Source organism: Canis lupus, chromosome 25 (assembly GCF_048164855.1).
Source record: "Canis lupus baileyi chromosome 25, mCanLup2.hap1, whole genome shotgun sequence".
Taxonomy (NCBI): domain Eukaryota; kingdom Metazoa; phylum Chordata; class Mammalia; order Carnivora; family Canidae; genus Canis; species Canis lupus.
In genome coordinates, this window is record NC_132862.1 from 17587689 (window position 1) to 17651638 (window position 63950).

At 40.1% G+C, this 63950-nt stretch overlaps 1 protein-coding gene across 9 annotated transcripts; it reads left to right on the forward strand.

The window, feature by feature from the left end:
* The first annotated feature begins 24203 nt into the window (after window positions 1-24203).
* On the forward strand, window positions 24204-59618 carry SINHCAF (SIN3-HDAC complex associated factor). 9 transcript variants are annotated; one of them, XM_072798435.1, is made up of 7 exons: window positions 25380-25575; window positions 32031-32173; window positions 39639-39786; window positions 41739-41838; window positions 43564-43690; window positions 53160-53310; window positions 57515-59618. In XM_072798435.1, the coding sequence occupies exons 3-7, from the start codon at window positions 39659-39661 to the stop codon at window positions 57672-57674; spliced, it is 666 nt and encodes a 221-aa protein (XP_072654536.1). In that variant the 5' UTR covers window positions 25380-25575; window positions 32031-32173; window positions 39639-39658; the 3' UTR covers window positions 57675-59618. The 9 variants fall into 9 exon arrangements, with proteins under 9 accessions (XP_072654540.1, XP_072654541.1, XP_072654533.1 ...); XM_072798436.1 differs by lacking the exon at window positions 25380-25575 and adding an exon at window positions 27286-27418; XM_072798434.1 differs by lacking the exon at window positions 25380-25575 and adding an exon at window positions 27906-28306.
* Window positions 59619-63950: the final 4332 nt, after the last annotated feature.

Genomic DNA, 63950 nt, shown 5'->3' on the forward strand with positions numbered 1-63950 from the left:
GAAATGAAGGCAAAGCATGGCTGAACTATAATAAAGGAGGGAAAAGAGAGGCTTGAAAGGAGCCTAGAGAGATAGACAACAGCCCTATGTAAGGATTCCAGATTCTATCCTAATTGCCACTATAGAAATTTCCACAATAGAAAGCCACTGAAGGACCTTAATTAATGTTCCAAATTACCTTAAAAAGAAAAAGAATTAATTGAGGACGGACAAGAGAGCAAAAAGAGACCTGTTAGGAGGTAATTTGCAACAGTTCAGAGGACAGAGTATGGCCACTTGGACTAGGTGGTGGCAGAGAAGCCTGGCTTTGAGCTACAGGTGGGAGGCAGACCTGATGGCGCCAGCCCTGGTGTGGGTACGGTAGGTAGGTGATGGAGAGGGGGCCATCAAGAATAACTTTCAGGTTCCTGGCTTGAGCTTCTGGCAGTTGGTACTGCCATTAACTGAATTGAGAAATAATGAAGAAAGATGTTGCAAGGAGAAGGGCAAGGAGGATCAAAGAGTGATTTTGGTTTTAACATGTTAGGTAGAAGGTGCCTGTAGCCCTTCCAAGTGGAGATATTAAATACCTATTGGGTATGTAAGTCTCCTATGCTCTATGAAAGATCTGAGCTGGTAGTACAAATGTGTGAACCACCTGACAAAAACAATAGGAATGGATGAGACTGCCTAAGAAAGGAACTTGAGGACCGAGATCAGAGGAACTCCTTACACTTAGTTGCTGGGAATAAGCCAAACGTGTTAACAGTGGAAACTAAAAAGGTGCTACCAGGCATTGGCAGAAAAACCAAGAGTGCAGTGTCACAGATTCCAAAAAGAGAGTTAGAAGCAGCCACTGATCACATACGTATATCAGCGGGTGAGAAGTCCAGTAGGATGAGGATGGAAATGTTTACTGGATTTGGCAAACAGAGGGGCTTTTTGAGGACCTCATCAAGAGTTTCCCCAATGGAACTTTGAGGGCATGAGCTAGACTGGATGGGTTGAAGAGTGAATGGGAGGTGGGCAAAGGAGTAAGGATGGGTAGACAAGGCTTTCAAAATCTATATTTACTATGGGGAGCAGAGCAATGGGACAGTAACTCAAAGGGAATGCGAGGTCAACAAGGGCTTTATTTATTTATTTATTTTTAAAGATTTAATTTTATTTTTTAAATTTTTAAAAAGATTTTATTTATTTATTCATGAGAGACACACACAGAGAGAGGCAGAGATACAGGCAGAGGGAGAAGCAGGCTCCATAGAGGGAGCCGGATGCGAGAACCATGCCCTGAGCCAAAGGCAGACACCCAACCGCTGAGCCACCCAGTGTCCCAACAAGGGCACAATTTAAAGAGCGGAGATGCCAATGCATGTGTGATTGTAAAAGGGAATCATTTCAACTAAGCAAGGGGATAAAGATAGGAGAGACTAAGGAGGAAACACTCTCCCTTGGACAGGGCTGAGGTGGGCAAAATCCACCTCCAGCTTCACTTTTGTGAAGCTTTTCTTGCTGATCCACAGCCTTCTCTACTCATGGACTCCCTCAGATTGACATAAGAATGCTTCACTTATGTTAAAATTTTTCATTTTCTTCATTTAAACTCTGAGCCAGGATCTTTAAAGGGGATAGCGTACCTCTGCGTTCATTCCACTGCATTTTGATTTTACAGTTTAGCTCTTTGGAAAGTATGTCCATCTTTCTTACAATGAGAAATGTTCTGTCCGAATGTACCAACCCTATTCCATAGGTGACTGCCTAAGTGGCATGATTGGAATAACCTAGTAAAATTTATCCTTGCCCCAAAGTATCATTTAGTAAGAAATAATACTAACTAAAGTATAGGAGTTACCTTTAATGTGCATCTTAATTTCACAGATATTACCTCATTTAACCTTCATAAGAGTTCTGTAAGGTAGGTTTTGTTATCTACATTTTTTTAAAGTATTTATTTTTAAAAAAGAATTTATTTATTTGAGAGAGAGAGAACACGAGCAAGAGGGACAGATGGAGAGGAAGAGAGAATCCCAAGCTAAGTAGGGAGCTGCAGCAAGATGCAGGGCAGATCTCATGACCCTGAGCAGAAATCAAGAGTCAGATGCTCAACCAACTGATGCTCAACCCAGGCACCCCTTGTTATTATCTTCACTTAGAAATGAAGAAAGTGACACCACGGGACACCTGGGTGGCTCAACGGTTGGGCTGCTGCTTTTGGCTCAGGGAGTGATCCTGGAATCCCTGGATCAAGTCCCACATCAGGCTCCCTGCATGGAGCCTGCTTCTCCCTCTGCCTATGTCTCTGCCTCCTCTCTGTGTCTCTCATGAATAAATAAATAAAATATTAAAAAAATGTGACACCAGGAAGTGTTAATTGATTTGCAAGGTTTCATAGTTAATAAATGGCAGATCTTGGGTAGTTTCAAGAAAAACTCAAACAAAGCTGTAGTTGGATCTTTTCATGTATAGTTTCATGGACCTTGAGATTGATGTAGAAGATGAGATAATCACAGATGTTCTGACCACACTCCTCAGCTGTGAGCCCTAGGAACAGGAGAGGGAGGGAGAATGGAAGCACAGAAGCACCTAAATAAAGTTCGGCTCTGGGGGTGTCTGGCTGGCTCAGTTGGAAGAGCACACAACTCTTGATCTTGGGGTCATGAGTGAAAGCCCCATGTTAGATATAGAGATTACTTAAACAAGTAAATATTAAAAAAAAAAAAAAAAAGTTCAGTTCTGAAAGACACTTCTGAGTGCCCTGAATTCATCACTTGGGGATCTTTCATAGATCAACTGTCATTTCACATAATTCAGCTCATGTCCTCACAAGTCAAAATAAGACTGTGAAACAACCTGGTTCCTGTGGACAATCAGATTGAAATCATGCATTTATTAACTACAATTAACCAGGAAAAGGCTTATATTATTCCTCTTCTTGTTCCAGCACAGAGAGTGGAGGGTCAAATAAGAGTTTCCCGCAACTTAATTTTCTGAGAATGGTGTTCGAAGTTGGGATGAGATAGTGGATATGAAACCCCCTTGAGAATAGTACTGCCCTGTTGCTGCGTGATGTATTCCTGTGGTGTTGGAAGGACACCGGCAGCTCACTGCATCATCTCAGAGCTCAGGACCCCCCTACAGCGGTGGGGCGGGGGGAACACGTGGCTCCCATGTCCCCCAGCTGCAGCACTCTGATTGCTGAATGGCCCATTGCTCTTCCATCACACCAAGATTGAGACAGAAGATGGACAGCGTCCTTTGGAAGCTGTAAAAACAGTTCAGAGACCCAAGTTGATTTGTTCTTATTTGTACTAACTAAACAAATGTTTTGGGAAATGTGACTGTGTAGGTAAGCTGTAGGACGACTCCACATACCCTTAGCGATAGACAAACTCAGAAGAGGTATCCCTTCCTTGGGAAATTATCCTGATAAACTAAGTAGGCAGCTTGAGTAAAATACCAGTATTTGGATTCCAAAGGGCCGGGGTACAATCCCATTTCTATCATTTACTAGCTGTGAGACTTTACTTCATTTCTCTTAAGTTTATTTTGCTCGGTGATAAGAAAGGCTATGAGAATAATAATGCTTCACTCACAGGAATAGGTAAAGAGATAAAGCAGATAAAAGGGATAATGTAGATGAGAGGTGCATGGTGTCTTCCATTGCAGGGGACAATATCAAATATTAATTCCCCCCCTCCTCCACCCCTAGCTTAGCCATTGGTCTGCAGGTGCAATTTAGATACCTTGAGAAAAGTATGAGGAATTGAGTGAGGTGTTGAAAATGGTTTTTCCGAGAGTGAATGAAGTGCTGGATATGGAGAACTGGAGAGTCCTGGGGTGCGTACTGGGGGCTTGGTGTCCTTGGGGCTGTAGAAAGCCATACGCAGATGTAGAAAGATTTGGACTGGAAGCTATGAAGCTTGTGCCACCAATCATTTCTGGCACATTAAATAAAGTCTGTCATATTGACTTCTAAGTTCAAGGTTTTAATTCACCTTGGAGGGCAAAGCATTTTGCAGCTAGATTCACTGCTTGGTTGTAGTCTCTTTCCTGAACTCATGTGCTTTTCATTTCTCAGAACCAGTTTATCGAGACTGAAGACTAATTCCTGTGCTGTTAACTTGTCTGGAGAAAACAAAGCCATTAATGATAGTTAACATATTAATTGCAGAAAGTGCTTCTTTAGGTTTCTGTTGGCAACAAGTTACCAGTCTAACAGAGTAAGTGAAGTGCATCCAGGCTCACTTGAAAACCTGGCCAGGCAGGATTTTTAATCTTCATACTTCAGGTTTTCATTATTACTGTTGCCAAAACGCCAAGCTTATAATTTACAAGTAGTACCCATGTGTCACTGGGAAAGAAACCCTAACCTAAAAATAGAAACGAAACTCAGGAAAACACCAACCCAGATGAATAAATCTTATGTCAAATGCAGAAAGCTCATAAACTGGTGCTCAAGGTTACACAAATTGTTTAAAATTTCAATGGTTTGAAACAAGTGCATTAATCAGTCAGCATGTCAATGCCCAGGGGAGAGTGACAATTTTTTTCATGTTTCAGAAAATCTTTTTCATGTCATTTCTTGCTCTTTTTTCTTCTTCTGTCTGAATGATTACTCAGTTCTTAGGTAACAGACTGCTTTTTCTATAAAGGTTAATATTTCTATTGGGATTACTTTTACCTAAAGCATAGCACTTAGGGAGCCAAGGCCACTGACCATTCCTATATAGACCTCTGTTACATTGCCACACGCTGCATCCTTAACCTCAACCAGTTGTTGGAAATCCACGTGCCACTGTGAAGGGTAGGACAGACGTGAGAAGGATAGTTGTAAACCACTGACTCCAAGCCTTTTCTCTTTTCCCCACATACCCTAGCCAACCACCAAATCCTGCTAAGATTTTCTTAATTTTTATTCTTATTTTACATTATCCATCCTTCCTTTCTCTGTTTGATGTGTCAACTTGGCTAGGTTATAGTACCCAGTTATTTAATCAAACACTAATTAATCTAAGTGTGTACTGATATGAAGATATTTTGTAGATGTGGTTAACATCTACAATCAGTTGACTTTAAGTAAAGAAGACTATCTTTGATAATGTTGGTGGAGCTCATCCAATCAATTTAGAGTGTAGAAGAGGAAAAATTTTTTCCCTATCCTCTTAGGTTGAGTGCATGGGAGCTGCAAATTAAACTGACAAAAGGCAGATTAACAGGAAGGGGGAAAATGGTACTTATTTATTACATACTGTGTGTATAGCAGGAGACCTCAGTGATGAGTAACCATAGCAGTGGTTAGAATTTGGGGCTTATATACCATCTTAATGAGTGAAGGGGAAGGGAAGAAAGGCATTTATGGGAAACCAAAGACTTTTGGAAAGGTAAATGGGTGTTCAGGAGAGAAAACAAGAGATAAGAAAGTTTGTGATAATGTTTGTCTCCACAGGTATGAGTAGTCTTTCTGTTTCCTTCAGGGCTATAAAAAAGAAAAAACCCTGTACAAGGGGTTTAGGGTAGGTTTTTATTCACTTTCTCCCTTCTGGGAATAGCTCTGCCCTGAAGAGGAATTGTTGACAGCTGCGTTTCCCAGAAGTTGCTGTTGTTAGTCAGATAAGGGGAACTCTGTGGAAGCCTTTTTCTCTATTTGTTGAATCTCAAATATCTTCAGCTCATGATCGTCTTTACACAAGCTCTGGGGTTCCAAATGGGTCCCCAAAAAAGACTGTAAGAGCAAAAACTGATGGCAGAAGTAATTCTCCCTCAAGACTGCAGTGTCAACTTTTGCTTCAGTTCCGAGTTTCCAGCCTATCCTACAAACTTTAGACTTGTCAGCCTCCAAAAGCGTCTGAGCCAGTTCCCTAAATACATCTGTCTCTGTAGTTACACAGGTAAGAGATAGATTGGTTGATCGATAGGTCTCTAGCTTGTCTATCATCTATCTATCATCTATTTATCTATCAGATAGCTAGCTAGCTAACTAGCTAGCTAGCTATCATCTATCTCTATCTCCTATTGCTTCTGTTTCTATGGAGAACCCTGAAAGATACACATTGCCACTAGCCTAGTCAAAGATCATTGGAAACTTAACTAGTCCTTGTATTTGAAGTGTGTCTCAGCTCCAAATATTTAAATCAATTTTAAGTTCATCTTCCTTTGGCTCCCCACCAAAGCCTACAGGACACAGCCCAGCTCATTAAGGAGGCAATCTAGGCCCTCAGCAACTTGGCATACCCTACCAATCCAGTCTCATTTCCCAGCACCATATTTGTACTTTTATTTATTTATTTTTTTTTAAGATTTGATTTATTTATGGGATCCCTGGGTGGCTCAGCGGTTTAGTGCCTGCCTTCAGCCCAGGGTGTGAATCTGAAGTCCTGGGATCGAGTCCCTCGTCGGGCTCTCTGCATGGAGCCTGCTTCTCCCTCTGCCTGTGTCTCTGCCTCTCTCTCTTTCTGTGTCTCTCATGAATAAATAAATAAAATCTTTTTTTTTTTAAGAATTGATTTATTTATTCATGACACACACAGAGGCAGAGACACAGGCAGAGGGAGAAGCACCATTTTTTGTTCTTGAAAGCTGGTTTCCTGGTTCCCAAGTATGCTGTGGACATTGTCACCTTCTCCTTAGCTGCTTTTTTTTTATCACCCGTTTTCCCATGCCCTCATCTTTGCTTATACATGTCCTACCACTCTCCCAAGGTCCAAATTTTCTGACAAATCTTCTTTCACCCCTTATATGAGTTTCCAATTGCTGCTGTAACAAATTACCACAAACATAGTGACTTAAAAGAACACAAATTTATTCTCTTACAAATCTGGAGGTCAGAAGTCAAAAATCAGTTTCACTGGGCTAGATTGAGTTGTTGGCCAGCGTGGCTTATTGTTTCTGGATGCTGAAGGGAAATCTATTAACTTGTCTTTTTTAGCTTTTAATGAACACCTATATTCCTTGGCTTGTAGCCCCTTCTTCCATCTTCAAAGTCGTCACTCCATGCTCTGCTTCTGTTTTTGTCAAATGGCCTTCTCCCTCCTATGGTAAAATCTCCCTCTGCCTCCTGCTCCTAAGGACACTTTCGATGATAGGTGGGTCCACCAAGATTATCAGAATAATCTCTCTTTTTTTTTTTCTTAAAGTAAGTTCTATGCCCAACATGGGACTTTGAACTCACCCCTCCAAGATAAAGAGCCATGCGCTGTACCGACTGAGCCAGTCAGGCACTCCTAAACTCCCATCTTTTTTTATTTTTAAAGATTTATTTATTTATTTATTTATTTATTTATTTATTTATTTATTTATGATAGACATAGAGAGACAGAGAGAGGCAGAGACACAGGCAGAGGGGGAAGCAGGCTCCACGAAGGGAGCCCGACGCAGGACTGGATCCCAGGACTCCAGGATAGCGCCCTGGGCCAAAGGCAGGCGCCAAACCGCTGAGCCACCCAGGGATCCCTAAACTCCCATCTTAAAGTCCTTAATTTAGTCTCATCTACAGAGTCCCTTTTGCTATATAAGGTAACACTCATGGGTTCTGTGGGTTAGGATATCTTTGAGGGCCATTATTCAGCCTAGTACATTGTCTATTTTTTCTACTTACTCAACTCCAACCAGCATGGTTGATTGTTTAAACCACTTTCCAAAGTCCTCCCCACTTCTTTGTATCCATATCTTCTCTCCTACCTAGCCCAGTAACTTATTGTTTCTAGAACTGCGAGTCCTCCTAGGCAGGAAAAATTAGGCAACTACAGATCATCACCACTACAAATTTATGATGTCCAGTCTCAGCTGAATCCTCAACCTCCTCAACAATCCTTTGAAAAGCTCTCTCTCCCACTACTCAGTAATGGTTCCAAAAAAAAAAAAAAGAAAGTAATGGTTCCCTCACAATTCTCAATCTACTCAAGCGTGGGACTTTGACTCTTAAACAGACTAACTGGCTTCCACTTCATGGAGAAAAATCCATGTCATTAAGCAACAGATATCTGATCTCTCCCATTCCTAAAAATGTGGCTTTATTTTCCACCATGGTTCCAACCTTCCCGTAAGTCTTAGAGGATGAGATATCATTCTACTCTCCAGACTCACTCATCCACCTTTGCTCCTGATTCTCTTCTGCATTGTTTTCCCCAGGACCTTACTTTATCAGATATGTTTTCTCTTTATCTCCAATTTTTTCTTCTCAACTCACTCATCCTTTTTTTTTTTTTTTTTAAGATTTTATTTATTTATTCATGAGAGACAGAGAGAGAGAGAGAGAGAGAGAGAGAGGCAGAGACACAGGCAGAGGGAGAAGCAGGCTCCATGCAGGGAGCCCAACGTGGGTTTCGATCCCAGGTCTCCAGGATCATGCCCTGGGCTGAAGGCAGTGCTAAACCACTGAGCCACCCGGGGTTCCCTAACTCACTCATCCTTGAGTCTTAGCCTATGAGCATGATCAAGTTATTTACACACGAAAACAAAACAAAACATATAAACAAAAAAACTTCCCTCGACCTTTCACCCCCTCTAGCTTCTACTCTTTCTCCTTCCCCTTCTCAGATTAGATCTGATTATCTTCTGCTCTAGACCTGTTTGCTTTCCAGTTTTCTTAATCTCAATTCTTGTGATCACCATCCAAATTAGAAACAGGGGTCTTATTTTAGACTTTGTGCTCTCTTTCATTTATATTCAGTCAATAACCAAGTACTTGTTGTTTTCCCTCCTTGAAATCTCCCCAGTCTGTCCTCTTTTGTTCATTCTTGTCCAATTTTGGTCCTTACTGACATTTTGCCTAAACTATAGCATCATAATCTGAAGTAATCAGCCTGCCTTCAGTCTTATTTCTTTTAATTCATTCTCCACACTACACCTAGAATTGGATACTTAAAAGCATAAATCTAATCATGTCACTCCCCTGTTTAAATGCTTTTAATGGCTCCCATTGCCTACAGCCTAAATTCAAACTCTTTATTAACATGGCTTACAGGCCCTCCATAACCTGACCAGACTTATTCCCTATAAATCCCAATCATGCACTTGACACTGTAATGATTCTGCATGTCCCTTCAACATGGCATGCTTTTTCCACTTATGAGCTCTTGCTTGTGCTATTTCTGCAGCATGCAAAGCCCTGCCCATGTTTGCTCACCTGTCAACCTCATATCCATCCTTCCAGATCCACTCAAGCAACATTTTCTCCAAACCTTCTCTGAACACCAGACTGGACTAAATACTACAGTTTTGTGTACCCTTAGTACCTTGGATATATTTTATTATCTTCTGCTGAAATTATCTATTTACCTATCTGGTTTTCTTACAAAGTCCTTAACTTAAGGGCACAGACCATCTGAACTCATATAGTAATAATGGTGTATATATTTCATTTAATACAGAGCTTGTTTTATTTAAATTTTTTTGAGTATTTGGGTATTTACTTTTATGTCACTGTTTTGTCCCCCTCATGGGGCTAGAAACCCATTAGGGGTTGGAAGTAGGGGTGCTTGAATGGCTCAGTTGGTTAAGTGTCTGCCTTTGGCTCCGGTCATGATCCCAGAGTCCTGGATGGAAAGCCTGCTTCTCCTTCTCCCTCTGCTACTCCTCTTGCTTGTGCTTTTTCCCCTCTCTCCCAAATAAATAAATAAAATCTTTAAAAAAAAAGAGTAGGAAGTATGTTTTATAACAACATCCTTATCATATAGCAGATAATGTACTTAAAGATATTTATTACTATTATTTTTAAAGATTTTATTTATTTATTCATTAGAGACAGAGAGAGAAAGGCAGAGACACAGAGGAGAAGAAGCAAGCTCCATTCAGAAAGCCCGATATGGGACTTGATCCTGGGATTCCAGGATCATGCCCTGAGCAAAAGGCAGACCCTCAACCACTGAGCCACCCGGGCATCCTTATTATTATTATTATTTTTTTAATTTTAATTTTAATTTTTTATTATTTTTTTTTTACAGAGAATCAATAGCAAATTTGTTTTTATTTTCCAGTTTAGGTCTATTTCTGTTTCTTTCTTTCTTTCTTTTTTTTTTTTTTTTGATTTTTTAAAAATTTAAATTCCATTTGCCAGCATATAGTATAACACCAAGTGTTCATCCCATCAAGTGCCCTCCTTACTGCCCATCACCCAGTCACCCCATCCCCCCCCAAAACTTCTGCAACCCTTTGTTTCCCGGAGTTAGGAATCTCTCAGGGTTCGTCTTCTTCTCTAATTTTTCCCCACTCAGTTTCCCTCCTTTCCCTTATAGTTCCTTTCACTATTTCTTATATTCTGCATATGAGTGAAACCATATGATGATTGTCCTTCTGATTGAGTTATTTCATTCAGCATAATACCCTCCAGTTCCAACCACGTCAAAGCAAATGGTAGATATTCGTCCTTTTTGATGGCTGACATAAAGATATTTATTAATAATTATTATTATGAACATTATGAAGAACAACTCAAGTATATACTTTATCAATCATGGGACAGCTCTCTCACCTCTGTGTAATAACAGCAGTTCATTTCTGATCAAATCTAATCACAACAAATTACAACGAGATATCTAAATTCTTATACTGATAGTTAATATAATACACACAAATTTTTGTTGTTGTTATTGTTAAGCATCTAACAGGCAGATATATTAACAAAAATAGTTTCCTTTACTAGGCAATTCCTCAGGTAAGGAACACCATATTTTATGAGACATATGTAGTCAGTCCTGTTCAACCACATTCCTGCTGTAGTCCCTTTTAGTCCTCTTCCTCATCCCAGATAAATTCATCCTTTTTCAAAGCATTTCTAACACTACAAATTCTTACAAATTCAAGAGAATTTAGGGGAGCCAAGGCAAACTCTTTATTTTTCCGTTATAACATAATCATTCTTTTTCAAGTGTGATATGCATTAACTAGGGATGCCTTTCAAAGGAAAAGGAAGAGCAGAGCCATCATAAACGGCAGTATATAACCTGAGGGAATGATTTAAAAAGCCTGTTCTCCTCATTGCTTCTGGCTGTTTTTATGTTAACATCTAAGATGTGTTTGAGCACACCTCTGTCCCAATTGTTCTACCTGTTATCCTCAAAATACACTACTTCCTTGAGCTTATGCCCAGCTGATCCTTACAGGGTCCCCCCCATCACCCAACCTCTTGGACTTTTCTTCCTGTAAAGGGAGCCCTGATTCTACATTTGCGTTTAAAAAATCATTGATGATTATTCGTACTTTGACAAATATTTATTGGACATCTGTTTTTCACACAAGGCACCATGAACATTCAAAGATGAATCAGGTGTGGATAATCTGAGCAGTCCTCAACCCTTGGTGTGAAACAGAGTGACTGATGCAGGTTTTTAAATGTGTAGTTAATCAGGCATCAACTGTAGAAATTCTGATTCCATCAGTTTGTGGTATGAACACTTTTTAACAGTTCACAGGTATGTTGATACCAAAGTCAGAAAAAGATACTATAAGTAAACTACAGACCAAATTCCTTATGAACATTGATGCAAAAATCCTCAACAAAATTCTAGAACACCAAATTCAGCAGCATATTAAAAAGTATTATATACCATGACCTAGAGGGGTTTATTCCTGGAATTCAAGGGTGGTTCACGACCTGAGCTGAAGGCAGATGCTTAACCAACTGAGCTACCCAGGTGTCCTGGTTCAATATTTTTAAAAAACAAAACAAAGTACATGATTATTTCAATTACTGCAAAAAAAGTTTCTGATAAAATTCAACACTTTTTTAATGATAAAACACTCAACAAACTAGGAATAGAAGGAAACTACCTCAATATAATAACCATATCTGAAAAACCCACAGTGAATATCATACTCAATGGTGAAAGACTCAAAGTTTTTCCTCTAAGATCAGGAACAAGGCAAGGATGGCTACTTTGCCATTTCCATTTAACATAGCACTGGAAGGTCTAGCCAGAGCAAATAGGAAAGAAAAGGAAATAAAAAGCATCCAAATTGTAAAGGAAGAAGTATAATTATCTCTATTTGCAGATACAGGGGAGAAAAAGATTTCCCTTGGCCCTCTTAGGGTCCCTAGCTGCATCTGAAAATTAAAAGGACAAAAATTAAGAGAAGAAAAGCATACAAATTTGTTATGTAACATGAGAGCTTTCATAAGAAGGCTTGAATAAACAAGTCTGAGTATTTTTATGCTAAAAAGAGTGGACAGTCATGAAGAAATATGGTAGGTCAAAGAGTACGTGGTAAGTATAGTAAACTGAGGGAAACTTAGCAAGGTCTGCTTGTTTAGTCTTCTTAGCATCTCTTTATCTTTAGAAATAAGGGTACTCCTTATTTTCCAACTGCAAAAACTAACTCAAAATGAATCAAGGACTTAAATGTAAGACCTAAACTTATAAAACTCTAAAAATAAAACCAAGGACAAATCTTCATGACATTGGGTTTAACAATGATTTCTTGGTTATAACAAAGGCATAGGTAACAAAAAAGAAGACAGACAAATTGGACTTCATAAAAATTAAAAAATTTTCTGTTTCAAAAGGCAATATCAACAGTAAAAGGCAACCTAAAGAATGGGAGAAAATGGGCAGCCTGGGTGGCTCAGCAGTTTAGCACCGCCTTCAGCTCTGGCTGTGATCCTGGAGTCCCAGGATCAAGTCCCGCATCAGGGTCCCTACGTGTAGCCTGCTTCTCCCTCTTCCTGTGTCTCTGCCTCTGTGTGTGTGTGTGTGTGTGTGTCTCATGAGTAAATAAATAAAATCTTTAAAAAAGATTATAAAAAAAAAAGAATGGGAGAAAATATTTTCAAATCATATATCTGATAAAGGATTAATATATAAAGAAACTCAGTAACAAAAACCAAACAACATGATTCAAAAATGAGTATAGGACTTAAATAGATATTTTTCCAAAGAAGACATACAGGTGGATGATAAGCACATGAAAAGATGCTCGGCCTCACTAATTTTTAGGGAAATGACTACAATGAGATACCAATTCATACTCATTACTACGGCTACTATCAAAAAGACAAATGTTGTTATTTGTTATAACAAATGTTGGTGAGGATGTGGAGAAATTGGAACCCTTCCTTGTGCACTGTTGGTGAAAATCTAAAATAGTATAGTTCCTATAGATAATAATATGGTGGTTCCTCAAAAAACTTAAAAAATAGAATTATATGATTTAGCAATTCTACTTCTGAGTATATACCTCCCAAAATTGAAAACAGTTTTGAAGAGACATCCGTTTACCTTGTTCATAGCAGCATTATTCATAATTGGTAAAACATGGAAGTAAATTGAGTGCTTATTGATAAGCTAAATGTGATATATACATACAATGGAATATTATTCAGCCTTGAAAAGGAAGAAAAATTTCACATATTCTACAACGTGAATGAACCTTGCAGACCCTATGCATGTGAGATAAGCCAGTCATGAAAAGACAAATGCTGTCGGGCAGCCGGGGTGGCTCAGCGGTTTAGCGCCGCCTTCTGCCCAGCGCCTGATCCTGGGGACCTGGGATCGAGTCCCGGGCGTGTGGGGCTCCCTGCGTGGAGCCTGCTTCTCCCTCTGCTTGTGTCTCTGCCTCTCTCTCTCTCTCTTTCTGTGTGTGTCTCTTGTGAATAAATAAATTAAAAAAAAAAAAGACAAATACTGTATGATTCCACTTATATGAGGTAGTTAGAGGAGTCAAAATCATGAGATAGAAAACAGGGTTGCCAATGGCTGGGAGGAGGAGAGAATGGAAAGTTATTTTTTAATGGGTAGAGTTTCAGTTTTACAAGACGGAAAGAGTTATGGAGATAGATGGTGATGATTCGTATAACATTATAAATGTATTTAAAATCACTAAGTTGTACACTTAAAATCATTAAGATGATACATTTATGTTATTTATATTTTCCACAATAAAAAAATTGGGAAAAAGAAGTTCACAGATATTCATGCCCTCTAAGGATTGAAACTATTAGATTTAGATCTTGTCATATAGAGTTACAAGGCTGCACATGAATGACTCAAGTAAGTTGAAATAAAGCAGAAACTGATGTGTGGCTTACAATGCACTGACAACATGTTAGAAGGATTGAGAGGAGGAAAATAGTACTTTCTGTTTGAGAAGTCAGGGCAAAGTCCATAGAGGAGTACAGGAGCATGAATCTGGAATTCGAACTCAAGAGACCTGGTTTCCTTGCACCTCCACCACTTATTATGACATGGAACACTGATTAAGCCTCATAATTGTTAAGGCCCATTTTTTCATACATAAATGAGAAGGACTCCCATCTATGCCACAGGATTATCATCAAGATCTTAAACAATGAAGAGATATAAAACATGCACATAGAGTACTGTTTTGGAAATTTCTTTTTATCCACAGAAAAGAGTGTTAATATCTTTCTATGTCAGTATGCGTAAGGCAATTTCATTCTTTGTAATAGCAGCGTGGTTTTCATTTTATGAATGTTCCATCATTTATTTAACTAGTTCCCTATTGATGGGCATTTGTATTATTTCCATCACAAATAATGCTGGAATGAGTATTCTTTTTTTTTTTTTAATTTTTATTTATTTATGATAGTCACAGAGAGAGAGAGAGAGAGAGGCAGAGACACAGGCAGAGGGAGAAGCAGGCTCCATGCACCGGGAGCCTGACGTGGGATTCGATCCCGGGTCTCCAGGATCGCGCCCTGGGCCAAAGGCAGGCGCCAAACCGCTGCGCCACCCAGGGATCCCTCTTTTTTTTTTTTAAATAATACATTTATTTTTTATTTGTGTTCAATTTGCCAACATACAGAATAACACCCAGTGCTCATCCTGTCAAGTGCCCCCCTCAGTGCCTGTCACCCATTCACCCCCACCCCCCGCCCTCCTCCCCTTCCACCACCCCTAGTTCGTTTCCCAGAGTTAGCAGTCTTTACGTTCTGTCTCCCTTTCTGATATTTCCCACACATTTCTTCTCCCTTCCCTTATATTCCCTTTCACTATTATTTATATTCCCCAAATGAATGAGAACATATAATGTTTGTCCTTCTCCGATTGACTTACTTCACTCAGCATAATACCCTCCAGTTCCATCCACGTTGAAGCAAGTGGTGGGTATTTGTCATTTCTAATGGTTGATTAATATTCTTATACACATACCTGTGTGTCCTGTGTGAATATGTCTTATAAAATTCCTAGAACCAAACAAAAGGTTTTACATTTCAATAGATAATGTTAAACTGGTGTCTTAATAGAATGAATAGTTTATACTCCCAATAATAGAGTATGAAACTTCCTCTTTTCCTATGTGGTCATCAACCCCAGATATTATCAAGCAAATTTATTTAAGTCAAATCTAGATAAAAAATTGTTGATTCCATTTACATTAAATTTTTTTAAGACTTTATTTTGAGAGAGAGAAAGTGAGTGAGACAGAAGGAGCAGGGAGATGAATAGAAGAAGAGGGAAAAGCAAGCTCCCCTCTGAGCAGGGAGCTTGGCTCAGGGCTTGATTCCAGAACCCTGGGATCATAATCTGAGCCAAAGGCAGACACTTAAACTGACTGAACCACCCAAACACCCCCTACATAAAAATTATTAATAAAGTTAATATAAAATGTATAAATAATCTTATTATAAAGTAGGAATACAGTTCAGATCTTTCTTTTTTATATATAATTTTATTTATTTATTTGACAGAGAGGGAGCACAAGCAGGGGGAGCAGCAGGCAGAGGGAGAGGGAGAAGTAGGCTGCGGGGCTCATCCTAGGACTGTGGGATGATGACCTGAGCCAAAGACAGATGCTTAACCAACTGAGCCACTCAAGCACCTCAAAGTTCAGATCTTTCTATATGCTTATTTCCATTTACATATTTTAGGTAGGGGTGCCTGGGTGACTCAGTTGGTTAAGCATCTGCCTTTGGCTCAGGTCATGATCTTGGAGTCCTGAGATAGGGTACCCCAGTGGGCTCCCTGCTCAGCGAAGAGTCAACTTCTCCCTCTGACCCTCACTCCACTCGTGCTCTCTTTCCACTCGTGCTCTCTTTCAAATAAATAAATAAAATCTTTTAAAAAATTCATATGCTCTTGGGTAAATTAACTTTTCATATTCTTTACTTACATTAAGAAATTATCCTTTTAGGAGCAATGTAGCTGGCTCATTTGGAAGAGTTTTCAACTCTTGATCTCAGGGTTGTGAGTTTGAGCCATATGTTGGGTGTTGAGGTTACTTAAAAATAAAAAAAGAAACTTAAAAAAAAGAAATTATCCTTTTATTTTGCAAGACCTTTTCAGTTTGAAAAAAAAAGATCTTTTCAGTTTGGCTTTTTTTCTTTGATTATATGGTATTTTTCCTAATGTACACATTTTAAATTTTATGTAGCTAAATTTATTAATCTTTTAAGTCATTTGAGTTCCCTCACTCCAGGACTAAAAAAATTATTTGATATAAATTTTTAATTCCATTTTTAATTGCAAAATTCTTTTTAAGTAATATTTATGACATGCCAAAAAGAGGAAAACATTTATAAATCATCTTTTGATTATATCAGTTACTGTAAAAGTTAATAGGAATAGTTGTGATGAGACCTGAGTGTGTTATGTAAGTGATGAATCACAAAATTCTACTACTGAAATTAATATTACACTACATGTTAATTCACTGGAATTTAAATAAAAAACTAAAAAAAAAAGAGTTCATAGGAATATGTTTTGTTTATAATTCAGTTTTCCAAATCAGGAATTTGGACAAAAAAATAATTACTTAGTGTCTGAAATTCATTCCAGCATGACTGGCAATTGTTCCGATTTGAAGAAATGAGAGACAATATAATTTTAAAGAAAGCATCTTTTCAGAAATATTTTTTTAAAAGATTTTATGTATTTATTCATGAGAGACACAGAGACAGAGGCAGAGGGAGAGCAGCCTCCATGCTGGGAGCCCGATGTGGGACTCGAACCCAGTACTCTAGGATCACACCCTGAGCCGAAGGCAGATGCTCAACCAGTGAGCCACCCAGGCGTCCCTATTTTTTTTTTTTTTTTTAAAGTGGGCTCCCTCAACACTGGGCTTGAACTTACAACCTTGAGGAATGCCTGGATGGCTCAGCGGTTGAGCGCCTGCCTTTGGCTCAGGGCATATCCAGTGGTCCCAGAATCGAGTTCCACATCAGGCTCCCTGAAGAGCCTGCTTCTCCCTCTGCTTATGTCTCTCCTTCTCTCTGTGTCTCTTATGAATAAAATAAATAACATCTTAAAAAAAACAAACTCTCAACCATGAGATCAAGACCTGGACTGGGATTAAGAGTAGTACACTTAGGGACACTGGGTGGCTCAGCGGTTTAGTGCCTGTCTTCAGCCTAGGGCATAGTCTTGGAGTCTGGGATTGAATTCCACATCAGGGTTCCCTGCCTGGAGCCTGCTTCTCCCTCTGCCTGTGTCTCTGCCTCTCTTTCTCTCTCTGTGTCTCTCATGAATAAATAAAATCTTACAAAAAAAAAAAAAAAGAGTTGTACACTTAACTGACTGAGCCATCCAGATGCCCTATAAAGATTATGGAATCCTCTATATTCTTCCACAAAATCTTATTTTATAAATTATTGGTTAAAATTTTTTAAAAAATTAATTCATGGCAGACACAGAGACAGGCAGAAACATAGGCAGAGAGAGAAGCAGGCTCCCCTTGGGAAGCCTGATGCAGGACTCAACCCTAAAATTTCAGGATCAGGACCTGAGCCGAAGGCAGAAGCTCAACCACTGAGCCACCCAGGCATCCCAAATTATTAAGTTTAAATTTTATTATTGGCATTACATTAGCATTTTAGTTAACAAACCGAGTGGCAATATCCTTCCCTATTTGCAACAAATCCGAGGCTGTTTCCTAATTCTATTCCTGTAAAAAAATTTAAATTATATTCATATACTAAATTTTGCCTGCTAAGAAGATAGTATGCAATATGTTTTACCCTCTGATGATACCATCTTCTTTAATCACTGCCATAAATGCGGTATGGTACATTAATTACCTCTGTTTCATCTGCTTTATGTTGTATTTCCATTTCTGGAACACTGCAACATTGCTTAATTAACAATATATCTAGATAAACTATTTTTTAAGTTTTTTTTTTTTTTTTTTTTTTTTTTTTTTGTAGTTTCTATACCGGGGGATCCCTGGGTGGCTCAGTGGTTTTGTGCCCAGGACATGGTCCTGAAGTCCCGGGATCGAGTCCCACGTCGGGCTCCCTGCATGGAGCCTGCATCTCCCTCTGACTGTGTCTCTGCCTCTCTCTCTCTGTCTCTCATGAATAAATGAATAAAATCTTTAAAAAAATTAAAAAAAAAATCTATACCCAACATGGGGCTCAAACAACCCTGAGATCAAGAGTCACATGCTCTCCACACTAAGCTAACCAGGAGCTTCTAGATAAATTATTAATGTTTGTAACATCTGGGATGCCTGGGTGGCTCAGCGGTTGAGTGTCTGCCTTTGGCTCAGGCAGTGATCCTGGGGTTCTGGGATCGAGTCCCACTTCAGGCTCCTTGCATGGAGCTTGCTTCTCCCTCTGCCTGTGTTTCTGCCTCTCTTTCTGTGTCTCTCGTGAATAAATAAATAAAAATATTTTAAAAATTAATATATAAGAATTCAAATTCTTAAAAATATATATAAAAAAGTTTTATTTTATTTTTAAAGATTTTATTTATTTTTTCACGAGAGACACACACACACACACAGAGAGAGAGAGAGAGAGAGAGAGAGAGGCAGAGACACAGGCAGAGGGAGAAAAGCAGGCTCCACACAGGGAGCCCGATGTGGGAACCGATCCGAGTTTCCAGGATCACATCCCGGGCTGTAGGCAGCGCTAAACCGCTGCGCCACCGGGGCTGCCTTACTAAAAAGTTTTAAAATTGGGTATAGAAATATTAAATTCTCCTAGATTCCTAGATATTTTATTCCCAAAGCTATTAGAAATGGCAACCCAGAATGTTTGACTTTCTGCACCCGTGTCTGCTTGTTCACTTGTTTATCTGCTGATGATGTGGCATGCTTACCTTCAGTAATGATTTGAATAATAGAGCAGGGGTTCTTCTGGGAAGTGGACTGATCAATTTCTTATTGACATTTAGAAAAATACGTTTTCATAGAAGAGAAACATATTGATGAAACTAATTGTAATCCAATCATATAGGTTTGTCTCTGGAATGCTTTTGACTCGTTAACTACTTCTGATTCAATGTAGGTACTTCTGAATGCATAGGGTTTAAATCCTGATTTCTCTTGGTCTCTAACACCTAAAACCTACTTTTCCCTCAAACAGAATTCATGTAATGACTTTTATTCAATCAAAAACACGAGTCTTCTCCTAGTCATGTATTTCCCACCACCCCAACTACCGTGTCTAAGAACTTGTTCTTGATGTTGCCACCCCAATTCACCATCTTAATCCTGCTAGTAGTTCAACTTAACTTCCTCAAAGATACTTTTTCTTCCTTCTAGTTTAGGTCCGATTCCCTTGGCATACATGATTAGGCTCACAGTACTTTTTTTTCTTTAATTTCTCACAGTTCATCATTATATTTGGGTGGTTATCTGGAATGGCTGTGTCCCACATTCCATGAGAGACCATTTCTGCATTTATCATTTTATTGTCAGAGACTGGAAATTAGTAGAAACTCAGTATTTGTTGAATCTATGAATGAATGAATGAATGAATGAATGGAGTTCAAATCCCATCCTTTCCCAAAACACATTCCTTTTTTTTTTTTTTTTAAAGATTTTATTTACTTACTCATGAGACACACAGAAAGAGAGGGGCAGAGACATAGGCAGAGGGAGAGGGAGGAGCAGGCTCCATGCAGGGAGTCTGATGTGGGACTCAACCCTAGGACTCCAGAATCATGCCCTGAGCCGAAGACAGACACACCCAACCACTGAGCCACCCAGGCGTCCCCAAAAGACATTCCTAACTTCTTCAGCCCCAGTGATAAATCCCTCTCCTGAACGTGAGGCACTTATTGGTGGTACCACTCGTTTATCCCGTGGAATCGTAGATCCATATAATTCTATAGGAGTTTAGTGGCAGCAAGCTCTATATTGTACATAACGTATGTAATTCATTGAAATAAAATTTTTGCTTTTTTTTTTTTTTGAATACCTTGTTGGTAATGAGTTGACCTATGAAGTATTTTGAACAATCTCTGGACTATTTGTGTGTATCAAGATTTTTCTGAAGTTTAGCACAAATCTATATTCTTGTGATTTTCAGAACAAATTTGGTTCTTAGGCATAAAAGAACGAACCCATTCGTTCTTCTAATGATGGTCCTTCAGATAGCCAGAGATTGCTCTCTTGCACAATCAAAACACAGCCCCTCCTTCAATTACTGCTTTTATGCTGTGGTTTTCAGCTCTTTCATCACCCTGATTTATTTTCCTGTGAACTCATTCTAGTTTGTCAATGTCCTTCTTAAAATAAAATTACTTTGTTACCAGTAATTATAGGATATATCGATATATATATCGATATATATTAGTGGAAACAAAACAATTTTATTTTTTTAAAGTATGCTATTCAAATGTCATTAAGATAGTAGTGTAAGACTTAAAATTTCTATAAATTTAGAAGTTCCCCTAAGACTAAATTTGTGACAAATCCTTAAGTCTTTAAGTGCAAAAATTTGAAAAGGTAACTTTAATTAAGTAACAGATATCTTTTTTTTTTCCGCAGCTGTCAAACCGTTGTTGGAGGATTGCTTAGATCACATAACCAATTCTATTCCTTATAGCTTAAAATTACCTGACTTGCTCTGACCACTTGCTAGCTGAACTTCAAAAGGATTTAAACAAATAAGTAACAAAATACTGTGCTTGTTTTGGTGTGAGGAAAAAGTTTAGTCCTATGGCTGTTACCAGCTAAGGAACCAAACCCAATGTTTAATAATAATAATCAGCTCTTTCCTGAGCTCAACAAAATGTTTTGATGTGGTTGGTACCAGCCTCTGATGAGGGTATTAGCCTTCATTTAAAAACGATCATTAGTTTGAGTTGGCATTACAAACATTACTAAATTGCTGATAATATCCTTCATTACCAGGCAAGAATTGTCCTTTTCAGTTCTCTACGTATAATTTATCATCCATGCCGAGAATATTATAAGAAATTGTAAAGTTAAAAAAAAAAAGAAATTGTAAAGTTGCTTAATAGTTAAGTCTCAAAAGAAGGCAATGAATGCTGCAGAAGAAAAAAATAGCAAATAAAACAGAATTATATAGAAATAAGTTAGAAGAGGTAAGGAGGACTTGAGCTCCCCTACTTCTGAAATGGTTTTATTATCTGGCACATAGTTATGATTATTAGATGTTTGCTAAATGAATAAAAATGTTCAAGCAGTAGAGATAATTCTACAGTGGAGACAACATATTAATCGAAATATATTGTACCTTATTTTCAATTTCAATTTTTACTGTATTTTTAATTTGACTATTTTTGAGAACTCAGTATAAGTTCAACATAGCACTATAGTCATTAAAAATACTCAAATATTTTTAACATTGTGTAATTCAATCTCCTAATATCCAAATTTATGTATTATAAACTACTTTTATTTTTTTCTCTTTCTTCCTTCCTCCCTTCTTTCCTTCCTGCCTTCCTTTTCTTCCTTCTTGGTAAAAAATTCACTTAGGATATTTAGGTAATAGTATTTTGAAGCAGCCCATAAATGAGCTATTGGCTCTGGATAGAGACAGCCATAACAACATGTTCAAGCAACAAAATGAACAAAAGAACCTTTGGAATGCATCTGGTTTTTCAAAAATAGCAGATTCTTCTTTTTTTTTTTTTAAAGACTCTAAGAAACTCGAATTCCTCTTTAAGGATTTTGTTGCTACCTTTCCTACAAAAATTACCCAGATTATTTTTTGACCTCTACTTTGAGAGCACAGGAAGACTTGCTGTACAATATTAGATAACTCAGTAGCTCTGAAGCTTACAGGTACTTTTTTAATTTGAACAGTATCTCCTAAATACTGTGTGTAATTCCTGCATTGCTTGCACATTTGAGCCTATTCCATCCCTGGAATACAGGATATATTCTCACATAAACTTTCAACAGAGAAGGCATTCAAATTTTTATATTTTATATACATAGATAATATATATCAATATATCCTGTAAGAAATAATGGACATTTGAAAAATATTCTCACACTTGCAACTTCATACTTGCAAAAGCATATACTAATTTGAAATTATTTTTGGAAGATCTGTTATCAACCAAATAAGTACGTGAGACACCCCAGGACAACTTATAAAAATTTTCTTCAAAAATAAGTTAGGTGTTTATGCTCAGGGTCCAATTTGTTGTCAGTGAAAGCCCAGAAAGAGTGGGTAAGCCTACTCCACTTTATTTATTATGATAAGAACAGTTCCAGCATCATAGGCATCATATTAATCAAGGTGAACTTCCAAGCTCATTTTATTTTTTAAAAGATTTTATTTCAAAAAAAAAAAAAAAGATTTTATTTATTTGAGAGAGAAAGAAGGACAGAAGGAGTACAAGCGTGAGGGGGAGGAGGCGCAGAGGGAGAGAGAGAAGCAGACTCCCCACTGAGCAAAGAGCCCGATGTGGGGCTCCATCCCAGGACCCCAAGATCATGACCTGAGCAGAAGGCAGATGCTTAACCTACTGAGCCACCCAGGAGCCCCTCCAAACTAATTTTAGATTGAATACAAAAAATTTTACACCAAAGTAAAACTGTTTTGACTTGAGATAAATCTAATAAACAACTTTGAAAATGTCCATTAATTTACTGTATTACAAGCAATTATTCAGAGTCCATTATCTGTTAGGCACTGTTTTAGGCACTGAAGTACAAAAATGAATACAATATAAAATTCTTCCCCTAAAGGAGTTTACAGTTTAGTGAGAGGTGTCTTTTTTTCTCTCTCTCTTTTCTGCAGGTATTTAATATGTGGTTTTCACATACAGTTACAGAAACAGGACCCAAAGAAAAAGGGAAGCATTAGTTTTAAAAGATGTTGAAAGTGGGTTTGTCTTGACTGTACTAGGAATTGGTTGTTGAATTAAATTAGCGTTTCAGAAGTATCTATTTAAATCCATATTGTTGACATTACAGTGAAAGCAGTGAAACTTGTCAGCAGATGATTAAGTTTTATGGTTGATGTCCACACTTTTGTAGCTTGGGAACAATATCAAGTTTCTGGGAAAAACATCCTTTCTCTCTCCCCACTCGCCCTCTATCATTTCATCAGGGGCTCAGCCTTGTTGGTGTTAGGTGTGTTCTCCAAATAAAGGTGTATCACGATTATTCTTTTGCATTTTTCACTTAACATGAGAAGAGTTACTTCGGTTTTTCTTTCTCTTTTTTTTCCCCCCTTTCCTTCTGAGACAGGAAGCTTTTAAGTTGTTGGTTTATTATATATTCCATGAGGGAAAGTTTGCACTTGACTGGCTACTTTTTCCATTCCCAGGACCACCAGTTAGTGGTATTATTTCTGGGTGAGTGGAACACTCTTTACAAGCAGCTGGAGGGGGTATGCATGTTCCTAGATTACTGGCTTTCCACCGACTGGTCTTTTAGGAAAGCTACACTGTTCCCACGGAAATTAACAACCATTCAACTCGGACAGGCTTGAAATCCTAAGGCCAAAGTGGGGGTTGGTGGTGGTGGTGGTAAAAATTGGATCGTTACGGGTTGGGTTACTGCATGAGGAGGGCGGGGGTGGGGGGGGGGTCAGTGACCGGATAGAGTGTCAAAATGGGACTTTATTAAACGACTCATTAAAACTGCACGAAAAACGAACCTCTCCTTGTCCCGGAGGACAAAAAAAAGAAAAAAAAAGAAAAAAAAAAAGCTTCAAAACCCCAACTTTAAAATTTTAGAAACCTAAGAGGCGTAACTTCAGTGTGGGTGCTTGGACGACCACCTCCCCTGTCGCCTCAAGCCTGAAACCGGGCACAGGTGTGCCGCTCCGGCAAACCCAGCTTCCGAAACTATCCCCCAACGGGAAATGGTGCGCCCCGAGAAGTCCAGGATGGAAAGCACGTCACGCAGCCCCACGTCGTCCCTCCGCCGCTAACCTTTCCGCCTCGCCCGCCCCGCCACGCCCCCTCCGCCGCAGCCTCCAGCCAGGGGGCGTTTGTTTACGTGACGTCAGCCGTAGTAAGCAGTCCCCGCCCCGTTTCCCTCCGGCCGCCTCGTTTCCCGCGCCGCGGCGCTTCTCCCCTTAAAAGGACAATAGAGGCCCCGGGAGCGCGCGCGGCCGCCGGGCCTCCTCCCCTCCCAGCCCTCGACGCGCGCGCGCCCGTATGCAAATAAGTTCGATTCAGGAGAATTTTGTACCGGGAGACGCGCGTGCGCAGAGGGAAAGCGGAATCTACACCTTCCCGGCCAGCGGTAGCAACTGCAGAACTGCAGGAGACAATCTTTCTAGACAAGGCAGTTGAGGAGGAGGGAGCGATTGGAGGGGGGGTTGGCTTGGCGTGCACCGCGCACCTCGGGAACGTTATTGCGCGTGGAGCGGCTGCCTTGGGGAGGTGAGTGACTCTAACCATTACTCTGGTGCAAAACTGTCTCACGAGGCTTTGATTTCAGAGTGGGGTTTTTTTTTTTTTTCTTCTTCCCCTTCTCTCTTCACCTCCCCCACCTCCCCCAGTCCTTCCACACACACACGCACACACACGCGCACGCACAGGAAGTTTTGTCTTGGAGATGGCATTGCTGGGAGCGGTGTTCTCGTGATCTTCGCAAACCCCCGGGTTCTTTTGTACACACATGTGTAGCGTGTCTTTTTTAATTGGGGAGGGACCTGGAGGCAAACCGAAAGTCTCGGGGTGGGGGAAGTGAGTGGAGGCTGCAGACGTGTGAGGAGTCGCCGGAGTTGAGGGATCCACGTTGAAGGTGACAATGACTTTTCTCAGCCGCAGTGTTCTCGGGCGGAGAGGAGCTGGGTGGTTGGAAGGCCCGAGAGAAAAACGACTTGCTGGCAATTGCGGAGGGGCCCCCGGGGGCTGGTGCATCCGCGTGGGCGCGCGCCCCGGAGTGGCCGGGCGCCGCGGCTGAACCGCGTGGTTTAGTTTCGTTGCGGGCCGCCCCCCCCCCCCCGCGCGCGTGTCGGAGGAGGGTGGACAATAAACGCCATCCGCTCTCGGAAACTTAAGTGGCCGTCCGCCTTGCGGGCTGGCGGGCGTGAGGGGGTTTACATCGGCCTCTGGCTCGGCGCCGGGGTGGCCGGAGCGCACGCGGCGTGGCGTTGTCTGCCGAACTCCGGAGGGATGCGGAGGCGACAATGAGAGCAACACGCGGCCGCTCGGAAGCCGCCGGGCTCCCCGACGCCGCTCCCCCGCCCCCCCCCCCCGGACCGCGCCCAGGCGGCGCGGGGGGCCGAGGCGTCTGCGGAGCCTCAAGTTCTGCTCGCAATTTAGTCACCTGTGGCGTAGACGGGGGCGCCCCGGCGAGGGCTTTCCGGGGCGACCGTGTGCGGCGGAAGATGGCCAGTCAGAGCCAAGTTGACTCGGGGATGGAGGCGGCGGCGGCGGCGGCGCCGGGGGAGTGAGGGAACTCCGCGGGGCACCGCTTTTTTTGTGCGGAACATGACAGACCACGTGCTTGGGGCTGCGACCCCGGGGATCGCCGGAGGTCGGCGCGGGCGCGGGGCGCGGGGCGCGGGGCCGGCCGTGGGCTGCGGGTGCTGTCGGGGCCGCCGGCCGGCAGGACAATGTGGTTCGCTGATGATGGCGTCCTGCCAGTTTAAAAAGCAGAGTGAAAGTCGCCAACTCTCCGCCGGTGCGGGGCGGGCCGGGCCGGCGGGCGTTTCTCCTCAAGGACACTGGAAAACTTTGATTAAATGGGTTGGCTGCTGAGGGAAGGACGGCGGCGGGCGGGGGGGGGGGGCAGGCTCCGGGCGGTCGGGGCGCGGGCCCGGACCCTCCCCTCGGGTGATCGTCCGGCGTCTCGCCCCGGAGGAACCGTCCCGCGTCCCCGATGCTGCACGTAGGCAGCGCCCGGCTGGACAGAAAACAAAGAGCTGCATGTGCCCGTGCGGGCCCCGCCGGCGCTCGGGGGCGGCCGCCGGGCCGGGGGCCGTGCGGGCCGCCCCCCCCCCCCGCCCCGAACTTCGGGCGACTTTCGAGAGGGGCTTTTGTCCCTCGGCCCCTCGCGGGGAAACTTCGGCGGCGCCGCTCGTGTGAGGTGCCATGCTGGTGCGCGGCGGGCTCCGGGCGGCCGGCGGGGCGGCGGGCTCCGGGCGGCCGGCGGGGCGGCGGGCTCCGGGCCCCGGCGCTGAGGCGCTGAGGCGCTGAGGCGCGGGCGCCGGCGGCCGAGGGGCCGGGAGGAGCGTGGCCCCGAGTTCTTGGCCCGTTACCCGCGGCCCGGAGCCTGCGTCTGGGAGGTCTGTGGATTCGCCTTTGAAGTCGAACTGTTGCCATGTTTGAATTACGTCAGGGCAAAGCCATGAGGAGGAACAAGCCCCGGCAGCGCGGCGTGCGGGAGGCGCGGCCTGCGGGAGGCGCCGGGCGGGCGGGCGGCGGGCGCGGGGGCCCGTTGTTCCGGCGCAGGTGAGGGAGGCGGCGGCGAGGGACGCGGGCCACCTCCTGCCGCCGTCGCCCGGGCGAGCAGCTTCCACAGGAACTTTCTGCCCGACCCAAGTTGTATTTACCAACAAACCCACCGGGGAGCGTTTCTATTTGCTGCCGCCCTGCCCCTCTCTCTCTCCCTCTCCCTCTCTCTCTCCCTCTCCCTCTCTCTCTCCCTCTCTCTCTCTCTGTCTCGCTCCCGGCCGTCACCGCGTGCCTGAGGGGAAAGCGCGTTTGAGGGATGGGGGTGGGGGCAGGGGTGGGGGCGGGGGGGGCGAGGACCCGGGAGCGTCTTGGCTGCTTTCGGGGAAGCCGGTGCGTGCGGCGAGCGCCCCCGGCCCGTGGCCCGCGCGTCCGGGGGACGCAGCCCCGACGACACCCGAAAAAAAAAAAAAAACAACCCACCGTGGGGAAGTTTCGGGGCTCCCCGTTGTCCTACAAAGGGAAGTGAGACTGTGGCTGAATCGTCGTGCCGCTGTTTTCTTTGTGTTTACGTGTGGGAGGGGGATCCGGGAGGGGCGAGGTTTGTTTTGGCTGCGGGGGGGGTTGGTTTCTTGGGGTGCCAGGGCGGTGCAGTTGGTTCGGGCAACTAGACCCAGAAGGGCTTCTTTGTTTTTATTTTCTCCGTCTTACCTGGGGTGACTTACTGGCGCTGGACGGACTCCGGAACGACTGATGAGACCAATAGGGACCCTGCGCGAGACGGTTTCACCCCGGCAACAACCCCCCCCCCCGCCCCCACCCCTCACGTCGTCCTGAGGAAGGTTAAAACAAAAAGCAAAAAACAAAAAAAAACTTTTTTTCTTTCATTAATTAAAATTCTGAATTTGACCTTGTCATTAAAAGTACACTGCAAGCACCTGTTTTTTGAACTGGAGTTGGCCAGACTCGAAAAGCCTCTTAATAATGTATGTCGCAAAACCTTACACGTTTATTTAAGTTGGTCGACCTAAATTAAATTAAAGCCTGGGAGTTTGTTTCTGGTGGAGTTGGGAGAAAAGCCTGATGGCATTTAAAGTATTTATATAATGATTTGGGGAGGGGGGAAAATCTCTCTTAACCCTAAAGGTATGCCTGGCTCAGTGTTTGGTGATTGCTCACAGCGTTATCTTAGGATGACCTTGAAGAAGCTAGCACGCCGGGAGTTGGGCCTTTCTTGGAGATTTTATATGGGGGGTTGGGGAGGAAGCTGCTCAGGGGGAAGACACGGTAAAAGGCTGGCTATCTCTGCTAGCTTCTTCCTAGTTCCTGTGAACTAGGATTGACCTTCTGGTTACCCCTCTTAGATTTTCTTTTCAAGCCAATCCTTTTTTTTTTTTTTTTTTTTTTTTGTTATGTGGCCCCAGGCATAGCTCAAAAATTATGCTGGTTTGACACATGGATGCTTCTTTGGTATTTGGGGTTTGCCTGCAGTCTAGACAACCGATAAGCAGCACCGTCTCTGCTGCTTCTTTCCTGATTTCTGATGCATTTGGATCATGTTTTAGAATCTAAAAGTGATCATTACCAAAAAATAATATCCATAGGTGCCACACCCAAACAAAAAAACCTGTACAAATTATGCTTTTCATTGTTCTGTTATTAAAGACCTATTTCTCTCAAGTTTTGGCTGACCAAAGTACAAATACTTAAGGCAGCCAATACTAGTGACAGTACATTTCTGAAGTAGATAGAAGGAACATGTTAAGAAAATGAAATGAAAAACTTTGTTTTTTGAAAAACTAACTTTATGACTTTCTTTGGGCCAGGTATTTCTCTGAGTTACTATTTAAAATGTGTAAGAGATGCTTTGTTAAGTAAGTTAATTCTTTGATTTGTTTTTCTTAATTAGTATTTTATATCTGGGATACAGCTAGAATTTCAGTGTTCTGGGAAATTTCAAATACAATAGAGTTTAGTAGTTTCTGTTTTAAATATCACATAATATGTGCAATGGAGATTTGATTTATCAAGATGAATGAATCCAGAGTGGGAAAGCCCCACAAAGTCTGCTGCCTGCCTTTTTGCATTACTTTTTGCTGGAGTTTGGAGATGAAGGGTTCAACAGTTAGTGTATTCTAGAACCTTGGTGGGCAGCAGGCCTCAAGACTGCTATTGCACAGTGTTCTTTACTCTGTAGGTCTGGAACCTGGATGGTCAGTTTATTTTCTCAGTTGTAATCAGGCCCTGGAAAAACCTGGCTCATGGGGCTCAGACTCTCAGCAGATTTATGTAAGAAAAGCAATTTGAGAATGGTTTTCCATGTAAAATGAGTTTTTCACTGGAGAAAGCTTAAGCTTATTTGAACCAATTTCATAAGCGGTTATGAGTACAAATTATTTACCATGCTAACACATAGTAGGTTGCTTTAAAAACAACTTTTTCCCCCCCATTAAGGGGAATTTAATTGGCTGAGAAAGAAGGGGAGTCATTTGTTGAGGTACTAGGTTAGTTGTTTGGAAATCTCAGGTTAAAATGCCTAGGTTCTAAAGCTGTGATCATGTTAAATAAGTCACTCTGTGGTCCAGTTTTCTCCTCTGCGGAACCGCTGTAATAATACCTACCTCATAAGGTTGTAAATAAGCAAGCAAGTAATGTGCTTAGTAAATACTGGCTGTTCTCACAACTTTGGGAAATAGACATTTTACAGGAGACAAAACTGAGGCCTGGGGCCGGTTACATTCAGTAAATATTGAGTGGAAAGAATGAGTGTCTTTAGCCCACTCTCCCACCTCCAGAAACTGGTTCTGGGAAGACATTGTCTTCTACACCAGGTTGCCTATCCAATTCTGATTGAACCATTTTACATCAGACTCTTGTGGAAATTGAGAAAATGCTGTTTTCTTTGTTCCTCGTTTCTCTTGTCCGCAAGAGTCCTGGATTTCCCACACTTAGTTTTGACTCTGGGAGGTTACAAATTGAAAACATTTCATTGTCTTTTGGCTTTTCAGTTTCTCTTTTAATTGAGTCTGCAACTAAGGTTTTCTGTATTATGGAAATGATCTGGAAATGCATTTAGTCCAAAAGAAGGCACTTTGTTTTCAAGGAAGGTTTTCTTTTTGCACCAGAAGTATGAAAGTTGCAATTGAACTAAAATCAAAAAATTCATTTCTAGCTTTGTATTGAGTTGTTTCCACCTATTATAAGTTTGATTTGTCTTAATGTAATTTTAATTTGGTTCGTGTTAATGTATGCTGAGTTTAAATAGCTCTCATTTTGAAATGCTTTTGCCCCACACTATTCTAATCTTCCCTTCCCCATATGCCTGCTTCAAATAAGCAAGAAATATTTTTCTGCCGATTGTTATGAAAGCATTGAATTATTTACTATTAATTTTCTGTAATTAAAGTAATTCACTTGGTTTACATTTCCTGGAAATCTTTGAACCTCACAAATTTTTTTCCTACGAAAGTCTGTGTACTTACTGACTCTTAAAAATGACTCCAAAATACTCGTTTTTTTTTTTTAATGCACTTTATTGTGAACACCATTTCCCATTTGGTGCCCTTAAATATACCCTTCAGATCTGTTTTGCCCATCCCACTCTTCAGGTATTAGCAAATTCTGCCTGTATCTGTGTACCATGTACAGACAACACCTGGTTGTAATATAAGACTTAGTTCCTGCCCTGCAACACCTTACCATTGAGAGGAAGGAGATAATATATCAAACAAATATGTGAAAATCCTGTTAGGTATTATACAGGTATTGACAGCTTTTGTTTAAAAAAGAAAAATCCTAATTTCTGAGTTAAGGGGATAGAGGTAAAACCATCCCAAACAGAGATAACTTGAGTAGAGATGTGGCTAGTTGTTAAAGTTGGTTTGACACTCCTGGGATATCAGGATTCCAAGTTGGGAGCAGCTGGTAGGCAGGACCAGATCCTGAAAAGCTTTGCATTTCTTGCCAGGGAGTTGAGATATTATTCTAAAACACTTATTGACACCTTGGAAGAGATGATTGATGTTTGAGCTTTAGGAAGGTACCACCTGTTTGAAGGTTCTGAGAATGTCAGTTATGAGGCTTCAGCACCGTGATTAGGGGACCAGTAGGCAATAGGGACAGAAGGGACATGAACCAGAGAAGTGAAGGAAGAGCAGAATCTTTAAGAACTTTATAGTGCACATGTTGGGGGCCCTGCAGAGGATGAGAAGGGAGAGAGACCAGTTGAATTCCAGATTTTTTTGTGTGACTGTATAGGTGACAACTAAGATAGGTGAACACTAGAAGAACATGTTTTGGAGAGAAGATTACGTAATTAATTTAGAGTATTTAAAGGTTAGGACTTGGCCAGTCCTTGTGTTGATGCCTTATAGGTACTATTCAGAAATGGAAGAATCAGAGTGCTTAAATTTTTCTGAGGTTTGGGTCAGACCGGGTACATGCTACCATATCTCCTTTCTTAACATTTTCAAGTTCGGAAACAGAATGGCTCCATACCTTAAAAACTCCCTGAAAAAAAAAAAACAAGTTTCCCTTTTCTCACAAATCTGGGCTTAAAAGAAAACCTTCAGTAATCAGGATTCCCTGGGAAAGATAGAGATTTTATTTCTATGATGTACAAGTCTTATAATTCAAGGAAATAAGTGGGATACAGATTCTGGTATTTTCATACTCTTGCTTCACAGCGTCCCTGGAAAGTAGAAGTGAGATTTCACCCTAATATTGCAGAGAGGGCAAATAAAATTAGAAGTGACTTCCTATTGAATTGTAAAGACGAAAGCAGAAATAGACTTCAGCTTGACTCATTACAATGCCTTTTTCACCAGACTCAACAGTAGTTACATTTCTTAATAATCATCCATTCAAAGTAAATAAATACTATCTTCCCAACCTTTACAGTTTTCTCATGCACTGGAATCACTTTTAATCTAGAATTGAGATATACCCAGTGTTTTTTTTTTTTTTTTCATTCTATTAAAAATGGGAAGACCTAGTATTTTATTTTATTTTTACACTGTCTAAAACTCAGAGACCTGGATTTTTTTTTTTTAATATTTTATTTATTATTTATTTATTTAAGTCACAGAGAGAGAGAGAGAGAGGCAGAGACACAGGCAGAGAGAGAAGCAGGCTCCATGCACCAGGAGCCCGATGTGGGATTCGATCCCGGGTCTCCAGGATCGCGCCCTGGGCCAAAGGCAGGCGCCAAACCGCTGCGCCACCCAGGGATCCCGAGACCTGGATTTTTTATTTTTATTTTTAACCTATGCTATTTCAGTTGAAGTCTTTATTTCTGAGTTTGACCTCTTTCCTGTAGGATGAATTCTAGGTTCTTCTGAGTGTGGATTCCATAGGCAGCCATAATTAATACTTTACCATGTAATTTCTCAGAGACTGGGTGCATGTGTGGAGAGTCTTTGGCAAACAAGTGGGGTTGGTGTCCACAACCCTTTCTTAGTTTTTCTCCAGGCAGGTTAAAATTTGTTCCTTAAAAGTGAGCAAGTAAAGTAAATTCAGAAGTTTTGATGTTGGGATGTGGACTGGTCTGAAGGATGTAAGAGGGAATAATCATGTTCAGTTGCTTTGGCTTTCCTTAAGCTCTGATGAAACCGGTCTCATTATTGGGAACATTGCAGCCAAGTGGCCTAGCAGCATGAGAACACAAAAACAGTCGTCTTTGACTCCTTGTGAAGTGTTGCTCCAGTTACACTGTTAGCGTTTACTGGATCCTGTGCTTACAGGTAATTAAAGATAGCATACCTCTGACTAAAAATGGTGTCAAGGGTGACTTTAACAATCACAGCAACTAAAAGTTGCTCATAACTTTTGATCATGGGTGTTTTTCGATGCTTCTATCTCTTTTCGCATCATTTTGTTCTTTAAAGTTCAGCTCTAAAGAAATGCCATCTCTTTCACTTCAGAGTTGTCTTTGGTTGCTTGGTTCCTTTTGTCTTTGTTCACTGCTTCCTTCCCACTTTACAAATCTTTTGCATGTCTCTTCTCTGCAGCTTCCTTCCCATCATGCTCGATGTCCACTCTACTCTCTGCCGTGGAGTATATTTCCTAATGTGTATCTCTCCATCTGTATGTCTTTGAGGAAGTTTGTTTAAGCTCTCTGGGCTCTTTCAGATCCTTCTTTAGTTAAGTCAAGGTGTGCGATGGTAACTAAGGTTTTGGGGGCGTGGTGCTAGAAAGGAGGAAAGTGAAAGTAAACTTCCTTCATTCTTGCTCCCCTCAGAGGCAACCACTAGTTACTAGTTTTTAAAAACCTATTTTTAAAAAGCCAGTTTATGTATTTAAGGTCCCATTTTAAAAACACTATGAGATTGTACTGTATAGCTATTACTCGGGAGTAGAACAAGATATCTTGGATAGTTCCCACACTGTATATATGTCACAGATCTCTGCAATTAGGGGCTGAAACTGTATTCTCTAGTATGGAGGCATCATAATTTAACCAGCCTAAGAATTCATGGACATTTAGGATGCTTCCAGTATCTTGTGGGTTTGTTTGTTGGTTTGTTTTAAAGGTCTGTGTCAGTTGGTTTTTAGAAAAAGTGAGGATAAAAAAAAAAAAAAAAAAAGAAAAGAAAAGAAAAAAAAAGAAAAAGTGAGGATTAGAAGCTGTGGGATTTTGATATATTGAAAATGACCAAAAAAAAAAAAAAAAAAAGACCCACTTTCAGAATACTTTTTTGGGAGGTTACACTCTTACTTGTTATCAGAATTTCATTTCCCAAAGTGGCATGGATAAGTTGCAATACTAACTAAAGTTGATTTATCATCCTTGGCGTACATACTTCTCTTTCAGTTTTTTTCTATCCAGTCCATCAAGTGGCATTTTGAGTTTTTTGAAAGGTATTTTTGAAAATAAAAAAACCCCTTTGCTTCCTGAATGGAATCTAGAAAGTGGAATTGGGGAAGTTATATTTAGAAGGAACTATTGGTGTTCTTCAAAGTGCACCCAAAAAGGCGATCCTATTAGATTTTGAATTTATCATAGTAAGACAAATCTCTATTTTCCTAAATGTTAAATTAATACCCCCGTAAGATTTAAAAGACAAGAATACCCTGGAATTAGGTTCTTCACCTCACTGTCTCCAATCCCATATTAAAAGGGTACTAAAAGCTTTAGAGTTTGCATTTCACTGTTCTTCATACTGTTTCCTTATAATTTTTTTTTTTTTTAATTTTTATTTATTTATGATAGTCACAGAGAGAGAGAGAGAGAGAGGCAGAGACACAGGCAGAGGGAGAAGCAGGCTCCATGCACCGGGAGCCTGATGTGGGATTTGATCCTGGGTCTCCAGGATCGCGCCCTGGGCCAAAGGCAGGCGCCAAACCGCTGCGCCACCCAGGGATCCCTTCATACTGTTTCCTGATTAAAGTCAAGCTTAAAATGAATTTAGTATTGTTAAAAGACCCTCTTTAAGCCTAGAATTATTTAACAAAACTTATCTTAAATAGCATCCCTTCATATTAGCTATTGTTATGAAGATTCCTTTTCTTTCCCATTTATATTTTATTGCACTCAGTAAACTTAACCTTCTGCAAGTTGAATTAAGTGTAAAATAGATATCATTTCTGCTGTTCGGCTTCATAATCTCATTAGGTTAGATTAGAATTGGTCCTTTTGATGGGGTTCCTGACTTGCTTAGACAATTGGTAGAGCATTGGACTCTTGATCTCGGGGTTGTGAGTTTGAGCCCCACATAGGGCACAGAGATTACTTGATGAATAAATAAAGGATAGAATTGGTCCTTTTGTATCTTTGATATACAGCATTGACCCCACTGTTTCCTTGTGTTAACACTAAGGTTGCAGTCCCCGTCTATTCATTAATTTGATCATGAGGTTTATATGAAGTGTGCAGCTTTAAAGTGGGGGGGGGAACCAATAAATTAATCAAATGTTTAGAATTAATTGTTGCAGTTTTTTAAAAATCACTTTTTGTTGTCTGTGTATGATATTTTGCTCATATAATCAGTTATTTCTTTTATGGTTTTTGCTGACTTAACTATTAATTTTAATCTTTTTAACTTTGGGAGATTGGATTAAGTTGGACAGAACAGTAAAAATTTGTGGCTATTTGGCTAATAGTGCCCAAAGAAATAATGTTAATGAGAGTGGCTTAAAACATGAGATGCTATATAAACAACTTTTTAAAAGATTTTATTTGACAGAGCACAAGCAAGGGGAACATGAGCTGGAGAGGGAGAAGCAGGCAGGGAGCCCTACGTGGGGCTCAGTCCCAGGACCCTGGGATCATGACCTGAGCTGAAAGCAGATGCTTAACCGACTGAGCCACCCAGGTGCCCATATAAACATAACTTTAAAAAAAAAAACCCAACTTGTTTAAAAGAGTTTAATCAGCACATTTATTGAGTACTTACTAAGTGATAGGGATTATTCTAGCTGCTGATGTTACAAAGATATATAAAGACAGGAGAATTCCTAACCTAGTCTATTTTCATTTTTAAAAACAAGCTTTTTGAATTCACACACCATAAAATTCACTCTTTTAAAGCGTACAATTCAGTGGTTTTTAGTATTTTTACAGAGTTTTGCAACCATCACCACTGTTCTAATTTTGGAAGTCAAATGGCACTTTTTAATGAGCATTTTAAGTCTTTCTGATTTTTTGGCTTTATCTCAAAGCTTAATTTTCTTTTGCTTTCCCCCACACACTTAAGAGCAAGATTGTATGGTGTCCACTCTCTTCTGTAATTATTCATCAATTAGGAAGCAGATGATATTAGCTTCCGTCTGTGAAAACAGTGCCGAATGATGTGATTACCTGTGAGAATAGATGCAAAAGTCACAAATAGTTTAAGAGCTTACGGTGTTACTTGAACAAATAAAATAAATTGTTCTGGAGGAATTGTTTAATATTCCACAAATGTGGAACTAGGAAAGAAGTATTCTAAAGAACCACCAGGTTTGTTGAAATACCAGAAATTCCAGGTTTAAAATCTAGTTGTGTCAAACCTACCTACCACCTTATCAAGTATAAAAAGTAAGCTGATTTCAGAGCCATGCTGTGACCTTAGTTTTCCTCTGGACAGTGGGTAGGTTTTTTAGGGTTGTTTTTGTTTTGTTTTGTTTTGTTTTATTTTATTTTATTTTATTTTATTTTATTTTATTTTATTTTATTTTATTTTATTTTATTTATTTTATTTTATTTATTTTGTTTTGTTTTGTTTTGTTTTGTTTAAACATTAGCGAGTCTGTAGATTCTGTGAAAATAATTTCATTAATTTCTGGGCTCCCCAAAGCTCAAAATGGTTAAACACCAACAACTGGGTTGCTGTAAACAAAGCCCAAAATGAAACCCCTGTGTATTTGCTGCAGATTCCCAGGTGCCTCTCAAGTGCAGGAATAAGCTCAGAAAAGGTTTAATAGGTTTAAGTAATCATCCATTAAAAGGTTCATACACTACTTGTGTGTTGCGACAGAGCAAGTGCCTTGCATCTTACTCCCTGTAGCACTGCCTACAAGAGTGTGGACCCTGGGTTTAGACCCCTCTCAGACATTGCAGCAAAATTTTATCAGTATGAACATAAAATCTCAGAGCTGCGTAAAGGGTTGTTAATTAGAAGATATCAGGCTATTTTATTTTCCCTGATACTTAAAAAAGAATATTAATCTGAAGAATGGGATGTCTTGTGGGGACTGTTGGGTAAGTTTTGTGGAGATCCCCACCAACAAAAAAATCCTATTGAACACTTGATTCACAATAGCTGCTTATAAAAAGGAAGGCCTCAGCATTTAGCTATAACCCTAGCATTCCTTAAAAACTTACCAGTGTAATAGCTGGCACAACCTGTGTTTCTTGGTCAAATCCAGCCTCAGTGAAGGTAGTTCTGTCTTGGGAGATGATCCAAATGCTGTATGGTTTTGATGGCATGTTTATTTGCGGAGAGGGAAGGGGATTGTGAGGGGAGAGATAGGAATCTATCTGTTGTAATAGGATTTGGTCTGTGTATTAATGGAATGAACTGGCCTTTCTTGCTGTACTTCCTTTGTCCTTGCTGAGAAGGGAGGCTGAAGTTTCCTAGAGCTATTGATGAAGTTGGTGACTGTAAGAGGAAGTGTGGACTTTTGACCTTCTTGATGGTAATGGAGAATGTTAGGGGAGTTTGGAGAGCCCACAGGTTAGTTTCGAGGATAGAAAGAGCTGTAACATTTTTGCTTCAATGGGAATACACAATCATTTTCTTCAGGACATTTTCTTTTCATTTATCATTTGGATTTGTTTGGGGGAAAAAATCGATATCTCATTTCACAGGCCTTATCACACCTTTGAGTATCTTCTTTTCTTTTCCTCTCAAAAAAATCAAATTCCTAAATACTCCCATTTAACAAGAATAATCAACTAAGCATTTTGTTTTCATGTTTTAACAACTTCTATTCTTTTTTTTTAGATTTTATTTTTTTAAATTTTTATTTATTTATGATAGTCACACACACAGAGAGAGAGAGAGAGAGGCAGAGACACAGGCAGAGGGAGAAGCAGGCTCCATGCACCGGGAGCCCGACGTGGGATTCGATCCCGGGTCTCCAGGATCGCGCCCTGGGCCAAAGGCAGGCGCTAAACCGCTGCGCCACCCAGGGATCCCAACAACTTCTATTCTTGAAGTGATTGTTTAGACTTAATTATTGAAATGGTCAGTGGCCTTCTGCCCTGCCCTACCTCCCTTCTTTGCCTGCCTTCCTCACCTACAAAAACATTAAAGAACACTTGATAAACAATAGCCCCTTTAAAAGGAAAGCTTCAGTGTTTAGCTAATTGCTTGCTAATAAAATATTTTCTTAGAAATAAATAATAAATCCTTTGTCCATATTTCAGAATTCCTCAATCTCAGACCTACCCACACAGCCTGGATATTTGATTATTTCTGTGAATTGCTTTTGTAAATACTTGCTCTGGTATACTAACCAGAATTGAGATGGAATGGGATCAGATAGGTCATCCAAAGACATAACCAAACTTTTTGTTTTACTCATATATTTCAGTGTATTTCTAAAATAATTTCATTTAAAGATTGTATTAAAAAAATAAATATTTTATTTATTCTTGAGAGACGGCGGCGGGGGGGGGGGGGTAGGCAGAGACATAGGCAGAGGGAGAAGAGGCTCCCTGCGTGAAGTCTGATGTGGGACTTAACCCCAGGACCCTGGGATCACGACCTGACCTGAAGGCAGATGCTCAACCACTGAGCCACCCAGGCGCGCCCTCTGAAAGAACTTTATTTATTTATTTTTAAAGACTTTATTTATTTATTCATGAGAGACACAGAGAGGCAGAGACACAGGCAGAGAGAGAAGTAGGCTCCATGCAAGGAGCCCGGTGTGGGACTCGATCCCAGGACTCCAGGATCATGCCTTGGGCCAAAGGCAGGCACTCAACCGCTGAGCCACCCAGGCGTCCCTCTAAAAGAACTTTAAAAGAGATAATGTTCTTGGTTATAACTCCTAAAACTATAGGTACTAATCTAATTGGTATTAATGATTTTTTCTTATTGATGCTGTATATGATACTTTTGCGGATTTGGGGGAAAAAACACACAAGTGTCCATTGGGGTTTGTTTATTTATTTTTAAAACTTTTTTTTAAGGGATTTTATTTATTTATTCATGAGAGACCGAGAGAGAGGCAGAGACACACAGGCAGAGGGAGAAACAGGTTCCATGCAGAGAGCCCCATGCGGGACTCGATTCTGATAATGGTGGGATCAGGCCCTGAGCCAAAGGCAGACGCTCAACTGCTGAGCCACCCAGGCGACCCTCCTTTGGGGTTTAGTTTCTATATTCATTGCCTTTTTACTCCCTCTCTTAGTCCAGATGTTCTCGTGAAACTGGCTGTTAGTTTGGAAACTAAATTTCTTCTATGGTGGGTGTTTACTGCCAGCTACATTTTTGCTACATCTAGCTCTAGAGCTGCTTCTTCATTTCTTGCTTGATGTTAAGGGGTTTTTTTTTTGGTCATGAGACTCACAATTTATCATACCTTGTATTTCTTGGACATCTGCTTCTCACTATTTATTACTGCTCGCAGGCACAGGACTCCATAGAAGAAGAGCTCCAAAAACTTCTATAAAACTGAATCAGACCAATGGTTAGGAAATATGAACTTGTTTTTTCTTTTTTTAAAGATTTTGAGGAAAAAAAAATAAAGATTTTGAGAGATAGTAAGGGGAGGGAGAGGGAGAAGCAGACTCTCCATGGAGCAGGTAGGAGCAGGTAGTCCCATGTGGGGCTCAATCCCAGAACCTCCTTGGGGTCATGACCTAAGCCAGAGGCAGCCGCTTACCCTATTGAGCCACCTATGTGCCCCATGAACTGGTTTTTAATTCATCTTAATGATGCATAAAAATTTTTTTTTTTTTAATTTTATTCACTTATTCACGAGAGACACAGAGAGGCAGAGACACAGGCAGAGAGAGAAGCAGTCTCCATGAAGGAAGCCTGATAGCGGACTTGGGGGACTCGATCCTGGATCCCAGGATCACGCCCTGAGCCGAAGGCAAACAACCACTAAACCACCCAGGCGTCCCTAATGATGTATAAAATTGTTAAATTCTGACCTTGGATTTTTGTGAATTTTACATCCTCCTTTCAGTAGTAGAGTCAACTTGCCAGCTTTGAACTTTACATTATCACAGAAGAAATCCCCTCTAACTTCCCATAGGGCGAAGTATTATGGGTTGATGTATATTGAGCTAGTTATGTTCTTAGTATCAAATAGTGGCCATGATAAATGCTCAGAACTTCCCCAGTGGGGAGTCACATCAATACAAAGGTGCAAAATAGAAGGGGGGTGCCTTTCCTTAAATTTTAGGATGCATCCTTCATTGTGTATGATTGAAACATTTTATAGTGGGGAGAGTTTGTTAGATTTTCTACTTAAGTTGATTTTTAAAATATGCCTGCCTCCCCTCATTTTTGGAATGAGCGTTGCCAGAAGGGTAGAAGAAGGTGTGGTAGAGGCCTTTTTAAGTAACTGAGCTATTCTATATGTTTTATATACTTGCCATGCTAGTGCCAAGAATGGAGGTAGATATGGGAGGTCTTCCCCGGAGCCCTCCTGTCTGGCATGGTCATGTAATATCAAGTTACTGGGGGTGGGGTGGAACAGAGAATTCTCTTTTAATGGTTCCTTGTTACAACCCTCAACAAAGCTGTGTCACTTCCCTTGGCTTTACAGACTATTGCCCAGAAGAAAAGATGTTTGGTTTTCACAAGCCAAAGATGTACCGAAGTATAGAGGGCTGCTGTATTTGCAGAGCGAAGTCCTCCAGTTCTCGATTCACTGACAGTAAACGCTATGAAAAGGACTTCCAGAGCTGTTTTGGGTAAGATCATCTGATGTTTTTACCATCCTTAGAGTGAAAAACATCACAGCTTACGGAAATATTTCCAAGCAAGGCAGGCAATTGGAGTAATGTGCTAATAAATTAAAATCATTTACAGTCTCATCTAGGCTATTTTAAGGCTCTCGCTTTGAAAACGAATCAAACAATACTGACAACCTGCACTTTTCCAGATTATAAGGAACTACCAAATTTGGAAGCCTCTTAATTATCCCAAACAAACTCTTTGGTTTTTAACTTAAAGATATATAGAAACTTTAAAAAAAAATTACTCTTATTCTCTCTTAATAGTAGTTGTCCTCTGATAGTTGTCTATTTGCATTGTTTTTCCATATTATGGAAGTTTAACTCCCATCTCCTGAGGACAATAGCAAGACTTAATGTTCTGCCTCAAAATCTATCAGGGTACATGCATTTCATTTTATAATTTTGTTAATTAATTAATTAAAGATTTCTTTATTAAGGTGAGGGAGACAGGGGGAGGAAGAGAGAATCTCTCAAGCAGACTCCCTCCTGAGTGCAGGCCTTATGCTGGGCTCCATCCCAGAACCTTGAGATCATGATCTAGGCTGGACGCTTAACTGACTGTGCCATCCAGGTGCCCCTCACTTTATCTTTTGACAGTGAACCTCTGCTTAATAAAATGGATTTTACTTTCCAACAAATACTTGGATAAATATTTACTGTTGAACCATTTCCCGTGGTAGAAGTTATTTTTTACCACTTTGTTCTTTTTTGATAAAAATATTTGTTGATTATTTATTTGTTAGTCTTGGATTTTATAGTTGTCTTGAAGGTTGTCAGAGAGTTTCTTTTGACCTTGCCATTTCAAATTACATTTTTCTCTTAATGTTTCCAATGTGTTATACATGATAAAAGTTACCAGTATTTTTCTGTATGTATTTATAATACAGGAAAAATGTATCAAATGAAAGTTCTTCAAAGATATAATTTAAAAAGAGCTTGGTAGAGATTTTCCCCCTATGCAGATCCAGTCATGTAAAAAAAAATTACAGTGCCTCTCCAGTTATGTGTCTTATAAAACTAGAATATTATGATAACATTTTTGTTTTAAAGATTTTATTAAAAAATAATAATAAAAATAAAGATTTTATTTATTCATGAGAGGCAGAGGGAGAAACAGGGAGCGCAATGTGGGACTCAATCCCTGGACTCGGGATCACATCCTGAGCGGAAGGCAGACACTCAACCAACCACTGAGCCACCCAGGTGCCCCATGATAACATTTTTTTACTTAAAGGGTGGTATTTTGTTGCCTATGGAAGTATCTACATACTTCTGAAAGATTAATTGAACAACATTGTTTGAAACCATGGTGACCAGGATCTCCTCTAGGTGTTATATTTTACTATTATTTAATTTTAAAAACATTATTTTAGAATGACCACATTGCAGTACATAGAATTGGTTCATTGGATCGAGGAGTTTATTATATGTACAAAATGTACTACAGAAACCATGGAACTGGATCACCTAGGACAATTAGAAATAGCATCTATAATCAGGTATATTTTTTCTAAAAGAAATGTGCTTGCATGAACTCCTTTTTTTTTTTTAAACCTTTTTTTGAAAGATTTTATTTATTTATTCATGAGAGACACAGAGAAAGAGAAAGAGAAAGAGGCAGAGACACAGGCAGAGGGAGAAGCAGGCTCCATCAGGAAGCCCAATGTGGGGTTTGATCCCGGGACTCCCGGATCACTTCTGAGCCAAAGGCAGATGGTCAACCACTGAGCCACCCAGGCGTCCCCTAACATTTTGTTTTTAAGTAATCTCTACACCCAATGTGAACGTTAAACTTAAAACCCTCAGATCAAAAGTTGCATGGTCTACCAACTGAGCCAGCCAGGTGCTCCTGCATGAATTCTTTAATGTAAATGAGACTAATAAAGGTTTGGTTGTTTTCTTATCAGGTTGCATGAAACTCGTTCAGGAGACATCTGTAATGCCTGTGTCCTGCTTGTGAAAAGATGGAAGAAGTTGCCAGCAGGATCAAAAAAAAACTGGAATCATGTTAGTTCACCTTTTGTCTTTCTCAGTTATACCTCTATTACATTTAAAGTAACATTAGTTTCCCCCTAATTTAGAAGTAGTTGTCTCTCAGATGGAAAAGTGAAAGAATAAAGTAAAACACTGGTTACTGTTCATATATAATTACTAAACATTTTGGCATGTTTAGAAGCAAAATAGCTTGGTGTAGCGTTTCCCTAAGGCTGTATCCAATATCCTCATTTTGGAGATCCACAGTGTACATTCACATATTTTTAGATTTTTTTTTTTTTAGGATTTTATTTATTTATTCATGAGAGACACAGAGAGTGGCAGAGACATAGACAGAGGGAGAGGCAGTCTCCGTGCTGGAAGCCCAATGCGGGATTTGATCCCGGGACTCCGGAATCACTTCCTGAGCCAAAGGTAGATGCTCAACTGCTGAGCCACCCAAGTGTCCCTATTTTTAGATTTAACACAGAAAATCCTTGAGTTATTTAGACGTGGATCCTTTTTTCATCTCTAGGATAACATTTATCTTAACTCACGGTAGTACTATCATGAGCATGTAGGGTTTTAAATTAACTGAATTTGAATCCTGTCGTTACCACTTACTGGTTGTGAACTTTGGGCAATTTACATTTACTTACAAAGCACAAGGATGATAGCTATCTCACAGCTCTTTTAAGAACCGAATGAGATTATATGTGTTCAAGTCTAACACAGTGATCAAGTATATGGAAGCCATGCTTATTCTCTATTTAAATCTAGTTGCGGTCATACTGGTGTATGTAAATGTATGTTCTGTTTGCCATTGTCACTGATTTTCAATGACCAGAATAACACTATTAAGCCTTATTTAATTCTTTTGTATGTTAGCTTTTAGAAAATTTTTTGGCATTTATACAAAATATTTGTATTTAAGCAGGGAGAGATTTATTCTTAGCTATCTTTTCCTAACACTAGCCTTTCAGTGTCCTTTGGTGACTATGTTACTTACGACTTCTAAAAAAAAGTCACAAAAAAGTGAATTTTCTTTAATAACTTAGCTGGAGAAGATCCAAATTGTGAATTTGAAGGTGAGGGCAACCTTTTTTAAGGATAGAAATCTGCAGATAATGAATGTGAAAGAATCGTGAGAAATGATACCATGCAGGCCTGGACCAATGGCAAAGCTAGATGTGAGAGATCATACCATTGTCATCATGTAAATGATCTCAGGGATTAAAATGTGTAGTGTAGAGAAAAGAGCATAAAGCATAGGTGTGAAAACCTTGATTTGAGTCTTGTACTCTTTTCTACCCATTCTTGCCCATTTACTAGCTTAGTGAAATAAGGCAAAAGATAATTTCTCTTGTTTTCCTTCATCCTAAATTGGAGTAACAAAAATAGTCCCCTTACTTAGTGAAGGTAAAATCAAAGTGTATGAAAGCTTTTTGTAAACCATACTGTCTTTTAGAAATGTTAGTTGTTGTTAGGCTTGATTTTCTTTAACCTCTTGGGCCAGTCTAAATCTAATTTTTTTGTTCAGCACACTGTTACTATTGCCTGCTTCAAAGAAAAAAAATAGTAGATGAACTGTTTAATAGTACTGTGTGATGATTAAAAGTACACATGTGCTCTCAAACACTCCTGAGTCGAAAACTGGTTCTCAGTTTTGGCTTCTTCAGATAGGCATTTGTCTGAACCAAAGGAATACAAGAGGTGTCATTTTTTAAATGGTATTAAATATTCAGTATTTTCTTCCAGGTGGTAGATGCAAGGGCAGGACCCAGTCTGAAGACTACTTTGAAACCAAAGAAAGTGAAAACTCTATCTGGAAACAGGATAAAAAGCAACCAGATCAGTAAACTACAGAAGGAATTTAAACGTCACAGTAAGTTTGATAGTGAAATATGAGTACTCAAGAATAGTTGTTTGGTCTTTATTTTTGTCTGGGGCTGGCATATGGTATGTATAGATTTTTAAAATTTCTTTTAAAAAGTGTACAAAGGTATTGTCGAGTTAGTAGAGATAGTTCTTTGGCGTCTTGAAATTAATTTTGATGTCATCAAAGTACTCTGATTAGCCATTTCTTTTTTTTTTAAGATTTTATTTATTTATTCATGGGAGACACACACAGAGAGAGGCAGAGACACAGGCTATCATCATCTTAAATTTTCTAGAAGATGTATGTGTCAGGCTTGTTTACTTGATTTTTATGCATAAGGAAATTGATGTCTGAGATATGCAGAAAAGGTATATAAATAATTAGTGGACAATCTGAGACCAAAGCCCAGGTTTTCTCGAAAGTAACTTTAGAAATAATAATTCACATGTTGCTGTAAAGCTAACCTCAGGACTTTCAGGTTTCTGGGGCAGTGTGTGTTGTGTGGAGTGATGGAATGGAAGAAGGAATGACAAATTAATATCGGGTTCATATACTCTTTTTTTTTTTTTTTTTTTTAAGAATTTATTTATTCGTGAGAGACACACAGAGAGAGGCAGAGAGAAGCAGGCTCCATGCAGAAGCCCAATGTGGGATTCGATTCTGAGACTCTGGGATCACGCCCTGAGCTAAAGGCAGATGCTCAACTGCTGAGCCACCCAGGCAGTCCAAGAGGGGAGGATTTCTAAGGCAGCACTACTGAATCAAACACATTAGTATTTCTGTAGCAAAAATTTAAGAGTATTAACATAGGTGGATAAATAAAACTTGTATGGGTTAGTCAGGTTCATTTACTCTAATTTTATAGTTCACATCAGGCCAGATTTTGTGGCTGAATGGGTTAGGAATAACCTTTCTGTTTTCAGGGTTTTTTCAAAATTATAGATATGAATTGTGGACCGGTAATGGAGTTTTCAGAATTAAAAAAACAATAACCACAACTCTGAAGTCTTTGCATATCTCCTGCTAACTTTCTACTCTTTTAAGGTGTTCCTAGTCTATAGTTATTCTGATGATACACTTAATCTTTTGCTAAAATATCGTGATATTTTATAGTAAAATATTTAGGTAACAAATATGTGTGTATTTTGATTATACAGGTTCTTTTTTATTTAAAGAAATGTATTTTTTTCAAGTTTTTATTTAAATTCAGTTAACGTACAGTGTAACTTTAGTTTCAGGAGAAGAATTTAGTGTTTCATCAGTTACATAAAACACCTAGTGCTCCTCACAAGTGCCCACCTTAATACCTATCACCCATTTAGCCCATTCTCCCCCTACCTCTTAATCCTTAGATCTCCATAGGTGAGTCTTTTCTGGTTTGCCTTTCTCTACCCCCTTCTATGTTCTTTTTTTTTTTTTTTTTCTCAAGTTCCACATGTGAGTGAAATCATACGATATTTGTCTTGCTGTGACTGAGTTTATTTTACTTAGCATACTTTCTAGCTCCATCCACATCAGTGCAAACCTTCTTTTTAAAATCTTGTTCTTGGGATCCCTGGGTGGCGCAGTGGTTTAGCGCCTGCCTTTGGCCCAGGGCGCGATCCTGGAGACCTGGGATCGAATCCCACGTCGGGCTCCCAGTGCATGGAGCCTGCTTCTCCCTCTGCCTATGTCTCTGCCTCTCTCTCTCTCTCTCTGTGTGACTATCATAAATAAATAAAAATTTAAAAAAATAAAATAAAATCTTGTTCTTATGAGAGACTCCTAACTCTGGGAAACGAACTAGGGGTAGGGGAAGGGGAGGTGGGTGGGGGTGACTGGGTGACGGGCACTGAGGGGGGCACTTGAGGGGATGAGCACTGGGTGTTCTATATGTTGGCAAATTGAACACCAATAAAAAATAAATTTACAATAAAATAAAATAAAATAAAATCTTGTTCTTGGGCTGCCTGGGTGGCTCAGTTGGTTAAGTGTCTGCCTTTGGCTTGATCTCTAGGTGCCTGGATCAAGCTCCAAATCAAGCTTCCTGCTCAGCAGGGAGTCTGCTTCTTTCTCTGTCTCCCCCTCTCCTCTTTCTCCCTCCCTCTCACCCCCCTCCCTCCTGCCCCTCCCCACCATGAATTGTCTCTCTCTCTCAAACAAATCTTTTTTTTTTTGTTCCAAACAAATAAATGTTAAAAAAAAAAATCATTCTTCTTTATGGCTGTATAGAATTCTTGCATATGTGTGTATGAACACACATGCACACCCCTCACCCCCCATCTTTATTCATTTATCTATATAGATGGACACTTGGCTTGCTTCCATATCTTGGCTATTGTAAATAGTGCTTTAATAAACATAGGGGGTGGGATGCCTGGGTGGCTCAGCGGTTGAGTGTCAGCCTTTGGCTCAAAACGTGATCCTGGAGTCCCAGAATTGAGTCCCACATTGAGCTCTGCATGGAGCCTGCTTCTTCGTCTGCCTGTGTCTCTGCCTCTCTCTCTCTCTGTGTCTCTCATGAATAAATAAATGAAATCTTTTTTTTTTTTTTTTAAGATTTACTTATTCATGACAGACACACAGAAGCAGAGACACATACAGAGGGAGAAGGAGGCTCCATGCAGGGAGCCCAATGTGGGACTTGATCCTGGGTCTCCAGGATCACACCCTAGGCCGAACGGCTGAGCCACCTGGGCTGCCCGAAATCTTTAAATAATAATAATAATAAACATAAGGGTGCACACATCTTTTCAAGTTAGTGTTTTCATTTTCTTTGGGTAAATACTCAGTAGTGGAATTACTGGATTACATGATATTTCCCTTTTTAATTTTTTAAGGGACCTCCATACTGTTTTTTTTTTCCCCATACTGTTTTCTACAGTGGTTTGCAGCACTTTGCATTCCCAACAGTGCACAAGGATTCCTTTTTCTCCACATCTTTGCCAACACTTGTTATTTCTTGTCCTTTTTTTTTCTTTTTTTTGTAAGAATGTCTATTAAGTTCCTCTGCCCATTTTGTAACTGGATTATCTGTTTATACATGTTCCCTTCCTGATTAGCTATTACCAGGGGAAGAGAAAAAGAGGGCCCTACCCTTCATTCTTACCAAGTGTTTTAATGAACATTTGGGAAATAGTAATTTTCTTCTACTACTTGAAGGTTATAGGAATTGATTATTCATATGTATCTTCTTAGCTCCTCCCTTTAATTATGGGGAATGTGATACCTGACTCAGTTTTGCCTTACCTAAGGGAATATGTCCGGTGTAATTTTAGATTTTTATTATAAAGCTGTGTTGTGGAGGGAGGGACTGGAGAGTGAAAATAAGTCCTTTTGAAAAAGGTGTGTGGGCTTTGTAGGCTTAGGCTGAAATCGGGTTTTCCCACGTGCATTGTGAATTGCTAACACCTATGTGCATTGCAACAGTTCTGAGATGACTTGAATTTTTGTACCTCACCCACTAAATGGTGTCCTCACGTCTGATTATATATTTGCTTCCATGGGTCCTGTGTGTACCTACTTTTATTTCTGAGATATTCTTTCTTTTGTGTGGGGTACTGAAAAGGCATTAGACCTACAGCCTGAAGAACTGGATTTGAGTTAAAGTTCTTGAAACTCAACAAAATGTGGCCTTAGTGCCACTTAACATTGAACCATACTTTTTTTTTTTTTTTTAAAGATTGTTTATTTGAGGGATGCCTCAGTGGCTCAGTGGTTGAGTGTCTGCCTTCCATTCAGGACGTGATCCTGGAGTTCCAGGATCAAGTCCCACATCAGGCTCCCCGCAAGGAGCCTGCTACTCCCTCTGCCTATGTCTCTACCTCTTTTTGTGTCTCTCATGAATAAATAAATAAAATATTTTTAAAAAAAGATTGTTTATTTGAGAGAGAAAGCAAGCACAAGCTGGGGGAGAGGCAGAGGGAGAAGGGGAGGGACAGATCTGAGAAATGGGAATAATCAAGTAAAAAGGGTTTTGTAAAACAAAACAAATTCCTATATATATGTTAGTTATTCTTTTTGTAATCCTTCTTAAAAATCTACAGTGAATTCTGGTTGCTATGGAATAAAGTTGTAAATCCCTAGAGCGTCTTTTGGAAGTCCTATTTTAGGTAAAGAATATTTGGGCTGAGTCAGTTCCTTTCCTATGCATAGTGTGTTCTGCTTCCACTACTTTGCTCCTCATCCCCTATCTACCATGTACTAGCTAATTACTCCTTCATGCCTTTTCAAATCCCACAATATTTAGGATTTTAAAAACTGTAGTTCTTTGAAGAATTTCCAGGCCCACATTTCTAGAAGAGAATCTTCTTCCTAACTGCATTTTTATATGGTTTGTATTTAGTGTCCCAAGTGTTAGATTAAACCAGATGAAATTGCCATTTTATAAGTAGAAAATGGTCTAGTAAACTGTAGCTTCAAATATTTCTTGGATATTAAGCACTCTCTAGGATAGTGAGTTTTCTTCACCAGCATAGAGCTGATTACTGCTGCTACTAATTGTTGGGCAAGCCTTTTAAACATTCCAGTAGATTTATTTCATAAAGTCTGCTATTCTTGAGGATTTTGTGGGTAAACTTTTGTTAATACAAAGCACTATAAGCTCTATTCATAGGTTTTCTTTAGTGTCATGTAGGATATGACATATATATGTCCTTAATAAATATCCAGGGGCACCTGGATGGTGCAGTGGGTTATATGTTGGATTCCTGTTTTCCCCTTCGGTTGTGAGCTCAGGGTCAGGAGATGGAGTCCCCAGTTGGGCTCCATGCTCATTATAGAGTCTGCTTGAGACCCTTTCTCCCCTCTCCTGTGCTCCCCTCCCCCTACTCGAGAACTCTCAAATGAATGAATAAACTTTTTTTTTTTTTTTTTTAAGATTGTATTTATTCATGAGAGACACACAGAGAGAGAGAGAGAGGCAGAGACACAACACAGGCAGAGGGAGAAGCAGGCTCCATGCAGGGAGCCAGTTATGGGACTTGACCTTGGATCTCCAGGGTCACACCCTGGACTGAAGGCGGCGCTAAACTTCTGAGCCACACGGGCTGCCCCCCCCCCTTTTTTTTTAAATAAATCTTTTAAAAATATACTTAATTGGTTCTTTGAATTGGAGGATTGCTATATCTGCGTATCCTGGGAGGGAGGAGTGTGGTAAGCTCAACCTCTATTTGTGATGTTGTCACCATAGAATAGCAGTAGGAAAGCCTTAGAGCATGGTGATCATCAACCAAAAGATTAATTTTCTGGCTTGTAAATTTGACTTGTCTTTTAAGGGCAAAAATACTAAGTCACGTTTAACTTGTATCTGATGGGGCAGCCCCAGTGGCACAGCGGTTTGGCTCCGCCTGTAGCCTGGGCCGTGATCCTGGAGACCCGGGGTTGAGTCCCACGTCGGGCTCCCTGCATGGAGCCTACTTCTCCTCTGCCTGTGTCTCTGCCTTTCGCTCTCGCTCTGTGTCTCTCATGAATAAATAAAATAAAATCTTAAAAAAAAAAACAAAAAAACACTTGTATCTGATGAATTGCCTTTAATCCTTTTTAAGTCTGGATCTATTTTCCCTTTATAGGTAAAGTATTGTTTTTATTTGGTTGCTTTTAAGGCTTTTCCCCCCTGTCTTTAGTTTTAAGAATTTAATTAATGATAATGGTAATGATTTCTTTTGAGTATATCCTGTTTGGGGTTTGCTCAGCTTGTTGAGTCTATAGGTTTATGTCTCTTGCCAATTTTGACAAGTTTTCAGTCATTATATTTCTTTGAGTACATTTTCATCTCCACCCTCTCCCTCTTTCCAGGACTGCAGTGACACAAATGCAGATTTTTGTTACAGTCCCAGAGGTTTCTTAAGTCTCTATTCAATTGTTTTCTTTGTGTTGTTCAGGTTGGGCAATTTCTCTTATTCTTTCTTCCAGTTCATTGATTGTCTCCTCTGTCCCCTCCATTCTGCTTTTAAGCACATGCATGAGCTTTTTATTTCATTTTTTTTTTCCAGTTCAAATTTCAGTTACACTTGGTTGTTTTTGTTTTTTTTTTCCCACTTGGGTTTTTTTTTTTTTTTTAAGGTTTTATTTATTTATTCATGACAGACACAGAGGGAGAAGCAGGCCTCCTGCAGGGAGGCCAATGCAGGGACCCTATCCTAGGACCCTGGGACCACACTCCAAACCGAAGGCAGCTGCTCAGCTGCTGAGCCACCCATACATCCCTCACTTGGTTCTTCTTTATAGCTTTTAGTTATTTATTAAACTGAGATCTGGGGATCCCTGGGTGGCTCAGCAGTTGAGCGTCTGCCTTCGGCTCAGGATGTGATCCCAGAGTTCCAGGATCAAGTCCCACATTGGGCTCCTGCATGGAGCCTGCTTCTCTTCCCTCTGCCTGTGTCTCTGCCTCTCTGTGTATCTCTCATGAATAAATAAATAAAATCTTAACAAAAAATAAAAATAAGGGATCCCTGGGTGGCGCAGCGGTTTAGCGCCTGCCTTTGGCCCAGGGCGCGATCCTGGAGACCCGGGATCGAATCCCACGTCAGGCTCCCGGTGCATGGAGCCTGCTTCTCCCTCTGCCTGTGTCTCTGCCTCTTTCTCTGTGTGTGACTATCATAAATAAATAAAAAAAAATTAAAAAACAAACAAACAAAAAAAAATAAAAATAAATAAATGACCTGAGATCTATCCATGGAGATTCTTTTTATTTGTTTTAGTCATGTTCATGATGGGTCACCAAAGCATTTTTGTCATGCTTATGTTAAAGTCTTGGCCAGATTATTTTAACATCTGTCATCTTAATGTCTACTTACCATTTCATAAACTCTACCCTGGGTGTGGGACTCAAACTCATGACCTCAAGATCAAGAGTCAAACACTCTACCAACTGAGCTCTACCATAGGCAGCCCATGAGGGATTTTTTTAAAAAAGGATTTATTTATTTTAGAGAGAGCACAAGCAGGCAAAGGGTACAGGGAAGGGGAGGGGAGAAAAATCCTCAAGCAGACCCCCTGCTGAGCAAAGAGCCCCAACATGGGGCTGCGATCATGACCTGAGCTGACATCAAGAGTTAGATGCTTAACTGACTGAGCCACCCTGGTACCCCTCTTTTTTTTTTTTTAAATAAGTAGGCTCCATACCCACCGTGGAACTGAAATCAAGAGTTGGGAGCTTAACCAGCAGAGCCACCCAAGTGCCTATGAGGCATTTTTAAAAATTGGAACCTGTGGAATTTAAGAAATAACATACAATTTAGGGGAAGGGGAGGAAAAATAAAATAAGATGAATATAGAGAGGGAGGCAAACCATGAGACTTTTTTTTTTTTAAGATTTATTTATTTGGTGGGGATCCCTGGGTGGCTCAGCGGTTTAGTGCCTGCCTTTGGCCCAGGGTGTGATCCTGGAGGCCCCAGGATCAAGTCCCACGGCAGGCTCCCGGCATGGAGCCTGCTTCTCCCTCCTCCTGTGTCTCTGCTTCTCTCTCTCTCTCTCTCTCTGTCTAAAATAAATTAAATAAATAAATAATAAATCTTAAAAAAAAAAAGATTTATTTATTTGAGATAGAGAGAGGTGCGGACACATAGGCAGAGTCTGGAGAAGCAGGCTCCTTGCAAAGAGCCCGATGTGGGACTCCCTGGATGTGGGACTCCCTGAGCTGAAGGCAGCCACCCAACTGCTGAGCCACCCAGATGTCCCAAGAGACTCTTAACTATGGGAAACAAATCAAGGTTTATAGGAGGGGAGGTTGCTGGGGGGTGGGATAACTGGGTGATGGGCATTAAGGAGGATACTTGAAGTAATGAGCACTGGGTATTATGTGCAACTGATGAATCAGTTGGCTCTGAAATTAATAATACAATATATGTTAAGTGAAAAAAATATATGTTAAGTGGCTAAATTTATTTTTTTATTTTTATTTAAAAAAAATTTTTTTTTATTTATTTATGATAGTCACACAGAGAGAGAGAGAGAGAGAGAGAGAGAGAGAGGCAGAGTCATAGGCAGAGGGAGAAGCAGGCTCCATGCACTGGGAGCCTGATGTGGGATTCGATCCCGGGTCTCCAGGATCGCACCCTGGGCCAAAGGCAGGCGCCAAACCGCTGTGCCACCCAGGGATCCCAAGTGGCTAAATTTAAATAAATAAATTGAAACCTGGATATTTAAAAATTATGTTATGGATCTTATTTAAACCTTTGGGACAGCCCAGATGGCTGAGCGGTTTAGCGCCGCCTTCAGCCCAGGGTGTGATCAAGTCCCATGTTGGGCTCTCTGCATGGAGCCTGCTTCTCCCTCTGCCAGTGTCTCTGCCTCTCTTTCTCTCTCTCTGGTCTCTCATATATATATATATAAATGAATAAAATCTTTAAAAAAAATAAACCTTTGATTTTACTGTTTTAGTTACCTCTCTAGTAGAAATATTAAAAGTTAATGTCCAGTGGTGTTAAAAGTCAGGTGCCCTCCCCCATTCCCTAATATCCATTGCCTCTGATGGTGGGAGGAGCCTCCTCATTGCTGTGGGATGGGGATGGGTGTTAAAGCTCCCACAAGGTGGGACTATTCATTTCTAGTGGGCCATGGTGAAAGTCCCGACTCTTCAATAGCCTTTCTCTTGATACCCTGGTGGATTGTTGGGGGTTTCCTACCAATCTTAAGAGAATGGAAACCTTAGGCTCCCCATTTGACCTTTGCTGGAGTAGTGGTGTTGGGTCCTCTTTTTCCTCTGGTGTTTGAATAGAGTGATTATTGTCTAATAAAAAAAGTCTCCGGGCAGCCTGGGTGGCTCAGCAGTTTAGCACCGCCTTCAGCCCAGGGCAGGATCACGTGCCTGATCACGTGGGCTGAAGGCTTGATCCTGGAGACCTAGGACCGAGTCTTGGCGTAGGGCGCTCCCTACATGGAGCCTGCTTTGCTTCTCTCTGCTTGTGTCTCTGCCTCTCTCTGTCTCTCATGAGTAAACAAATAAAAATCTTTTAAAAAAAAAGTTTCCTGTCTTGTTAGGCTGCCACTTTCCTCCTGGCCTTTTGTTTAGAGAGCAAGGTTCTTTTGGCTTGCCTTTTCTCTTCTTTTCTTTTTCTTTCTTTCGTTTATTTTTTGTCTATACCCATTGGCATTTCTGGGTTGCTGGCTTCTCTAGCTCCAAGACTAGGATTTATGAGAAAAAGAAAACCCATAAAAACTAGGGAACCCACTGTGTCTTTCTTTGGGTTGAGCTCTCTGGCTTTTGCCAACTTTCAGAGTCTTCAGATTTGTTTTATATGTGATAGCCAGGGTTTTTAGTTGTACTTATTTATTAGTAGGAGGAATGGGAAAAGGTATTTCCACTCTTACCTTCCTGAAAGCTTATGTCCTCATTTTCTTTTAGGAACAGTGGAGTACAAACGTCTTCAAATACTAGTAGTAAATAGAAAATACATTCTTTTTTCTTTTTACTAATTCATTCACAGTTTTTTTATGCTGAGCCTTAGTTGTATATAATGAAATTACACTTTTTTTTTTTCCTCTTTCTTGCAGATTCTGACGCTCATAGTACCACCTCAAGTGCCTCCCCAGCTCAATCTCCTTGTTATAGTAACCAGTCAGATGATGGCTCAGACACAGAGATGGCCTCTGGCTCTAACAGAACGCCGGTTTTTTCCTTTTTAGATCTCACATACTGGAAAAGGTAAAAGCAACAGAAAATCTCTCTCTAACCAGCAAACCTTCTTAATTACAGGCAATGGTTTCCCACTTCCTTAGCAACTAAATGGCATTTGGCAAACAGCTGGTAGCACACATGGTTGGAGGTGGATTAAGCAAGAATTGAGCTGAGAGTTGGGATTTTGTGTGCTTTTCCTATTAAAATTTGTTTAAAATAAAAATCATGTTAGGGAACCTAAATTTTCCTGTAACAGAATTATACTATTCTGACCAACTCTCGTGCTGAAAAAAAGTAAAAGCTAGAAATATGTATTTTTAAGTCTTAAAAAAATAGCATTGTTAAATCAGTGAGTAAATTAATAAGGAATAATCAGAGGCCAAAATGCTAAGTAAATATAGGATCCCAAAGTCAAAAAAGAGAATAGGCTAGCAAGGACAGTATTCAAAGAGAAAGTTGTTAAGGATCTTCTATTTGACAGACTTGGGAAGACTAACAAAAGCGAGATAATAAGCATTTATCTTATGGTAGAGAAAATTCACCCATAGATGACTCCTTATAGAATGAAACTGTGGAACATGAAAAACAACATAGATCTTTAAGCAGTGAGAAAATAAAGACAGTTTTTTCAAAGGAACAACAAACGTACAAAGCTGACTTCTCACCATGAACAAAGGAAGCCAAAGTACAATAGGTTAATATCTTCAGTGGGCCAAGAGATAATAACGTTCAACCTAGAATTATATATATGTAGCAGAAGTATCCTTTGTGTGGGGCCCCTGGCTGAATCAGTTGAAAGAGCATGTGACTCGATATTGAGGTTGTGAGTTTGAGCCCCATTTTGGGTGTAGAGATTATTTAAAATAAATAAACCTTTAAAAATTGTCTTTTATGAACAAGGGCATTTTGATGAGGAAAAATTTTGAGAATTTGTTGCCAACCTGACCCTAAATAACAAAGTTCTACAGGCAGAAAAAGAGATCCTACTTTAAAATTCTGAGAATAAAAAAAAAAAAAAAAAAAAATTCTGAGAATAGATAAAGTAGCAAACATTTAGGTAAATTTAAACAAACACTGCTTGAGATAACAATAGTTGTGGGAGTAAAAGAATTAGAAGACAATAACATATAAGTCAAAGCAATAAAAGTGATAAGAGTTAAGATATCCTAGCATTCTTTGCATTAAGAATAAATAGACTGAGGGATCCCTGGGTGGCGCAGCGGTTTGGCGCCTGCCTTTGGCTCAGGGCGTGATCCTGGAGACCTGGGATTGAATCCCACATCGGGCTCCCAGTGCATGAAGCCTGCTTCTCCCTCTGCCTGTGTCTCTGCCTCTCTCTCTCTCTCTGTGACTATCATAAATTAAAAAAAAAAAAAAAAAAAAAAAAAGAATAAATAAATTGAATAACTTTTTTTTTTTTCTTTTTAAGATTTTATTTATTCATGAGAGACAGAGAGAGAAGCAGGCTCCATGCAGGGAGCCCGATGTGGAATTTGATCCTGGGACTCCAGGATCATGCCCTGGGCCCAAGGCAGGCACTCAACCACTGAGCCACCCAGGCATCCCTAGATAACTTTGGGTGGGACTTGATTAACTGTGTCACCACTAAAAGGATTAAAAAAGTGAAAAATCTCCAGAGTCAAGAAGAGGAGGGCAGAAAAAGTTTGAATATACCTAAATGTATCTAGCAAAACAAGATGAAAATAGAAAATCTCTATATATTTATAAATTAAGAAACCATGAGTCCAAGAAGAAAGTATACTATAAATGAGAAGATCTTTATAACTAACTGAAAAATACCACAAATCAAAACATACGGTCAAGGGGTGCCTGGATGGCTCAGTCATTTAAGCTTCTGCCTTTGGCCTGGGTCGTGATCTCAGAGTCCTGGGATCAAGCCCCATGTCAGGCTCCCAGCTCATGCTCTCTCTTGCTCGCTCACTCTCAAATAAATAAAAATAAAACCTTAGAAAAGAGAACATATGGTATGAAGTTTAAAAGAGTTGGAGGAAAGCCTTTAATGCTTAGAAAAGAAAGACTAAAAATAAATGAAGTGATATGTATCCAATTTAAAAATTAGTGAAGCTTAATACAAAGAAAAATAAAAGCAAGGAAATCTTAAGGATCTGAGTAGAAACAAATGGAGTAGAAAACCAGTATGCAAAAAAAAAAAAAAAAAAAAGAAAACCAGTATGCAGTGAATAGGATCAGTAAAGATAAGAGTTGGATCTTGAAAAAGACCTGATCAAAAAGACTATTAGAGATGAAGCAGAAATCAAGAGATAGTACACATAAAATATCTCAGATAACAACAGAGAGATTTAGCTCTAAATAAATTTAAAAGACAGTAGTAGTACATTATAAACAACCATATACCAACAGATCTGAACCTATAGGTGGAATGGATACATTAGTAGAAAAAGATATTTTATCAAAACTGTCTCAAAAAAAAAAAAAACTGTCTCAAGAAAAAATAGAAAATCTGCATAGTCTTATAATAAGTTGATTCACTGGTCAGTCTTCCCTCTAAAAACCCATTTAGGCAAATTCTGCCAAACATTCCAGAAATAAATGATTCTGATCTTGCATTGGCTTTTTCAGATTTTGAGTAAAAGAGCAGAGGCCCCAAGCATTCTATGAGGCTAACATAACTTTGATACTAAAAGAGTATATCATGACCAGATTAGGTTTATTCTAGTGATGTAAGATTGGATTAAACTAATTAAAAATCAACTGATAATAAAGTTGCCATGTTGACAGTTTGTAAAGAAAGGGGGAAATACCTATTTTTTTTTTTTTTTTTTAGGATTTAATTTTTATTTATTTGACACAGAAAGCACAAGCAGGAGGAGCAGCAGAGGGAGAGGGAGAAGTTAGGCTCCCCACTGAGCAGGGAACCCAATGTAGGACTTGATCCTAGGACCTTGGGATCCTGCCTATGAAGGCAGACACTTAACCTACTGAGCTACCCAGACGCCCCCAAATGCCTACTATCTTAGCAGTACTTTAAAGATGTTTGACAAATCTGAATGTTCATCAGGGTTTAAGATAAAACCCTTATTAGTTAATAGGAATAGAAAGGAACCACATTGATAAATAACTGGCATTTTTGGGTAAACACAAACATGTTTCCATTTTATATCCCAGCAACAGAACCTATAAAAAACCTTTAGGAAAAAAAAAAAAAACCTTTAGGCATGCATTAACGTGTATGGCATGTTTATAATAGCAGTTGTCCCATCCAAAGGAGAGTGGATAAATAAATTATGGTATATTCACTTGATAGAATATGATACATAAAATGAAATAAAAGCCCTAACAATAGGTATGAACCTCAATTAATGTTGAGCAAAAAAAAATTGCAGGATAGAGTGTGACTCCATATATGTGTTGTTTTTTTAATTAATTGGACATAACCGAGCAATATATGTAGAGATGCAGACATGGTAAAACCATGAAGTGTAAAGAAAAAAGTAATGATAGGCTTAAAATTAAGAGGAGAGAATGAGATGGGGTGGGGTGGAATTGGAGAGGGGCATAGAGGGGAACTTCATAGGAAAAGGTTCTTTTTTTTCCCTTATATGTGGTCCATGGTGTTTTGTTGTACTCTCGTTTTTTTAAGCTGTGGTGTATATTTGATTATATATATTTGCCAGTTGTATCAGCCTGTTTATGATGGCTGGGTTTTTTTTCAAGAGTTACTGATTTTGGGCAGCCCCGGTGGCTCAGCGGTTTAGTGCCGCCTGCAGCTCAGGGCGTGATCCTGGGAACCCGGGATCGAGTCCCACGTCGGGCTCCCTGCATGGAGCCTGCTTCTCCCTCTGCCTGTGTCTCTGCCTGTCTCTCTCCTCTCTGTGTATTCTCATGAATAAATAAATAAAATCTTTAAAAAAAAAAAAAAAAAAGAGTTACTGATTTTTAGAGGAAACAGTTTATAACTTTAGGAGCCGTTTCTGAAACTGTTATCTCAGAATGACCCCTGTCCCCTTTAATACTTGGTAAGATTCCAGTGTGGGATTTAAGGGACCTGGGTAATTCCTATAACTTAGCTAATTGGGGGCCTTTCTAGGAGCCTTCATTTGAAATGTGATGAGACCAGAGAAGTGAACCCTTTGATCATGTTGTATTGTTACAGTGTTATAGATTTCTCCCCCCTTTTTTTGTTTTCTTGTATTACTAGTTTTCTACCTTATTAATATATTTCTCCCCCACCCCCTTTTTTTTCTTTTAGACAGAAAATATGTTGTGGAATTATCTATAAAGGCCGTTTTGGGGAAGTCCTCATTGACACACATCTATTCAAGCCTTGCTGCAGCAACAAGAAAGCAGCTGCTGAGAAGCCGGAGGAGCAGGGGCCAGAGCCTCTGCCCATCTCCACTCAGGAGTGGTGACTGAGGTTTAGGTAGAAGGGGAACAAAAATGATTTAAATTTTGGAAAGAAAACAAAGCAACAAAACCCTCCTATTTTTAACTTGGATACATGCTATTCTGCCAAAAGACAATTTCTAGAATAGTTTTGAATGGGTTATTTCTTCTCCAGTTCCACAAACTCTGAAGCCAGTGTCTAGCTTACTGAAAGAAAAAAAGAAGTGTACATAATATTTAAGATGCTGAGTATTTCATAGGAAAGCTGAATGCTGCTGTAAAGTGCTCTTTAAGTCTTTTTTTTTTTTAATCCCCTTCTAATGAATGAAACTAGGGGAATTTCAGGGGACAGAGATGGGATTTGTTGTATGATAAACGTATGTAGTTTTAGTCTTTCTATATTGAGAAGCAGTGGTTGGGGCATTTTTTAAGACGGCTATCCTTGTTTTCCTTCACGATAATAAATTTGTCATAACTCAGTAACATGGACTTGCCCCTAGAGGTAGTTGTTAATAATTCTGAAAAAATAAGGTCTTGCCAAGGTTCTGATGATTCAAACCTGTACTACTGAATATGAAGCAGGACAGACTAAGCTCTGGCGCAAATACCTTGAAGGAGTAATCTCTAAATATACAGAGAGGTAACCTGACTGTATATGTTGCATCCTGTGTCACCTCCATATTGATATTTGATAAAAGATTTTTATCTATATTGAAACTTCTAAAGCAGAGTCAAATCTTTGGGGAAATGTCAAGTTTTAGGATGAGCAGTCCTAGATGAATAGTACCAAAGCATTACCACCTGGTAGAGATCACATTCTGTTAAAAAGGTTAAATTATCTTAAAAAAATGTGCAAGTCTTCAGGATGGCGCACACAAAAAAACAAAGGTTAATGCTTCTTGGGGCACATTTCTTAGAGGGCTTGCCTAGTGTGTAAATAATTGACTTTTGTTTGTGTTACATGACTGGTGACTTCATCGAAAATCTGCACAATTCAGTTTTAGCTCTGGATTACTTCAGTTGACCTTTGTGAAGGTTTTATCTGTGTAGAGTGGTTGTTTGACTTGTTTTAACCTATTAGGGTTTTGGGTGGTATTTTTTTTTTTTTTTTTTCACATATTAAAGTAAAATTCTACTAAAAGAAAAGAGGTGTGTGTTAATGCTGAGTGGGTTGGCTTAGGTTTGGTTTCTTCTAGTCAGGCTTTTTGAACCTTGAGATATTAGACGATACATCCTGAACATGGAGCTCTTCAGTTCTAAAATCTTCATTTGAAAGCCTTTTACTTGAACCCAAACCAAAGTACTCTCATTGCCTCTTTTCTAAATGTTCAGAAAAAATGTATCACCAGATCATACTTTTCATAATAAGGGAGGATCATTTGCCTACCTTATATTAACATGACTCAGTGCTTATTTTTAAAACTGGATTTTTAAAATTGGATAGTATAAATAACAATAAGGAGTGAGCCACTTTTTATGGGCACCCTATAGTTTTATAGTTCTTAATCTAAACTTAAAATTTTATATTTCTTCCTTATGGCAAAAACTACAAGCCACCATATATGCACAGACTACACAGTGAGTTGGGTTGGCTCTCCCACAGCCGTTGAGGTGTGTTACAAGAGTCCCGGCCATGATCATCTTCCTCCTGTCATTTTGAAATGGTTTGTTTTTTTGTTTTTTTGCTTTTTGTTTTTGTACATTTTGGCTACAGTATTGGTGGTAGAATATACTATAATATGGATCATCTCTACTTCTGTATTTATTTATTTATTGCTAGACCTCAACCACAGTCTTCTTCATCCCCTTCCACCTCTTTGCCTGTAGGATGTACTGTATGTAGTCATGCACTTTGTATTAATATATTAGAAATCTACAAATCTGTTTTGTACTTTTTATACTGTTGGATACTTATAATCAAAACTTTTACTTAGGGTATTGAATAAATTTAGTCTTACTAGAAAATAAAAGAAGCTGTTCTGTGGCTTTGTTTAAAAGGTGTTCCTAGGTAAGAATGACTAATGTATTTGGCTTCACAGATACTCAGTTTAACGCCCTTAGTATTATAACAAGCCATGAAGGGAAAAAGTCCTCTTTATCAAGAGATGCTTTAAAATAAAGACATTTTGGGGATCCCTGGGTGGCTCAGCGGTTTAGTGTCTGCCTTCAGCTCCGGGTGTGATCCTGGAGTCCTGGGATTGAGTCCCACGTCAGGCTCCCTGCATGGAGCCTGCTTCTCCCTCTGCCGGTGTCTCTGCCTGTCTCTTTCTGTGTCTCTCATGAATGAAAAAAAAGATATTTTAACTGATAATACCCAGTAATTAACCTAGTAAATAACATGATTTTATTACTGAAGGACAAATTCTCGAGTAGTTGGTTGATTTCTTTTTTCTCTTCCTTTTTTCTTTTCTGTTCTGCTTTTTAAATTTTATTTTATTATTTAAAGTCTAGGGTTTTGGGCAGCCCTGGTGGCGCAGCGGTTTGGCACAGCTTGCAGCCTGGGGTGTGATCCTGGAGACCCAGGATCGAGTCCCACATCGGGCTCCTTGCATGGAGCCTGCTTCTCCCTCTGTCTGTGTCTCTGCCTCTCTCTCATTTTATTTATGAATAAATAAATAAAATCTTTAAAAAAAAATAAAGTCTAGGGTTTTAATGTCTCTGACACGGTTTTATTATTACTGTCTAGGCATAGTGGGAATCATAATTGAGACTCTAAAGAAATTATAAAAACTGGTTATAGGGACAGGTGGATTTCAGCATTGGAGTCACACATGGTCTCTGATATCTGGCTCTGATCCTTTATTAGCCATTTGAGTCACTTGGCCTTTGTGAGCCTCCAAACTTACGTAAAATGATATACTTTACCGAATTATTTACTTCTTAAAATTATGAGGAATCTATAAAGGGATGTAATCCGTATCAAAGTTTTTTTTTTTTTTTTTTTAATTAAGATTTTGAGAGAGGGATCCCTGGGTGGCTTAGCGGTTTAGCGCTGCCTTCAGCCCAGGGCGTGATCCTGGAGAACCGGGATCGAGGCCCACATCAGGCTCCCTGGATGGAGCCTGCTTGTGTCTCTGTCTCTCTGTGTCTCCCATGAATAAATAAATCTTAAAAAAAAAAAAGATTTTAATGGAGAAAAAAAGCAAGTAGGGGCAGAGGGAGAAGCAGAGATTCCCTATGAACAGGGATCCCACCATGGGACTGGATCCCAGGATCCTAAAGTCATGACCTGAGCTGAAGGCAGACATTTAACTGACTGAGCCACCCAGGTGCTCCTATATCAAAGTTTTTTGTTTGTTTTTAGGATTTTATTTAGTTGAGAGAGAGCGAGCAGGCGCAAGCAGGGAGGAGAGCGAGAAGGAGAAGCAAACTGAGGAGGGAGCCCAATGTGGGACACTGTCCCAGGACCCTGGGATCATGACCTGAGCCCAAGGCAGACTTAACAGAATAAACCACCCAGGTGCCCCCTCATATCAAAGTTTTAAAAACAGATGATTAGGTGGGAAAGGTGGATCCTGTAGGCCAAACTTTCTTTTTCTTCTTTTTTTTTCCATGGAGGCTTCATGCAGGGAGTCGACGTGAGACTTGATCCCAGGTCTCCAGGATCAGGCCCTGGACTGAAAGCGGTGCTAAACTGCTCAGTCACTGGGCTGCCCTAAGCCAGACTTTCTTAATGTTGGGTTTAAATTTGGTTTTGGTATAGTCCAGATGATTTGCAAACACCTAATCTAGTTACTGTGAAGTTATCAAGTTAATCTGAAGTTAAACTCAGGTTGTTGGCAGAACTCATTTCCTGTGGCTTTAGCACGGACACCCCAGATTCCTTAACTAGCTGTAGAGCCCCTGGGTTCCTTGCCACGTGGGTACTCCTGATGTGGCTGCCTCCTGCATCAAGCCAACAGGTCTCCAGAGCCAGTTTGTGAGGTAGGACTCTGAAGCTTCAAGTCCTGCCCACATTCAAATGGAGAGGATTATACAGTGAAAAAACCAAGAGGTGGGGTGTGGGGCTCATGAAGAACATCTTAGAGTGTTGTCTGCCATAGCATCTCATTTTTTCTGACTGAATCACTTGAAATTGGGCCTCTTTGCCCTACATTACAAGTGCTTTTGCTTTCTGTAGCAAGTAAAAAAAAAAAAAAAAAAAAGTTACCCTACTGTGGGTCAGGCGCTTTTAAACATTGTTTAAACAACTTTGCAAAAAAAAGAAAAAAAAAATGTTCTCAGGTAAGTGGATGTGCAAGGAGGTCATTTGTAACTTTGAAATCAATTTTTCAAAAGTCTTTGCTCTTTGAATTGGCCCCTGTCCCTGCCATAGCAGTGGTGTTGTCTTCACCTGCATTTGGAGATGGTTACCTTGCTCTGTTTTGAAGGCTGAAAATGAGAGGCAAGTGTTAAAACCTTGCTGAGAGGTTGACTGTTACTTTGTCTAAATTAGTTATCAAGTTTTGTTTCTTAATTTAGATGTGCCTACTAATATACTGTCTTTTTTGTAGAAAACAGTCTTCAGGAGGGTTAGTGAAATAACTGGATATTCTAAAAATAGACAAAGGTAGCCAGACTCACTGAGCCAGACTCACTGCTCTGCAGTGAAGGATGGAAGATGCCCAGGGAGTCTCCTAATTCAGTGTCCCTGTAACAGTTTCCTAATGCTCCAGATTTAGCATTGTGGTACTCTGGCAACCATTCTTGTGTGATGTTCAGTGAACTGGGAAGCAGGGAAAAAGCCAAATTGGATCAAAGATAGTTTCACAGGCTTATGTTCTCAAAGAAAGGGATCTGAGGGTTCTAACAGTTTCTCGAGCTGTGGAGTTTGGTTACTCATTGTGATCATGAGAATGCTTTGGGTTTCAGATATCTTAACACCCTGGTTAGAAACTGCTCGTTATTGTATGTTGAGTTAGGGGGTCTTGGACATACTTAGTTTCAGGCTTCAGTGTAAAAGAGCTTAATCTTTCAGTTTAGAGAACTGAAAAGATTTTGGCAAAGCCTGTCCTTTCTGTGCTAGAAAGGGGGAAAAATAATTAGCTCTATTTTAAGACTTCAGTTCTCTATATTCAGCTTATATTAGCTTTAACATGGTCTGGGGTTTTTGGGTTTGGGTTTGTTTGTAATTATAGTAAAGAGTCATTGTTTTAAATCTCAACAATTAAGACTCCAAAATCTCAAGATTATTCAGTAAGTTATCAGGATTAAAATAGGAACTTGAATAATTATGTCCCCTCCCTCCCCCCAATACACACACATGTTTTTAAGATAACAAGTGTATTCTTTGCCTCCAGCCACCTTTACAGTCCATTCCAGTGTTGTTGATTTTGTCCCCACCACTCCAGGGATCACTGGTGGCTTTCTCATGGGGAATTCCAAAGCCCTCAGTTTTTTCATCCAGCCTTTCAACAGCACTTGATATAAATGGATAGTATCTTTCTTCAAGAATTTTTGTCTGATAACACTGCAGCTTCTAAGCTTCCTTCCTCAGATGCTCCCTGGCCAGAGTCATCTTCAGTCCTCTTTCTCAACCATCTCTGATTCCCACCAGCCCAGATACCACCTAAATTATGCTGGCATCTTTTGAGTCTACAGAGCTTTTTATCAAGGTGCTCAACTGTTTTCTACAAGGTGCTAGCAGGGAATAGATAACTGAAGATTATTTATTCATGAGAGAGAGAGAGGCAGAGACACAGGCAGAGGAAGAAGCAGGCTCCATGCAGGGAGCATGATGTGGGACTCGATACCGGGACTCCAGGATCACGCCCTGGGCCGAAGGCAGGCACTTAACCGCTGAGCCACCCGGGGATCCCCAAGGAAAGTTGATTAAAGGTATTTTACAAAGCTGTGCACAGGATGTAGGGAAACCCCAAAGAATGCACTTCTCAGGCCTGGTAACACTGGGACTAGTAACAGGATGCTGAGGGTTGATAGGGAGTGGTTAATGGAACCAGGAGACCAGCTCTGTAGAAAGGGTGGGAGACTGTGGGAAGCAGCAGGAAATACATACCTGTCACTTTCCAGATTGACCACCTCTATCATTAGTACCTTCACATGTACTCTTGGTCCCCTTTGACCCATTTCCCCACCATCTTCTAGCTAGACATCCCCTACTCACCCTTCAGGTTTCCTCTCAGGTACCACTTGGGGAAGCCTTCCAGAGCAGCCACCGTACCCCCCATTACACAATTACATGCTGAGTAGGTTCCATGAAAGCTGGAAATGTCTTTTCTCACCACTATGATGCCCAGAGTCTGGTACAGTGATTACTAATATGTGAATAGGAGCATAGTATATATTGATTATAATTTTGTATT

Coding starts and splice junctions, on each gene's coding strand:
- SINHCAF (XM_072798432.1), top strand. CDS start 25,530: ATGACAGACCACGTGCTTGGGGCTGCGACCCCGGGGATCGCCGGAG. Junction 41,839..43,563: donor CAAAAAAAAACTGGAATCAT/GTTAGTTCACCT, acceptor ATTTTCTTCCAG/GTGGTAGATGCAAGGGCAGG. Junction 53,311..57,514: donor GATCTCACATACTGGAAAAG/GTAAAAGCAACA, acceptor TTTTTCTTTTAG/ACAGAAAATATGTTGTGGAA.